The 62,302-nt window shown below is 37.8% G+C and overlaps 1 protein-coding gene across 1 annotated transcript; it reads left to right on the top strand.

Annotated features, from left to right (window-relative positions):
• Positions 1-18,584: 18,584 nt before the first annotated feature.
• On the top strand, positions 18,585-39,781 carry LOC138702164 (odorant receptor 82a-like). Its single transcript, XM_069829770.1, is given in 8 exon segments — positions 18,585-18,835; positions 20,597-20,876; positions 28,801-28,830; positions 28,832-29,034; positions 33,350-33,449; positions 33,529-33,633; positions 39,396-39,551; positions 39,692-39,781. Coding segments are annotated over 8 exon segments (1,215 nt in total).
• The last annotated feature ends 22,521 nt before the right edge of the window (positions 39,782-62,302 follow it).

Below are 62,302 nucleotides of genomic sequence, written 5' to 3'. Positions count from 1 at the left end.
AGATGGGTAAAAAAAGCTGGAACAGTTTATTTGAAACTGGAGTGTAGGCTTCCACGGCCGGCGTCAATAGTAGAAAAGTTTTCCGGGCTATGAGGCCGTGGTCTGTTGGTTGTGAGACCAAACGTTTCGTTCACTGCTGCGGTGAACATCTTCAGTGGTGTCTATTGCTGGTGCGGCTGGTTCTACTGCGTGTGCCGATTACAGTCTGCGCTGAATGAATGAATGAATGAATGAATGAATGAATGAATGAGGGGGAAAGTGGGAGGAGAAACTTTAAAGGTACGTGAAAACACGTCCTTTTTGCAAGGGGGGAGTTGGGGCTGTGAAAAAACTGAATATGTGAGCTCCAAGCCTCTTGGCCACTTGTCTCACTTCGGGTTTCGCCGCCCCACTGAAGGAGCGCTAGAAATTTCCAGTGGGTAAGCCGAAAATGGACGTAACTGATTAGCTACAACATAGGGGGGGGGGAGGAGGGACAGAAGTACAGCGACCTGATCCGGAGGAGAGACGCGATGGAGGAGAAGTCTAGGCACGAAACGGTGATAGCCAGTTTGGCTGTTTGAAGATTCGAACGCGTAGGGATTAATCTTACAATAGCCAATTGGCTCTTTGATGATTTTTCTCAGATCAGGAGACCAGCCAATTGGCTCCTTGATGACTCCAGTGATCTGTACAAGGGGACGATTGAACCCTGCCAGGGCCCGAGTTCGATGTGAACAATCATTAATCTTGAGCCGTCACCAATGTCTGGGGAAGTGAATGCAGGTCCGTGGCCCATTTCTTTTAGGGCTCATCCCGACATTTGTCTTAACGCCTTAGGAAAACCACGGAAAAACCTTAGGCAGGATGAGATGTCTCAATTTTAGAGACTAGCCAGTTGGCTCTTAGGTAAAATGACTTGATTCGATAGACTCGAAATCGAAAAATCGAAAAATCGAAGGAGAATTGGGAGGAAAATTTAAAAGGTACGCAAAACGCGTCCTTGCAAGGGGTTGGGGGCTGTACAAAACTAAATATGTGAGCTCCAAGCCTGTTGGCCACTAGTCTCACTCCGGTTTACGCTGCTCCCCTGAAGGAGCTCTAGAAAATTTTGAAGGGGAAGCCGAAATTGGACGTAACCTCTTAGGTACCACATACGCGAGGGGGGCTGAGATTGATCAATTGATCACGGAACGGGGCGAGGAGGAGTTGGCTGGTGTCTGCCGTTAGGATGGCAAGACGCTGTCATCTGTTGTTCGATGACAAGGCAGGTGAAGGCCGTCGGAAGAAGCGCCGTGAAATCTAAGCTGCAATTTGAGAGGTCCCTGTCCTTTCAATTTGCGACTTATTGAGTGACCTCGTATGTTTAATAGACTATTAATATTATCTGAACTAGGGCATACATAATTTATAATAAAGGTGGAATATATATGGGGAAGGGCATATAGGTCCGTGGCCCATTTCTTATAGGGCTCATCCCGACATTTGTCTTACGCCTGAGGAAAACCACGGAATACCTTAGGCAGGATGAGTTGTCTCATATAAGAGACTAGCCATTTTGGCTATTATGTAGGAGGTCATGAGCCTTGTTGATTTGTCTCAATTTCGAGACCAGCCATTTGGCTATATGATGGCTCAATTGCGAAGAGATGTAATTGTTAATTAGGGAGATTCATGGGGATATGAGTGCAGGTCCGTGGCCCATTTCTTTTAGGGCTCATCCCGACATTTGTCTTAGCGCCTTAGGAAAACCACGGAAAAACCTTAGGCAGGATGAGTTGTCTCAATATCAGAGACTAGCCAGTTGGCTCTTAGGTTGAATGACTCTCTGAATCGATGGATATATACTAGCCAATTGGCTCTATTAGATTTCCATCGATCAACAAAAGTAGATAATGTTATGGAGGGATTTTGTTTAGCCCAGTTAAGACAAGGTCATTTTACAGCGGTTGCACTATCCAAGGAGTCTCATGGAGTTGAATCGTGGCTACCAAAACCTGGGAGTAACGCCAGCCTCCCTGTCCTCCTGTCTCAATAGTATAGCTAATGGACCTGTCTGGTGTCTACGCCGTAACCTAGGATCATACTGGCCGAGGCCAGATATGAGCGGGTTGGGGTTAGCACGAGCTTCCGCATACAGGTTCCTAGCCAGTCGAGCAATGAACTCGTCTATGGTTGGCAACTCTAGTTCATCATGGAACTTTCTTCTCGAGGCGACTCGGGGGAGATGGGTAATGAGTCGAATCACCTGGTTTTGGACAACTTGGAGTTTACGGAGATGGGACACTGCCGCAAACCCCCATGCGGGTGCGGCATAGGTAATGACAGAGCGAATGAGGGCCTTATACATGGTAAGTCCTACCCTCAGGTTGTCAGGAGTTAAGGCCGCCAGAATGGGATAGTGTCTAACTATCAGCCCGTTGGCCTTACGAAGAAGGGATTGGATGTGATCTCGGAAGTTGAGATGAGAGTCCATAATGATCCCTAAATATTTAATTTGGTACATCCACGGCATTTCTTGTCCGAAAAGTGTGGGTGGTGGTGGTATGTTTTCGAGCCTCGCTCTTAGTGAAAAGAGTATGGCCTGACATTTCTCTACATTGACCTTGATTCTCCAGTCGTGGAACCACGGCTGGAGGTGATCTAAGATCGACTGTAATCTACGGGACGCTAATCTATAGGTTTTGCCCATCGCCAAGAGGGCAGTGTCGTCTGCATAGATATACAGATGACTACTTCTGCCGTGGATATAGCGAAACGGGAGGTCATTAATGAATATATTGAAAAGTATGGGCCCGATAATGGAACCCTGTGGGACTCCTGCGTGAATTTCACGGGGGGTGGAGAAACTAGTGCCTACACGGGTTTTGAATGTACGGCCTCGGAGGTAGTTAGAAATGAGGCGTATCATTCCATCTGGGACTCCCATGCCCAGTAACTTAACGAGGAGTCCCTCATGCCAAACCTTGTCGAATGCTCGCTCGATGTCCAGGTAAGCTGCAGCTACTACACGCTTCGTGCTCATAGCCCAGGTAATGTCCTCCGTCATGCGGAGTGCCTGGAGTGTAGTGGAACGACCAGGGTGAAAACCGAATTGCTCGTTCCTGATTTGGGGCAATACTACTTCAGTGAGGCGTCTATGTATGACCCGCTCCGCCAGTTTGCTGAGACAACTGAGGAGACTAATAGGCCTATAGTTGCTTGGATTCGTCTTATCCTTTCCGGGCTTTGGAAAGAGAACTACGTGAGCTTCTTTCCAGGGAATGGGATAGTGACCGGAAGCCAAGATGTTATTAATTATCTCTGCTATGCGCTTCATAGCTGACCTTGGGAGATGCTGCAATATAATTCCTTGGATACCGTCGGCTCCTGCGGCCTTATGAGGGCCGAGGCGACGAATGAAATGGGCGACCTCGTGGGTGTTCGTAGGTCGTATCCCATTTTCCGGCTCCCTGCTAAGGAGGTCTCGAACCGATTCCTCAACAGCTCTGATATGGGGCAAGTTTAAATTTTGTTCCACGGGTTGAAAAGTGGTCTCTAGAACGTCTGCCAGTGCGGTAGCCTTCTCCTCAGGAGTAAAGGCCGTGACATCTGGACCGACTACTAATGGGTGAATAGATTGAGACGGATTGGACAGAGCTCGAGATACACGCCAGACATCTGACATGTTTCTGCTGTCCATCGTCTCAACCTTGGATTTCCAAGCATCCACGACCGTTTCGTGGACCGCCTCACTGATCCGCCTGCGCAAGCGGTTCATTTCTGTTCTATGTTGATCTAACCTAGTACGCTTCCACAATGTTCTTGCTCTATTGCGGGCGATCTTTAGGTCTCTAATATAGGCTGGGAGCTGCATCCGTCCCGGTTGTGAAGACCGTTTCGGTATTGCAGCAACCATTGCCTTCTTTATGCACTCCGTCAGGTCGCTAACTGACCTATCTATCCCTGCCGGAGTGACTTCAGGCGGGAGTGGTGGAAGCGTAGCGGCTACCTGGTCTTGAAAGAACACCCAGTCTGCCGCCTTGTAGTTGAATTTCTCAGCGGTTGGGGAGAGTTCGACTGGGTGCATGATCTCCATTATCACCGGTAGGTGGTCGGACGGAAGATCATCCAGGGTTGTCAGTCTCGCTCTAGTTGTGAGACCTTTCACCAGAGCGATGTCTAATATGTCAGGCAGTTGATTTGCAGCATCCGGTACGTGTGTGGGTTCCCTAGGGGCCATCACGACGTATCCGTTTCCTGTAGAATTAAGAAAAAGCCTATCGCCCTGCCGATTGGGGCGTTGACAGTTCCAGCTAGCGTGCTTCGCATTGAGGTCGCCGGCGACTACGAATCTATCGGATAGACTTGTCACTATATCTAAATCGCGTTCATCTAGTATGCCCGGAGGACTGTAGGCAGCCATAAGCAGAAAGGGGAGTCTGCCTATGTAGGCTCTAATAGCCACTGCCTCTAATGCCGCTAGCTGGGGAAGGAGATACTCACAGTGCGCGATCGTAGAACGAACGAACACCGCTACACCTCCGCCTCTTCTACCCGCTCTATCTTGTCTATAGACTTTAAACCCCGCGCATCTTAAATTTACTTGGGGTGTCAGGAACGTTTCTGTTATAAATGCTACGTCTATATTATTAGCGTCTAGGAAAGCCCTGAACTCATGTCTATCATGTCTAAGGCCCCTGGCATTCCATATACACATCCTAGCAACTCCGTCACTTCGTCTGGCCATTGAGAGAAACGAGGGAGGTTAGGAGCTTAAATATCTCCGGGAGGGCAGACATAGGATTCTCCATAAGGAGAACTATCACTCTAGTTAATCCTTCTAGGATTGGGGCGAGCGGGAGGTTAGGGTTTGCTAATTGCAAAGCCTCGGCAAAGTGCTGAACTTGGTCCAAGGTCGCGCCTTGACCGGTCGGGCCTTGCGAGGTGCTTGCAATAGCTTCCTGCTGGGCCGGTGGGACAGGGGCGGAGATGGACTCTACCGTGGTAGCCTTGGTGGCTTTTCTGCTGCCCCTGTTGCGCTTAGGGCGCTGAGAAAGGGGTCCTACATTATTGGCAGCAGTTTGGGGGGCTGTCGCTGCCACGGTGGACCACAGAGGCGCGGCAACGGGCACTTCCAAAAGCGAAGGGATGGTCGCCTGCTGCTGCTGCGTTTGCTGCTGCTGTTGGCGGACCGGCCCGAGTTCCGTGCGTCGCTCCGCACGGGGCCCCTGCACAGGGGCGCGAGCCTGTGGCTGCGGCTGCTGTTCTCGGAACAGCTGCTGCTGCCTCGCAGCTCGCTCCACACGCTGCTGCCGGAGCCACTCGTATTGGAGCGTCCGCTGTTCCTCAGCTCTGCCCTCCTCCGTCGGGCAGCCCTGCTCGTTCCTTCCGTGGCATCTCTAACCTGTAGTGCTACGGGACACCCTCCGTAATTGGCGGTGTGAGCGCCAGTACAGAGTGCGCATGTAGCGGGGACATCGTGCGGCTTGCGACAATCTTTAGTCTTATGGGGGCGTGCACAAGCTCGACACATAGGCTGCGCTTTGCAGCTAGCCTGCGTGTGGTAGTACCACTGGCAGTTGCTGCACTGAGGCGGGCGCTTGCTGGGGACGTAGTCCTCAACTGTTACCCTCATCAGGCAGCACTGACGCAAGGCTCTCATTCTATCCCGGGTTTCGGGGGAATTCTCCACATCGACAATGACCATTGGGAGTTTGGTCTTTGTCCTTGATGAGTGCATCCTCGTCACTCGCCGTACGATTATGCTTTGGAATTCCAGGTCGCCCTGGATGTCCTCCTCATCTGTGTGGATATCTATTCCTCTTAGAACGAATCGCAGAGGCTTGTCGTTCTTGGGGCGCAGCAAGTTGTACGCTACTCCCCGTTCGGTCAGGAACCTGCAAAGATTTGCGTAGTCCCTTTCGCAAACAGTTTTCACGGCCGTCCCGCCGCGCGCCCTGTACGAGCATAAGCCCAACGGTTCGTATTCGGCCTTGAACTCTAAGTTCAGTCGGCCCAGCGAGCCAGTGAAGGCTGGCGTAATAATAACGGGTGGGATATCACCACGTCGCCTAGTGAGGGCAGTCTCAACATCATCTCCATCGTCCTCACTCTCCGACACGTGAGTACGAGCTGGGGAAGGGGGGCGGGGAACTGCCTCATCTACCTCAGAGGCAGCAGCCGTCTCCTGTGGGGCCTCAGGTTCGGCGGGGGGTGCTGCCTCCTCGGTCACGACTTGAAGAGTCGCCGCCTCTAATTGCTCCAAGGTAGAGAGAGCCGATCTCTCTTCCTTGGTGAGTTCACCAGCGGAAGGAATGTCGCCCTGCTCAGTCTTAGCTGAGCCCTTCTTCTTCTTCTTTTTGGCCTTAATGACCTGATGTGCGCCGGACCCAGATGGAATCGGCGGCACTTCATCAGCCAAGACCGTAACACCACGGCTATTCAGTCCGCTAGGACCGGGCAAGTCAACACGTGTCACCTCTGTGACCTTGGGAGCTAACTTGGGAGGGGTGGGCTTTCGTGGGAGTCCTGAAGGGACTGGGATGGTGGTAGGGGGACGAAGCTCAAGGATCTCCGCAACGGGAACCGGGACAGGCGGTGTCCGTATAGGTCCAGCCGATCGCAAGTTCCGACGCCTGGGCGGAGGAGTAATCTGCGCGGGACGCGACACGCGCAAGTAGGAGGTGGTGGGCCCTGTCTGGCTAGTGCAAACTAGCAACCGCTTTACGCCACCTGCAGTAGGTTGGCTCGTGGCCTTGTTGCTCTTAACTGGAGCCATTCGAATTAGAAATTCGATCCTGTCAGGGGGGAACCTAAGCGGCACTCTGTCCGCAGTGCAAGAACCTGCTAGGCCCCTTTCCCACTAAGGGTGGAAGCCCAGCAGTTACGCCCGACCGGTCGCCGAAGCCTAGCCCGGTTAGCCGATCGCAACAAGCGTTGCGGAGCCCGCCGGGGACCGTCGGTTTGGTTCGCTAATTTCGTTGGCCCTGATAAGGGCCTGACGAAAATTTGCGTAGCCCTCAGAAGGGCCGGGCAATAGTAGAAGAGTGGAGGGCGGAAAGCAAATTAGCCCGAAGGCCCTGCCTTTGGGCAGTCACTCCGGCACGAAGGCACAGAGTCTCTCCCTAGCAGGAAGCCTGCCTAGGGGCCGAGGACGGCTAGGGGTCTCCTCGAGAGAGGACCCAATCCCCGACCGGGATCCGCCTGGCCTAGGGAAGTTAGTGCGCACAGCCCTCCGTAGGCTGCGCGGCTTTCTTCGCGCTGAGCGCCGGTGCGGCAATGGAACCAATAGGCTGCTCTTTAAGAAGTGCCGATTACGTAGGTGTCCGCCGCCTGGCCGACAGAAGTACGATGCTCGGCGCCTCGAGCCTCCCTGGCCGAGAGCTGCTTGGCTGCTGCACTCGCTTGCTGCTGTAGCACTGAGGGATCTGGTTGGTTGTCCGCTGTAGCTGCTTTCGCTGGTGCGCCAATCAGAAGGTCTCAGGACACGTCTTGCTTCTTTCACGTCCAAGAAAGTGCCATTATTCGATAGACTCGAAAAATCGAAGGAGAATTGGGAGGAAAATTTAAAAGGTACGCAAAACGCGTCCTTGCAAGGGGTTGGGGGCTGTACAAAACTAAAAATGTGAGCTCCAAGCTTGATGGCCACTAGTCTCACTCCGGGTTACGCTGCTCCCCTGAAGGAGCTCTAGAAAATTTTGAAGGGGAAGCCGAAATTGGACGTAACCTCTTAGGTACCACATACGCGTTCGATAGACTGGCTGCATCGTTGTATATATAGTGCGGGAGGGGGGGGGCTTGCTGTTGTCGCCTCGGTCCGCGCTCGAATGTGCTTCGCGGGCGGGTAAAACAGCAAACCCGCCCGCGAAGCATATTCGAGCGCGGACCGAGGCGACAACAGCAAGCCCCCCCCCTTCCCGCACTATATATACAACGATGCAGCCAGCGCAGACTGTCATCCTGCCTAAGGTTTTTCCGTGGTTTTCCTAAGGCGCTAAGACAAATGTCGGGATGAGCCCTAAAAGAAATGGGCCACGGACCTGCACTCATATCCCCATGAATCTCCCTAATTAACAATTACATCTCTCCCCTCTTCGCAATTGAGCCATCATATAGCCAAATGGCTGGTCTCGAAATTGAGACAAAACAACAAGGCTCATGACCTCCTACATAATAGCCAAATTGGCTAGTCTCTTATATGAGACAACTCATCCTGCCTAAGGTATTCCGTGGTTTTCCTCAGGCGTAAGACAAATGTCGGGATGAGCCCTATAAGAAATGGGCCACGGACCTATATGCCCTTCCCCATATATATTCCACCTTTATTATAAATTATGTATGCCCTAGTTCAGATAATATTAATAGTCTATTAAACATACGAGGTCACTCAATAAGTCGCAAATTGAGAGGACAGGGACCTCTCAAATTGCAGCTTAGATTTCACGGCGCTTCTTCCGACGGCCTTCACCTGCTTTGCCATCGAACAACAGATGACGGCGTCTTGCCATCCTAACGGCAAACACCAGCCAACTCCTCCTCGCCCCGTTCCGTGATCAATTGATCAATCTCAGCCCCCCTCGCGTATGTGGTACCTAAGAGGTTACGTCCAATTTCGGCTTCCCCTTCAAAATTTTCTAGAGCTCCTTCAGGGGAGCAGCGTAACCCGGAGTGAGACTAGTGGCCAACAGGCTTGGAGCTCACATATTTAGTTTTGTACAGCCCCCAACCCCTTGCAAGGACGCGTTTTGCGTACCTTTTAAATTTTCCTCCCAATTCTCCTTCGATTTTTCGATTTTCAGCGCAGACTGTAATCGGCACACGCAGTAGAACCAGCCGCACCAGCAATAGACACCACTGAAGATGTTCACCGCAGCAGTGAACGAAACGTTTGGTCTCACAACCAACAGACCACGGCCTCATAGCCCGGAAAACTTTTCTACTATTATTTGAAACTGTTTCACAATTGAAACTGTTTCGATACGAAACAGTTTCGTGATATAATCTGTTCCAACTGTTCCAGAGTGTTACACTAGTCCAATGATCACTTCAACGTTCCACATGGTTCCAAGAGATAAACAGTTCAATTTCTTAACAGTTTTCCTCTTCTTTGTTGTCTGCAAAGGCCATGTGTAGTGCTATCATTAACCTCCAATCGAAAGGCGTTATAATATTGTGTCCCACACGATCTTCGTGCAACAGCAGCCTATGTAAGATCGCGCAATTTAATTGTACGAATCAAATTCCCTAAGGCCTAATAAATCTGATTTTTATTAGCTGTCCATTGATGGTGCCCTAACATAATATTAATTATTAATACACCGCGAAAAATATCATCGGCTAATATCATCGTTATTAAACTCTCCTAGGGCTATATGCGTTATTTTTACTAAAATCGATTCATTTTGAATTGCAGTTATTTACTGTACCCTTAAAAGTAACTTACGAAAAATGACTTTCGTTGTCATAACACACTGAACAGCTGATTTAAAGACTATTCAAGGGCTTTGAAACATATTCCCGAAGCAGATGAGAAGTTGAAACTGTTTGAACACTTGGCACTCACGTTGTAAACATAATCTTATGAAGCTGTTTTTTTAACTGTTATTTTGGAACAGTTTCGTTCATGAAACGGATACAGTCGAAACTGTTTCTTAAAAAGAACAGTTTAGCCCATCTCTAGTTTAATGTCAAAACTCCCTTCACATCCGTTTGCTACAAAACTGCCCTTTTCCAAAATATAATTTCAAATAACTGTATAACTTTCAGGAGAATATTTATGAAACATCTGGCAACAATTCATTTCAACTGTAATTTTACAAAATATGAAGGTTCCTTTCTTAAACTTTTATTATTCTGTTATTACAAGATTTCCGTGTTATTTTAATAGGTTATTTTACGACGCTTTATCAACATCTAAGATTATTCAGCGTCTGAATGAGATGAAGGTGATAATGCCGGTGAAATGAGTCCGGGGTCCAAGCACTGAAAGTTACCCAGCATTTACTCATATTGGATTGAGGGAAAACCACGGAAAAAACCTCAACCAGGTTTCCGTGTTCAGTGGAAAATCATTTATGAAGGATAAGGACAGTTTTGCAAATCATCAATTCTTTCCGGCAGATAGCTACGATACTACAGAAGGCCTGCACTGAAGGTGAGTTGTAAACTCATTATAAAATACACAACGTCGATATTAATTTGTCTGTAAATCTTCATTATTTCTCATTTTCTTTTCCTCATTCTTTGACATATACGCCGTACTCTTTTCCTTCGTTCCCGAAGGCGGTTGAAACGAAGAAAATTAAGTATAAATATGGGAAACTGTACGGTGTGACACTACCGGTATAGGAAAAAAAAATGCAATTCGCGGCCGGCGTATGAATTATGACTAAGGCACATGGTTCAGCATTAGGAGTTGCTGAGAACCACGTGAACTACATAAATTATACAACACAAATTATGATGTAACACTAGCGTAAGACTATGACTAGTTCAGAAATTTTAGAGTACAGTTTTCTGTCTTCATATAGCCTTAGGGAATATTCTTTTATGCTCGACCATGCCGAAATGTAGTAATTATACACCTGGTAGTAGCCCCTTTAATGCACCTCATTAAAGTACACCTATTCATTATAATTCAGTTGTTTAGTCAAAGAAAAATCACCTTTGTACTGATTGTACCATTATAAAACCGCAAGTATCGATTATTCTCGGATATGCAATCGAAAGACAATTAGCGAAAAGTCACGGAGGCTGGAAATCCAATACTGTCGCAGAAGGTTATGTTCTGTTACTATAATAATTAGCGTTAATTGTAAATAATGTTCAAATAAATTCAATTTGTCATCTCGTTTTTTCAATTCTAAATTAATTTCCAGGTTATATCAAGCCTAATCTTCATGTTATTCTCTAGATTATATCAAGGTCAATGATATTTTGTGTTTCGGAAAAAATCAATACTTTCGCGTCTGCGCACATCTCACAATTCAGGTCAGTTCACTCCTCACTTACATAACCATAACATGAATACTTTTGAATAATTTCAAGTTAGAAATATGGTCGAGCATAAAAAGTCGTATGAAACTTGCCTATAATGGTAAATGAGACGCTCGTATGAAAATTATGAAACTCGCTTGCGCTCTTTTCATAAACAAACATACTCGCGTCTTAATTACTACCATTATAGGCTCATTGCATAGTAGTCTATGAAAAAACTGTGTATTATGGTCCAAATATATCACACTGATTCAGTCATTCATAGTTTTCTGCCTAAGGGCAGGTCTTTCACTGCAAACTCAGCATTATTCAATCTTCCCTATTTTCCGCCTTCCTCTCCACATACGATCCATCTTAACGTTATCTATTATATGACATCTTCTTCTGTCCCGAACTTTTCTCCCGTTCACCATTCCTTCCAACGCATCCTTCAATAGGCAGTTTATTCTCAGCCAATGACCTCTTCCGAGTTCCGGATCAGTTTCAGCATCATTCTTTCTTCACGCACTCTTTCCAACACAGCTTCATTTCTTAATCTGTCTGTCTACTTCTCAAGCTCCATTCTTCTTTATATCCTCGTTTCAAACGTTTTAGTCAAGTCTCTTCACTTCGTCGTAATGTCTATGTTTCTCCTCATACAATGCCACACTCCACACAAAGCAATTCACAGTCTCTTCCTCAGTTTTTTTTTCCCACAGGTCTGTAGAAGATACTCCTTTTTCTATTAAAATTTTCCTTTGTCATTGTTATCCTTCTTTTGAGTTTGTAACAGCAGCTCATGTCACTGCTTATAGTAACATCTAAAAGAAGAAGTATAATATGTAAATTAAAAAATTATAATATATAAAAGAACTCCACACCTGTGGAGTAACGGTTAGCGCATCTGGCCGCGAAACCAGGTGGCCCGGGTTCGATTCCCGGTCGGGATAAGTTACCTGGTTGAGGATTTTTTCCGGGTTTTCCCTGAACCCAATACGAGCTGGGTAACTTTCGGTGTTGGACCCCGGATTCATTTCACCGGCAATATCACCTTCATCTCATTCGGACGCTAAATAACCTAAGCTGTTGATAAAGCGTCGTAAAATAACCTATTAAAATAAAATAAAAAAATAAAAGAAGAAGTGTAATATGTAAATTAAAAAGTATAACATCTAAAAGAAGTGTAATACGTAAATTAAAAAGTATAACATATACAAGAAGAAGTGTAATATGTAAATTAAAAAGTATAACATGTAAAAGGAGAAGTGTAATATGTAAATTAAAAAGTATAACATGTAAAAGGAGAAGTGTAATATGTAAATTAAAAAGTATAATATGCAAAAGAATAAGTGTATATGTAAATTAAAAAGTATAATGTATAAAAGAAGAAGTGTGATATGTAAATTAAAAAGCATAACATCTAAAAGAAGAAGTGTAATACGTAAATTAAAAAAGTATAATATGTAAAAGGAGAAGTGTAATATGTAAATTAAAAAGTATAATATGTAAAAGAAGAAGTGTAATACGTAAATTAAAAAAGAATAATATATAAAAGAAGAAGTATAATATGTTAATTTAAAAGTATAAAATGTAAAAGAAGAAGTGTAATATGTAACTTAAAAACTATAATATGCAAAAGAAGAAGTGTAATATATAAATTAAAGAGTATAATATGTAAAAGAAGAAGTGTAATATGTAAAATAAAAACTATAATATGTAAAAGAAGAAGTGTAATATGTAAATTAAAAAGTATAACATGTAAAAGAAGAAGTGTAATATATAAATTAAAGAGTATAACATGTAAAAGAAGAAGTGTAATATGTAAAATAAAAAGTATAATATGTAAAAGAAGAAGTGTAATATGTAAAATAAAAAGTATAATATGTAAAAGAAGAAGTGTAATATGTAAAATAAAAAGTATAACATGTAAAAGAAGAAGTGTAATATGTAAATTAAGAAGTATAACATATAAAAGAAGTGTAATACGTAAATTAAAAAGTATAACGTCTAAAAGAAGAAGTGTAATATGTAAATTAAGGAGTATAATTTGTAAAAGAAGAAGTGTATTATGTAAAATAAAAAGTATAATATGTAAAAGAAGAAGTGTAATATGTAAAATAAAAAGTATAACATGTAAAAGAAGAAGTGTAATATGTAAAATAAAAAGTATAACATGTAAAAGAAGAAGTGTAATATGTAAAATAAAAGGTATAATATGTAAAAGAAGAAGTGTAATATGTAAAATAAAAAGTATAACATGTAAAAGAAGAAGTGTAATATGTAAAATAAAAAGTATAACATGTAAAAGAAGAAGTGTAATATGTAAAATAAAAAGTATAATATGTAAAAGAAGAAGTGTAATATGTAAATTAAAATGTATAACGTCTAAAATAAGAAGTGTAATATGTAAATTAAGGAGTATAATTTGTAAAAGAAGAAGTGTATTATGTAAAATAAAAAGTATAATATGTAAAAGAAGAAGTGTAATACGTAAAATAAAAAGTATATTATGTGAAAGAAGAAGTGTAATATATAAATTAAAGAGTATAACATGTAAAAGAAGAAGTGTAATATGTAAATTAAAAAGTATAACATATAAAGGAAGAAGTGTAATATGTAAATTAAGGAGTATAATTTGTAAAAGAAGAAGTGTATTATGTAAATTGAAAAGTATAATATGTAAATGAAGTAGTATATATATGAGTGATGGCCTGATGGTACTATAAAGCTCCTGTTTAGACTATACCCACGACTTTCGATCATACGTTTTCCAGCATAAAAACATTCTTTCTCTCATTGAGTTATGCGTCATTAACCTTGCCAAGAGCTCAGCCACCAACGCTTCGCACAATTGAAGAATTCGTGATATCCTGGCCCTCCGCCTCACTAGCCAGGCGTTCTTAGACAAAAAGGTTGCCTGGAAGTATTACCGAACCTAAAAACATACTATATTCAGTTTCTCAAAAATTTACTTTGTAGATTAAGAAATTCTTTAAGTTCATTATTCTCATTACATTTAAAATTTTTGGCACATAGACCCCTAACACCCTGCATAATTTTAAAACATTATTTCTGCACTGTAATTTGTAGGGCTAGGATTTTGATGACCTATAAATCATAAAAAATGTCCTAAAACAATGCATTTATGACCTAAAATTATTAAAAATTTCCCCTTAAAAACCCCAAAAATTGATCTTACATTATAAAATTGGTTTAGTAGGAAAAGGGGTTTTGTGCTACTTAATATTTAGACTAGTACTTAAATTAAATTCCAGTACCAACATTTAAGTTTATTTAATTTTACATAATTTTTTTCTAAGTGGTACTCTTTAATTATTTTACCTGATGTAGTTTGCATGTAGTCCACCACAAGGCCACTCTTATACGGAGTTAGCAAGCATAGAGGAGTCTATATTGAAGGGGTGGTTGGACTGATCCAATACATGGGGTGTACTACGTTAACAGGGCTATATTTGTGTAGAAAAACGATTAAAATATTATACAAAATATTAGGTATTAGCCACCGGCGTAGCTCGGTCGGTTAAGGCGCTTAACTGCCGATCCGGAATTGTGCTCGGGCGCGGGTTCGATTCCCGCTTGGGCTGATTATCTGGTTGGGTTTTTTCCGAAGTTTTTTCCAACCGTAAAGCAAATGTCAGGTAATCTAAGGCGAATCCTCGGCCTCATCTCACCAAATATCATATCAGTATCACCAACTCCATCGACGGTAAATAACCTCGTAGTTGATACAGTGTCGTTAAATAACTAAGTAAAAAATAAAGGCTATTAATGGATAAAATATGTAAAGAAAATATCGAAGGAAATAAACATTATTTTATATTAATAATGGGGATTTGTGGCCAAAATTAAATTAAAATGCCTGAAAAATGTCCGAATAACACAAAAGATGCTCTTTTGAGTTGAAACGGGCTAAAATTGCAAAAAAAAAAATGCCCTAACAAATATACCTTAAAACACTCAGTTTATCACATAACATATAAGTACTAAAGCGGCTATGTTTCTGGCTTACTGGAAAAAAGATGCAATTTCATCAAAATCCTAGCCCTAGAAATTACTTACTTACGTACTGGCTTTTAAGGAACCCGGAGGTTCATTACCGCCCTCACATAAGCCCGCCATTGGTCCATATCCTGAGCAAAATTAATCCAGTCTCTATCATCATATCCCACCTCCCTCAAATCCATTTTAATATTATCTTCCCATATACGTCTCGGCCTCCCTAAAGATCTTTTTCCCTCCGGCCTCCCAACTAACACACTATATGCATTTCTGGATTCGCCCATACGTGCTACATGCCCTGCCCATCTCAAACGTCTGGATTTAATGTTCCTAATTATGTCAGATGAAGAATACAATGCGTGCAGTTCTGTGTTGTGTAACTTTCTCCATTCTCCTGTAACTTCATCCCTCTTAGCCCCAAATATTTTCCTAAGAATCTTATTCTCAAACACCCGTAGTCTCTGTTCCTCTCTCAAAGTGAGAGTCCAAGTTTCACAGCCATACAGAACAACCGGTAATATAACTGTTTTATAAATTCTAACTTTCAGATTTTTCGACAGCAGACTGGATGATAAAAGTTTCTCAACCGAGTAATAACACGCATTTCCCATATTTATTCTGTTCAATTTCTTCCCGAGTATCATTTATATTTGTTACTCTTGCTCCCAGATATTTGAACTTCTCCACCTCTTCAAAACATAAATTTCCAATTTTTATATTTCCATTTCGTACAATATTCTCGTCACGAGACATAATCATATACTTAGTCTTTTCGGGATTTACTTCCAAACCTATCTCTTTACTTGCTTCTAGTAAAATTCCCGTATCTTCCCTAATCATTTGTGGATTTTCTGCTAACATATTCACGTCATCCGCATAGACAAGCAGCTGATGTAACCCGTTCAATTCCAAACCCTCGTTTCAATTTTCAGGGGGGCTGTAACCCCGCAGTTCTTATGGACGAGCCGCCACTGATAACTGTTACAGTGCTATTAATTAACTAGTCAGTCAATTGCTTTCATAACATAAGGCAGTGTTCGTAATAAAACCGTTAATAACAGAGAACAGTACGGTGACATCTCTCACACAGTTACAGTACAATATTGCATTTACATAAGTCGATTGTACAGCATTTACTCAATTGAAAATTCATACTTTGTAGGTCTCTTATGTTTTTCACAATAGCAGAAGGCAAATTTAAATTTTCATTACTTCCTCGTTGCTAAATACGAGTTTTATTTTGTTTGGGGCTAAATTGTATGGTTCGGTTTGAAAACTAGACATAATACAGCAAAGCCGAATGTACTTATCAGGATGGACGTGTCACTTGTTCTTTTTATGACAGTAAACTTCATATTGTATAGTCAGGCTAAGAAGACAACTGGAGCACTAGGCTCCTAGGCGTCACAATTTGGACAATATTAACACCTTGAGCCCCAAGAGTGGCAACTAGCATGAATTTCTGATACTTAATTACAAATGGCTTTAAGGAACCCGTAGATTCATTGCCGCCCTCACATAAGCCCGCCATCGGTCCCTATCCTGAGTAAGATTAATCCAGTCCCTACTATCATATTCACCTTCCTCAAATCCATTTTCATATTTTCTTCCCATATACGTCTCGGCCCTCCCAAAGGTATTTTTCCCTCCGGCCTCCCAACTAACACTCTAAATGCATTTCTGGGTTCGCCCATACGTGCTACATGCCCTGCCCATCTAAAACGTATGGATTTAATATTTTTAACTATGTTAGGTGAAGGATACAATGCGTGTAGTTCTGCGTTGTGTAACTTTCTCCATTTCCCTGTAACGTCTTTCCTATTAGCACCAAATATTTTCCTAAGCACCTTATTCTCGAACACTCTTAGCCTCTGTTCCTCTCTCAAAGTGAGGGTTCAAGTTTCACAACCGTACAGAACAACCGGTAATGTAATTGTTTTATAAACTCTAACTTTAAGATTTGATTGTATCGATATTTTACTATTTAATTAACTTATTATTCCCAGAACATGAATTTTACCAGCAATCGAAAAGTATTGGGAATAAATTTGAATAAGGGACAAGAAATAGTTTCCTTCCCAGGCAGTGTTCGAACCACGAAAGTCTTAGTACCAGTCTATCCTGCTTTGGAGTGAACAAGGGTCGGACAAGGGTCGGTCCGGTTTTTTGCCACTACTGTACATACCTACAAAGGGTGGTTCTAGAAACATCATATGCATTTCCGACAACAAACTGTTAACTTCCAGTAGCAGAACGGAAGAGTTAACAGCAATTGCTGCAACGGCGTTAAAGGATATTTTCTATTTGCAGGATCGATGTCTTCCTTTCCCTACCTCCTCTTCCCCTCCCGATTAAATAAATAGATCGATAAGCAAATAAACAAAGAAACAAATAAGTACATAACACAAATTAATAAATAAACAAATAAATAAACACGAGGGAAAAACTCATTGAAAAATGTACCTACAGATGAATCGTTCTAACTAGACCATTTTTTTTTTGGCAGAGCGTTGATCACTACTGTATAAAAAATACCTCTTGTTTGCAAAAGAAGGTCTTAATTTTTTTTTAACATTTGCAATGGCGTATTCATGCGAAATAAGTTTCTCCTTTATTTTTGTCATCAGAATAAAGCGACAAATCTCCTTGAACTTGAAAATGATGTCACAGGTTGTGTATCGAATACATAGCTCAGATTTAAAACGATACTTTCTTGGAAAGAGGGACATTTATCAGATAATTATTTTTTCCACGTTGAATCTTTCGTACACTACTTTTAACACTTGAATATAAATAATAGATTAAATGGTAATCTTACTCGTGTTAATTGTGTAAGCATGTGCGGCTTACAGCTGTTTCGGTGCTTCTTCACACCATCCTCAGAGCCTACTAATAACACCATTTAATCAATTATTTTTACTTTATTACTGAATGTTTAAAATCTTATGTTAAACGTTCTTTGTGTTTTTAAGTACCTATAAAAGAAGTGAATGTTAATAAGATATTTTTTGTTTTATTTTGTAAATCATCTCGCGATATACGTCAGCCCTTATAAGACGCAATCCCCACTCTGGGAACCACACAGTTCACTATTGTTGTGAATTAGTTCAGCAGAAACTGAAGTCATTTCTTGTGTATTCTGTTACTCCTACATATATTGTAGTCCGTTATTTATAACATTTTCTAGGTTATTTAACATCCATGAAGTTGGTGGCATCGAAATGGTATTTTCGAGATCAGACCGAGTTATAGTTGTGTGATTACCTGACATTCGGTTTACAGTTGAAAAAACCTTAGAAATAATGCAATCAAGTGCCGTGATCAGTCAAGCGGAAATCGAAGCCGCCAGAGCTACGCCGGTAGCTTGACACAGCTTTTATTAAATTATAAAAAAATAAAAATGGGTGCCTTAAAGATATTTTAAACTCGCGACCTATTACGAATTGAGGGAACAGGTCAACTGAGAGTGAACGTGACTGTACAGGTTGCTTTACGTAGTGGTAAGTCACCCCTGTAATTTAGAATTGTCCCGACTTCTTACTTGTCTTCATCGGGTTATAAATTTTAATGCAATGTTTGTATTCACGAAAGCCGGTTGGCTATTATAACACAGTAGTGGGATCGGCAGCATGGAAAAGACACCCCCACGCTTCAAGTACTTCGTCAAGTGTATCTCGATTGGGGGGAATCAGTTCGAGGACAAACCATTCTCCATACTTTACTTGTTTTATCAAATTTTCTTGGTAATCCCTTCATATCTATGCTGGTTTGCTGAAGTCATGGACCTGATACTTCACTGGGGGGACTTCAAACGTGTTATGCAGACTGCGGTATCCTTGATACCCATCACCGCCTGTATCTGGGTAGCGGTCTACTTCAAGTATGAAAGAAATATTAATATTAACATCCATTTAATGTAGCTAATTGCTTTACCTTTTGATTTATCAGTTCAATTTCTGACATTATTATTATTATTATTATTATTATTATTATTATTATTATTATTATTATTATTATTGTGTCACTGTAAGAGAAGTTCATAAAAATCAACTACAGGTGGTGAAATATGTCATGATCAATAGTTTTCCAGTTCAATCCTCTGGGAATAATGTTATGCCAGATGGATTTCCATGCTCACGGCCTTTTTTTTGTTATTATTATCGATAAACGCGAAATATGAAATATAAATAGAAATACACCAAGAATGCAGGTTTTATTATACAGGGCTTTCATTTCAAAATTTTCCAGTTCAATCCTCTGGGAATAATGTTATGCCAGATGCATTTCTATGCTCACGAAAGTTTTTCTGTTATTATTATTATTATTATTATTATTATTATTATTATTATCATTATTATTATCGATAAACGCGAAATATGAAATATAAATAGAAATATACCAAGAATGCAGGTTTTATTATACAGCGCTTTCATTTCAAAATTTTGCAGTTCAATCCTCTGGGAATAATGTTATGCCAGATGCATTTCTATGCTCACGGTCGTTTTTTGTTATTATTATTATTATTATTATTATTATTATTATTATTATTATTATTATTATTGAGAAACGCGAAATATGAAATATAAATAGAAATACACCAAGAATGCAGGTTTTATTATACAGGGCTTTCATTTCAAAATTTTGCAGTTCAATCCTCTGGGAATAATGTTATGCCAGATGCATTTCTATGCTCACGGTCGTTTTTTGTTATTATTATTATTATTATTATTATTATTATTATTATTATTATTATTATCGAGAAACGCGAAATATGAAATATAAATAGAAATACACCAAGAATGCAGGTTTTATTATACAGGGCTTTCATTTCAAAATTGTCCAGTTTAATCCTCTGGGAATAATGTTATAGTTTAAATTTCACAAATTTTGGCCGAAATTGTGGAAGTTTTAAAAGTCATACATATCCCCTTAAATGATTGACCCCAAAAATTACGATGGCTCTCAATATCTTAATTTAATCAATTTGTTTTTTCGTGTTACGTGCATCTCACAAATCACTCTAGGAAAACTCATTACATAATCACGACTGGAGAGTAAGGACTACATTTTCACAATCACACAATCAATATACTCTATTTCAATCAATATTGCCATTATTATTTTTTCAACAAATACTCAAAAGTACTTAGAGATCACACACGTCGAGCAGGTAAACCCTATTAGTTTCTCCTAACCAATGAAGTGAAGTATTTACATAACAAATAATTGCTTTTAACAATAAAATGGTTTACATACAATTAACTTTTCCTATTTCTCTTTTTTGTTCCTAAAAACCCTTCCCTTTGCGATTTGTTTATATTATGTACATGTATATTAAATAACTGAATAATTAGCCCTATTACAGAGCCAGAAATTTAGTAACGCAAGTTATTGTAATAATTGCTGCCTTTACTCGCTGCATGTGCATGTACATCCCTGTTGACTACGTTACAGTGGATGCGCTATGCGCTCGTGATCAAGGTCGAGCTCTTCTACCATGATTGGGAGCTAATATCGTCTCATCCCTGATCTACACATAACATTAGTCCCATTCGTAGATTCCGCCTTAACAGACTGATGTAGAAAGTTTATTTGCATTTATCCAGATTTCCAAAAAACGCACCTCAATTATATGTTATAGGATCAAAAGGAAATCCTTCCAAGAGTTGATTCTTCTTGCTGACCAGTTCGTTTGGGAACATCTTCCAAAATGGAACCCTGAGACTGGCTTGCCTACCAAGGCAGGTTTCATCGCAATGACTGAAAAATATATAAGCATTGTAGCTCTAAACGGTACGCTACTTGCATGGGGTTACATCATTTACCGGAGCTATCAGTCTCCAGAAGGACTTGGATTCAACGTCTGGTTACCGTTTGATGCATCACATAGCCCGATTCGTGAGATCGTGATGCTTTATCAGGTGAGGTATTAGCATATTTTATTGAATATATTTCAGTCAAAATGACTTATCAAGGTTTTAAAACAACAACAAATATTTAGACACATAACTAAGGAGCGGATTCCTATGTAATTAAATATTTTTCCTGCGTGTGATAAAACACAATTAACAAAGTTAAAAATTCCGAATGTGAAGTTTCAAGTTTAAAACCCGAATTTTATTTCACATAAAAACACATATTTTCACAAAAAAATTATGTAAATACATATTTTCAGGAAATCTATTATAAACACATAAATCTTGGAGTTTTTTCACTTAAATAATTTTTTACAAGAACTTTTAAATATTTTAAAACTAAATCAATTATATCACTCAGAAATACGTTATCTTTTTAAAAATTCTTGGTTGCTTCATGTTTCTATGGGCTGTGTGGTGTATCCGTGATCCATTTTTGTAATAGTATAGATTTTAAAACAACAACAAATATTTAGACATATAACTAAGGAGCGGATTCCTATGTAATTAAATATTTTTCTTGCGTGTGATAAAACACAATTAACAAAGTCAAAAATTCCGAATGTCAAGTTTCAAGTTTAAAACCCGAATTTTATTTCACATAAAAACACATATTTTCACAAAAAATTTATGTAAATACATACTGTATTTTCAGGAAATCTATTATAAACACATAAATCTTGGAGTTTTTTTCACTTAAATAATTTTTTTACAAGAACTTTTAAATATTTTAAAACTAAATCAATTATATCACTCAGAAATACGTTATCTTTTTAAGAATTCTTGGTTGCTTTGTGTTTCTATGGGCTGTGTGGTCTATCCGTAATCCATTTTTGTAATAGTATCGCCTCAAGTTCTGAGAACTGCTAGGTAGCATGTCAGTGTTATTATATGAGAATAAATTAACATGGATCAAGAAGGAGAGATTTTGCAACACATAATTAGGAATGTTTATTGTTGCTGAAGATGATTTCATTCCCGCTTTGTTTGTAAAACACAAGAGATAAGAGCTAGGGTATAAACATTATTAAACAAATCTCTCGCCTTTCGCTCATGCCTATGAAGTGAGGAAATACATCTTGTTGTGATTCCCCGTTATCGGACCATAAGCATAAGCTGCGTAGTGTAGATGTGGTGGCGTCGCTATAGGAGGTTTTTCTCCGACATTGTCAGTCAGTAGCTAGAAATATTTTTTTTACGTCAAGACGTGTGTATATTAGCCTCTTAAGATGCCTAAAATCAAACCAAGTTTACGATAGCGTCTACAGCAATATGTAGAAGATTTAAAAACATTTTTACTACCGACGGATAAGTGTTATTTTGCCAACCATGTGGTAAATCAGTAAGTGCAGATCAGCGCTCTCAGGTAACCCAACATTTGTCTGGAAACAAGCACATTGCCGCTGCTTCACGTGTGCATTCACGGCAAAACAGTGGATATAAAAAAAATGTGTAAAGTTGCTCAAGTATTGGAGGGTGTGCCTGTAGGTGTAATTGACGGCGTTTGTGTTTGTGACATTCCTCTCTTTAAATATGCACGTCTGACGTCCTGTGATGTGGAAAGATCGTTTTTACGGTATAAGTCGTTGTTCAGAGATAATCGGCATGCATTTGCGATGGAGAATTTGGAAATGACCTTTGTTGTTCACTGCAATTCTCGGACAACTACTAGCAACTGATACTCAAGTGTGATTGGTGAGTACCTAGTAACATTTTTTTCAAGCTAAGTAAGGTATTTTTGTCATATTTAAAAAAATATATTTTTTTATTTTTAGCAAATATTTTCGTACTTTTTAGCACATAAAAAATAAATATATTTAAAATTTTTAGCACATAAAAATCCGCTCCCTACATATAACAATTTGTTGATGTTATTACCCTTTGATGCACGCATTTGGGAAGGAAATAAAAAATTGTGTTTGCAATGAAATTAAACTTTTATTTGTCTAAGAGAAGTGCCTCAAATTAAAAAAAAATTTAAAACTCCCACTTTTTACACAGAAAATGGGTGGTTTCATGGTAAAACCACTATGCAATACTGCAGAATACAATGTCTTCAGACTTATTGCGAATGATACAAAAGGAAACAGTTTCTGGTTTCATTAAGGCAAAGTGCCACTTCACATGTGTTGCGTGGTAATTAGAAAGGAAAAGAATGGACCTTCTATCCTTCCACTTGAGCCAGGACACTCCAGCATATGACGTACAGCTACCACTCTCACCATGTTTCATGTCGCGGTCTCTTCTTTCGTCGTGTGGTAAACCAATACGTCCATGTCTAACTGTACCACATGCATAGATATTTTGCTTCCTTAGAGATCATCGGATTCAAACTTGTGAAAAAGTTGTCAAAAACACTTTGTGATTGTGACCAACATCTCTTCCTTGTAGCCATGATGAATAAGCTGACACAAAAATGGAACATTTTGTTGGATATGGTGAGCATAACTACCCTGTTTGCATGGTGGTTACGTTTAGAAACCACCACATTATTTCTATATTGGCGCCACATGTGTCGAAGAAATTACAATCTTGTTACTGAAGTATGTTCTAAAAGACCGAAAGACAAATAATACTAAATAGAAACTTACGTAACTGTGATATTTTAGCATACAACTGAAATAAAAACACGTAGCGAGTCTTCCACACCCCAACTATACACAACAACGTCGGCCATCTTAGTGGAGCAACACAAATATAGGGAAAATAAAATTCTTCTACAGTTACTAGGGATCAGAGAACGCAGCGCAGTAGTTTTGAAATAAAAATCACTCTGTAAGTAGGCGGGAAACTCAAATTTAAAACGTGGTTATGTACTGTAACCACTGCGCTTCAAAGGGTTAATAATATACAGGGTGTTTCAGAAATACATAGACAAACCTTGGGGACATGTTCCTCATACCAAAACAAGAAAAGAAACTCATATAAACATATGTCCGAAAATCCTTAGTTTTTTAGTTATTAAATAAAAAAGAACACAATGAAACATCTGTTAGATATTGTCAGCTTGAGAGCAAGTGTTGCAACTTTAATTAATTCAGAAACTCATAAATTATAATATTTCATGGAAATAAATGATCAAATTAAAAATATATACTCACTACAGTTCATCGAGAAAGGTTTAAAAATTTACCGAGTAAAGATTTTGGTCTCTTAATTCTAAATAACACAGAGGTAGAGTAAATCAAATCCTTTGTGAACTAGTTTTTCTTATTTCCTGAAAATTATAATTTTTGTAGATACGCTGTCCTGGTCCTAAGACGAAGCCTTGTGGTTTCAAAGAATTCAAGAATTCAGTTGGATAAAACACAGCCTGCTCACTACTTACTATACAACTGCATCGAGAAACCCATAATACTATCCTGGACTGCTTAAAGATACTTATTGTATGAAATATCTAGATTTTCGCCTTCATGATGTATCAACAATGTTATTTTATGTCGTATTACTTTTTCCATGGCCTAATGAAAGTCGTTGCTGAATACAACAGACAATAACAAAGTAAATTGACTGTAGAAGATTGCAGTTCACACACGCACGCACGCACACACACACATCTGGGAATATATCTGGACAGTAAATTTAACTTCACTGCACATATAGATCACACGGTACAAAAATCAATCGCTCTTGTCAATATGCTAGCCAGAACAGCCAAACTGCAATGGGGTTTAGGTTATAAAGCATTGAGAACAATCTATGAAGGAGATTTACTCCCAGTTATGACGTATGGAGCTCCGGTATGGATAGAAGCAATACGAAGAAAGAAGAATATCGCAAAATACAGGAGAGTACAAAGACTCATTAATATAAAAATTGCCAAAGCTTATCGGACAATCTCTTACGATGCCTCATGTATCATAGCTGGAGTACTACCAATCAATATACTCATAGAACAAACAGTACAAACCTACATTGCAACGAAAGTTCACAATGGAAAATACGATGCACCCCTGGAATTAACATTTTGGCGACATCCTTCAGAAATTCCTGAAATTCGCGAAGTGGAAAATGGCATCAAGTATACAATTGAGGCTTACACAGACGGCAGTAAATCCGGAGACAACGTCGGTGCAGCAGGAATTATATACGAAAATGGCACTCTAACAACCGAACTAAAATTCAAACTCCATAGCCAGTGTTCCAACAATCAAGCGGAACAAATCGCAATATTAAAAATACTGGAAAAAATAGAAGAAATTCAGAACGAAGACGACAAATCTGTTGCAATATATACAGATAGTAAAATTACTTTAGATTTATTGAAAAATAACTACAAAAGAAATCGATTAATAGAACTTATTAAAACAAAAATAATTAATTTGGCACATTCGAATTGGAAATTACATTTCGGCTGGATTAAAGGACATTCAGGAATAGAGGGGAATGAAATATCACATAGACTTGCAAAGCAAGCAGCAGCAGAAGACCGGGAAATCGTTTACGACAGAGTACCGAAAGAGGTTATTATAACACAGGAAAAAGAAAAAGGAATCGAAATGTGGCAGCAACAATGGACAGACTCAAGGAATGGAGCAATAAGTAAGGCTTACTTCCCATCAGTGAAGAATAGACTACGACAGAAAATTCCCTTCTTCCCAGAATTCACAGCAAGCCATGGAAAGCTGAGGGCATACCTTCACAGATTTAGACTTTCAGACAACCCGATGTGTCCATGTGGAGAAGAAGAACAAACTGCAGATCACGTCGTATTGCAATGCAAAAGATTATATAAAGAAAGAAAGGAAATGAGTAAAAGAATAAGAAACATTGGCGGAGATTGGCCTACGACTCATGACAAGCTAGTTAGCAAGTATCTGCAAATATTCGCCCGTTTCATCAGCTCGATAAACTTCAATGATCTACAATAATATGCCAATTAATCATGACGGACTGCAATTAAAATATTATATTATACGATATCATAGTATGTATGAAGATTATAGCTAAACACGTGTATATTATAATACGTTAGATACTGTAAACTGATGAATTGAAATTACAAAGCATGTAGTATTACTATGTAATGGGGCATGCAGTTAAAAAAACACACACACACGCACGCACGCACACGCACACGCACACACACACTCACACACACACACACTCTCTCTCTCTCTCTCTCTCTCTCTTTGAACTGGTAATGGAAATTACAGGAAAACGGCTGAACGAATTTTAATGAGTGACCCCTCATTTTCATCCCTGGCATCCACAGTTTTTTCGGAAAAATAATAGTTTTCAGTGAAACGTCAATTTTCCTACATAATTTCCTATTTTCCAAAATCCACCTGTTGTCAGTTTTGAGAACTAATTTTATTTAATCACGGCCGACTTGATTGAATTTCAGAACAAAACACACACTGCAATATACAATAGGCTATTACACGAAGGCCATGACCTGCAGGATTGCCGACATATTTAGAGCTCATTTCAATTTGTTATTAAAAACTGATTCTGCAGTGTATAATTTTCTGAGTATAGCTGTGTATTGGATATTCAAATCTACGAAACTTGAGGTGGTTTGATGAAATTATTACCATTTTAAAAATTACATATTATTATGGTTAATGTCATGATGCGTCTATTTTCCATTAATTGTACATAATATTGATGCTATATTGAGGACATGAAAGTGAAACGTTTTGAGGTAATGTAAGTAAATGTAGAGAATATCTTAATTTAGATCTTCATTTCTATAATTTACTGAGTGGCTGCTATATATAACTACAAAACTTAAGTAAGGTAATAATATTGTTATTACAAATCAAATATTTTTGTACTTATTAACCCAGTGGGGCTGGGACTTTTTCCATATACTTAATGGCGGTGTAGTGTAGATATTGATATGTGTCATTGTCTTCAGTATTGGCTCGAGAGAGCGCAAAAATTACAGTTCCTAAGGAAAGATCAAAAGGTATTACTTACTGATAAAATAAGAGGCCTAGAAAATTTTGTAGTCTCCAGATCATTTCAGCAAGATCTCTTAGTAGGGTAAAATTATTTTACGCTCTACATTTCAAGTTCTACATGCAGCAGCTATACGAAAATGCTATTGTTCGAAAGCTTAGCAAACCTGACATTTTTTTTAATTTTGCCTACAATCCACAATGACCTGAAATAGCTACTGCTATCGTCCTGACATTGATACTTGAGTTTTCGCGTTGAAACTCAAAAACTGAATTTGGATATGTTAAAAAAAAGTATGTGGCCTAAAAAACCCATTCAGAGGGAGTATGTTTTATTATTATGGAAGCAAATAACTGTCAAAATGTCAAGTATTCTTCATTGAAAATAAATCTGGAAAATTTTTATCAGAACGTCTAACGAACTTAGTTTGCAGCAGCATTTGCTGCACAAGCCACTAGTAAATATTTAATCGTATTTATATTTATTTTTTATCTTTTTAATTAATTTGACGTATATTTGTCCGATTTTAATGTAGCCTATGTTTTTCTCCTGGTTATGAAAGTTAAATGTGCAAACTTTGGTACATATCGGTCAAAGCATGTAGATTTGTATAGAGAACATACATATATATATATAACATACTCACATTCACATTTATATATTTAAATTATTATTATTATTATTATTATTATTATTATTATTATTAATTACTATAAGTAATTATATTACCACTTCCACCGGGCCTTCACCCGCTTTACTGTAAATAAATACATAGGCTACGTAAAATAATCGTGTTTGCCAATAAATGTCAAATTTTTACACAAAATTCAATTCTTGCAATTTCCTATTTCAGCATTTAAAAAGTGTGAAACAATATTGACATTTCTAGACAGAGAAAATTGTATACATTCAAACTTATACATTCATGGCTTATTATTTATATTGATTTATGTTGGGTTACGTTAATTTAATTTGAAATTTAACGTTATGGCCACAAAGACAATGGAAATATAGCCATCCTAATACATCACAATTTCTAAACGAACAAAAAAGTAGATATAAGTTGGGTGCTTCTGTTATGGCCATGTTCCTGATATGGCCACCCCGCTATTGTGAGTTAGTTAACCAAGAAATCTGCTAAATTGCAGAAGCATCCAGTGAAAGGCCATTCTGGCATGTCACTTGATCGTTTTCCATCCAGTCAGGTTGACCAATATGGCGTCAGTTGCCTGTTTTGCGGTTTTCATGTGACAACTTCTTATTTTTCTCTGGTAAGTCTCCTTTGTTTTATGCATGTTTTTCAAATATTTGCTCATGAAAACCATAGTACTCCATTCAGTTTTTAATGTTCTGTTGATTGGTGTTGCCGTTGATGGCGTATCTTTTACGAGTTGTTCATAATCAAACGATTTTCGTGAAAGCTTACCTGCTCCTGATATGGCCATATGAAATGCACCATGGCCATATCAAGTTCATTTCAGTTTTATTTTTTCACCTGACAAATTTACATGCCTTATAGCTGGAATTACGCAAACATTTTGTATTTTAAGAAAAACAACTTAATTTTTTATGGAAAAACCTGTTTTGACTACACTTTTGAATTATAAAAAAGATTATTAAGTGTCATGTTTATTCATTTTACACCAAAATTATTTAATTTTAGCACAACTGGGCTATCAAACTGAAAATAATCACAATTTGTAGAACATGGAACAAGGGTGGCCATATCATGTGCACGTGTTCCTGATATGGCCATTAGGTAGACGTTTGGAATTTGAGACTTTTTGGACAATTGAAGCTATTTTTAGGGAGGAAAGGAAATTGTTTAAAGAAAGTCCATTAGACTGAGAACGAGTAAGAAAAAAGTGGTTTACATTTTTTTTTCAAAATGGCGGCTAGAAAAATTCTCAAACCTTAGCATGGCCATATCAGGGACACCTACCTTATAATACTTTCTTTTTCTGTAAATATGTTTTGTGATTCTTTTAAAATAATGTATTTCCTGATTCTTTTCTCTTTTTAGATCTACTCCATAATTTTCAACGCAGCAAATTTTTTATGGCTATATGGCTTTGTATATAGTATTCATTAGTATTGCGTGTACCCAGCTGCAACAGGTGGGAATGCAGCTGAATAGTTACCGACAAGAAAAGGAAGGAGATGATGAGAACGGAAGATCCATGGAATTCGACGAGAAATACGAGGACGAAGATGAAAGACTGGCCAGCTGCGTTAAACTACATCAGGAAACTTTGGAGTATGATTAAAAATAATTACATTATTTCTGATTATTACAATCATCGAATGTGTAGGTGAGCGCTAAACTACAGGGGATTCGTATCCAAACCTCACTTCATCCTGAATGTATCACTTGTACTGGGCAAGCCTGTGCCCAAAGTAGAACAGGTTCTTCAGTTCCTATACAACATCCCAACTGTCCACCACCACCACCACCAGCACCACCACCACCACCATCACCACCACCACCACCACCATCACCACCACCACCACCCAAAACGAACATGAGTTCACATCTGTGGAGTAACGGTTAACGCGTCTGACCATAAACCAGATGTCTCGGAGTCGAATCCTGGTCGGGGCTAGTTATCTTGTTGGTTGAGGGTTTTCCTCAACTCAATAATGAGCAAATGCTGGGTAAGTTTCAGTGCTGGACCCCGGACTCATTTCACCGGTGTGATCACCTTCATTTTCATTTAGAAGCTAAATAATCTGACATGTAGATACAGCGTCGTAAAATACGAGGCGCATCCAGAAAGTAAGTTTCCCGATTTTTTCCCACTGAAAGTAAACGTAATTAGCTGTGTCAAGAGGTGAAACAGTGAACGCTGACCGCTACCGTGAAACACTGCAAAAATTGCGACGTGTCATTCAAAACAAGAGGCGTGGAATGCTTACTGCAGGTGTTGTGCTCCTCCATGACAATGCTCGTCCACATACGGCTCGGCGCACAGCAGCTGTTTTGACGGAATTTGGCTGGGAGTTGTTTAATCATCCACCCTACAGTCCTGTTCTTGCTCCCAGCGATTTTCACGTTTTCTTGCACCTCAAGAAATTCCTGTCCTCCGGTGAGCATTTTGGCAACGACGAAGAGCTGAAGACGTCTGTCACACGCTGGTTCCATTCACAGGCGGCAGAGTTCTACGACAGAGGGATACAAAAGTTGATCCCACGATGCAAGTGTCTCAATTCTGATGGTGGCTATGTTGAAAAATAGCTGAAACATTGCTGTACCTGTTGCCAATAAATGTTTTCCTGAAAGTGTGTGTTCTTTTTTTTTAAATAGGGAAACTTACTTTCTGGAAGCGCCTCGTAACTCCCTAAAAAAATACGAGTGTAATGTATATTCATCGCCTATGGTGCACTCTGGATTGTCTCTGACGAACTAGGTGGTCTACCCTTTTTGGCAATGGAATAACTATGAGCTCGCATAATAATAATAATAATAATAATAATAATAATAATAATAATAATAATAATAATAATAATAATAATAATAATAATAATTCAAATCTCTGTTGTTTTTACACAGATATACGAATATCTGTATTTGTCCTTATTCCTAAAAGTTACAGTCTCCTAAATTTTTATGATGTTCTCTACAAATAATTGTTTCAATGTCCCTTTTGCTCGAAACTCTCCTCATAATGGACTCCATGTGAGAAGCTGTTCAACGTGGTCTTCGCCTAGTTTTGTTCAGATTCATTTGTGAAAAAAAAAAAAGCTGTAAGGACCTGTAAGTGCTCCCAAATATTGACCTTACTTCTGTTGGAAACTTAAGAGTCAGATAGAATTTAAACAAATAATTAAAAACCATAGTATAGACTTTAAAATTGTTAAAAACACAGCTATATAACTTCTAGTTGGATTTATTTATTAAAATTTTGAACTACTTGTGTTTGTTTTATAATCAACCATTTTAATCATACATTCCGCGACGTTATTGGATTCATGGGAATTATATACATCGTATTGTTGCTGTACATTAAATTTCTTATAGATAATATGTTTTTTTACAATTATACATTGTGCCTCCCATCGAGATTGCGGCTTGAAAGATTGAATAACCAATTTTCATGCTAAAATTGAATAACATATCCCTAACCCTATCGATATCAAAAATGAAACTCAAAAAGTAAGATTATTTAGGGCCAAATTAAAGAAGTGCCTAATTTCTCACGCCTTTTATTCTGTAGGTGAATTCATGACATTCAATAACGCTTCATGAAATTGATGCTAAAATTTTGTGTTGTACTAGTAGACTATATTGTAAATCTCTTCTATATATATTTCATCTAGACTGTGACTATAAACGAAGGGCCGTATTCATAGACATTTTTAGCGCGGGCTTCCGGTGGATGATCAGCGTTTTTCGTATTCATAAACCAGTGTTAGAATATGATTTGAATTCTGTACTAGTAACCAGTGGATAGCAGGGGCTAGCTTAGTACGCTCGTAGTGCGTGCTGCGAATTGTCTATGAATAGCACCCTAAAACTTTATAATAGTATTAAGTTTTTTGACTTGTTCCATATTCTAGCTGTGAAGCAATGTATGAATATCATGGAATGTTAATAAATACAATACAATACAATACAATACAATACAATACAATACAATACAATACAATAACAGCTACTGCTGATTCTACAGCTAGTAGTGCCATTTGAGTGTTAACTAATAGTCATCATAATTACACTTGTTATCCCTAACGTAATTTAATCTTACAATAAGAAAAATGAATCACTTAATTAATTCTTCTCATCATCCCAAGAAAATAAATTATACATATCATCCTGTTGCTTTCAGTAGGTACTGTGAAGCAAGCAATCTATGTTCTGTATTGCTGGTTTGTTTATTTACTCACCCCTGCCACCCTTCTTGAGGCGAAAGCGGGGAAGAGTACAGGTGTCCTCGAGGTGGACTGTTTACACGGCGGGCGACGTACTCATGGCGAGCTTATGCCGACATGACTCTCATAGACGAAGATGTGCGAGATATGGAGGAACAAAACAACGCGGATTTTTATGCCTGTATTTTAAATGTGAAAACATGGACTACTCACCACTCTCTTTGTTGCTCCTCTATCACAGTGAAATAAATTAGTGTGACGGTGATAGTGAGCGGATATTTTTAAATTTCAGTGTGAAGGATTCGTTTTCATACAGATAATGTCGCCACAACATTTCGTTCCTTCCGAAAGTCCGCTGTCAGGAATCGAATCTTTATCACAATGGTCGTCAGGCTCGTAGATATTCTGTGAACACTGTCAAGTTGCTCCTAAATAAACCGACAATGAAGCAAACAATATTTAAAAAAAATTGTATAAACAACGCAATGCTTATCACAACTCCCTCTTGTCTTACCTCGCACCCAAAATTCTCATTCAATATATCTTCAGAAATTATACATGGGTTGGATAAAAAGTAATGGCAACACTTCGATATTTCTGACATAGCTTTATTCACAAGGGTACAACATTTACGTATCTTAAATATAGTTGCCCCCCTTATTTACCACCTTTTGCTAAATGTTTGGAAGGCGTCGTACACCATCAGCGCGTCCATGTTTGTTGATGTTCCGTATTGACCGCCCTATAGCACGGATAAGTTCATCTCTGGTATTGTACCGGGTCCCTCGCAGTGGTTCTTTCACTTTGGTGAAGAGATCGTAATCGCATGGACTCATATCGGGTGCGTACGGAGGATGTTCCAGAATCTCCCATTGCCAGCGACGCAAGAGGTCCTTGACAGCAGCAGCGGTGTGACTCTTTGCATTATCATGAAGAATGATGGGGTTCTGTACCCCCAAGTGTCGTCGTTTTCTCCCGAGGGCAGGACGAAGGTGGTGCTGCAGGAACCTGCAGTAGTAGTCCGCGTTTACCGTCTGCCTTGGAGGTACAGCGTGGCGCAGTATTACCCCATCAATGTCATACGCCACAATGAACATCACCTTCACAGCACTTCCAACAAGGCCTTCCCGAAACGCTTTAACCCATCGTGCCACTGTGCGATATGGCAACGCTGCATCGCCATATGCTTCACGCAGTCCCTGAAAACATTCTTGTGCACTACGACCTCGTGCCACTTCAATTTTGATCCAGGAACGTTGCTCTAGTTTTGTAAACATGATCTTAGGACGCTCGCACTATCCCTATCAAAGTCAACGTTCTACACACTGCAGTAGATTGACAGAGTACTGTCGCCGCTGGCTACACTAACTCATCTAACAGTCCTTGTTCATGTCCATACAGCTGGCAACTCTCGAACGCACCATCGTCACGTGACAGCAGTGTTGCCATTACTTTTTATCCAACCTATGTAAAATAAAAACATAATTTAAGAAAGAAATGGCAGATTTATCACCTCTAATGTTATGGTCAAATATTGAATCAAATGACAAGAAAAACATAGATTCTCTCGGACAAAAGTGTGTTAAGTTATCTCGATAATTTATAAAATTTTTATTCAGGTGAACACTGTCTATGGAGAGCAAATAAACTAATGTTGAATTGGATATCTTCACTTTTAACTCTTTCAATCTTGTCGGTTTCAGATTCATGCAAGCTATGGAGAGCACGTTCAACTTCCCAATCCTTGGTCACTTCATTATGATATTGGCTGCAAGTTGCTTCGCCTCTTTCTCAGCAGTGGTGGTAAGTTTATTTTTCTTTTGTTTTCACACGTCACTATAAATATTATCTCGGTTTTTCATAATCTCTCTTGTTTTTCCAGACCTGGGGAGACATGGAGAGTTTGCTTATGGTGGTATTAGTATTCGTGTCACTGCCCTTGAATCTTGTCGTGTACTGCATGCTCGGAGAAGAACTTACGATGCAGGTACTTATACTTACTTACTTACTGGCTTTTAAGGAACCCGGAGGTTCATTGCCGCCCTCACATAAGCCCGCCATTGGTCCTTATCCTGAGCAAAATTAATCCAGTCTCTATCATCATATCCCACCTCCCTCAAATCCATTTTAATATTATCTTCCCATATACGTCTCTGCCTCCCTAAAGATCTTTTTCCCTCCTGCCTCCCAACTAACACTCTATATGCATTTCTGGATTCGCCCATACGTGCTACATGCCCTGCCCATCTCAAACGTCTGGATTTAATGTTCCTAATTATGTCAGGTGAAGAATACAATGCGTGCAGTTCTGTGTTGTGAAACTTTCTCCATTCTCCTGTAACTTCATCCCTCTTAGCCCCAAATATTTTCCTAAGAATCTTATTCTCAAACACCCGTAGTCTCTGTTCCTCTCTCAAAGTGAAAGTCCAAGTTTCACAACCATACAGAACAACCGGTAATGTAACTGTTTTATAAATTCTAACTTTCAGATTTTTCGACAGCAGACTGGATGATAAAAGTTCCTCAACCGAATAATAACAGGCATTTCCCATATTTATTCTGTGTTTAATTTCCTACCGAGTATCATTTATATTTGTTACTGTTGCTCCCAGATATTTGAACTTCTCCACCTCTTCAAAAGATAAATTTCCAATTGTTTTATATTTCCATTTCGTACTATGTTCTGGTCACGAGACATAATCATATACTTTGTCTTTTAGGGATTTAGTTCCAAACCTATCGCTTTACTTGCTTCCAGTAAAATTCCCGTGTTTTCCCTAATCGTTTGTGGATTTTCTCCTAACATATTCACGTCATCCGCATAGACAAGCAGCTGATGTAACCCGTTCAATTCCAAACTCTCTCTTTATCCTGGACTTTCCTAATGGCATACTCTAGAGCAAAGTTAAAAAGTAAAGGTGATAGTGCATCTCCTTGCTTTAGCCCACAGTGAATTGGAAACTCATCTGACAGAAACTGACCTATACGAACTCTGCTGTACGTTTCACTCAGACACATTTTAATTAATCGAACTAGGGTACTTCTAATACAATTAATTAATTAACAACAGTGTGAACTTCAATTTTAATTTTTGAATTAAGGCATCAAGTTCCTAAATCCGACTCATCCACGCTTGAATGAAATTGAGTTAGTTTCTGAATCTACTCCCTTTTTATCTATCATTCTATTCACACCTGATGTTCCTACCTACACTTTATCTCTTTTAATTTAAACGCTAAATATCTAACGACTACCTACTCCAAAGGGCCTCTAATCCACTATTGTGTCAGTTCCAAAACTAAACCTTCTTTATTTCCTTTCCATTAACCTGCAAATCCTCAAGCAACCACACAGAATTTAGTTGATATAAATAGTTTCATAATTCTCTTTATCCTTTCGTATTTTGTGTAGAGAAGAATTTGGTATTTAAAGCTTTGTGAACGTACTTCGATATTTAAGTAAAAGAGTGTGGAAGGTATTTTACTTTTATAACCGCACCGTCCGGTACTGTGTGTTGATTGTGTTTACATCCATTTAGACAGGGCAGGGCAGGGCAGGGCAGGGCAGGGCAGATAGATAGATAGATAGATAGATAGATAGATAGATAGATAGATAGATAGATAGATAGATAGATAGATAGATAGATAGATAGATAGATAGATAGATAGATAGATAGATAGATAGATAGATAGATAGATAGATAGATAGATAGATAGATAGATAGATAGATAGATAGATAGATAGATAGATAGATAGATAGATAGATAGATAGATAGATAGATAGATAGATAGATAGATAGATAGATAGATAGATAGATAGATAGATAGATAGATAGATAGATAGATAGATAGATAGATAGATAGATAGATAGATAGATAGATAGATAGATAGATAGATAGATAGATAGATAGATAGATAGATAGATAGATAGATAGATAGATAGATAGATAGATAGATAGATAGATAGATAGATAGATAGATAGATAGATAGATAGATAGATAGATAGATAGACAGACAGACAGACAGACAGACAGACAGACAGACAGACAGACAGACAGACAGACAGACAGACAGACAGACAGACAGACAGACAGACAGACAGACAGACAGACAGACAGACAGACAGACAGACAGACAGACAGACAGACAGACAGACAGACAGACAGACAGACAGACAGACAGACAGACAGACAGACAGACAGACAGACAGACAGACAGACAGACAGACAGATAGATAGATAGATAGATAGATAGATAGATAGATAGATAGATAGATAGATAGATAGATAGATAGATAGATAGATAGATAGATAGATAGATAGATAGATAGATAGATAGATAGATAGATAGATAGATAGATAGATAGACAGATAGACAGATAGACAGATAGACAGATAGACAGATAGACAGATAGACAGATAGACAGATAGACAGATAGACAGATAGACAGATAGACAGATAGACAGATAGACAGATAGACAGATAGACAGATAGACAGATAGACAGATAGACAGATAGACAGATAGACAGATAGACAGATAGACAGATAGACAGATAGACAGATAGACAGATAGACAGATAGACAGATAGACAGATAGACAGATAGACAGATAGACAGATAGACAGATAGACAGATAGACAGATAGACAGATAGACAGATAGACAGATAGACAGATAGACAGATAGACAGATAGACAGATAGACAGATAGACAGATAGACAGATAGACAGATAGACAGATAGACAGATAGACAGATAGACAGATAGACAGATAGACAGATAGACAGATAGACAGATAGACAGATAGACAGATAGACAGATAGACAGATAGATAGATAGATAGATAGATAGATAGATAGATAGATAGATAGATAGATAGATAGATAGATAGATAGATAGATAGATAGATAGATAGATAGATAGATAGATAGATAGATAGATAGATAGATAGATAGATAGATAGATAGATAGATAGATAGATAGATAGATAGATAGATAGATAGATAGATAGATAGATAGATAGACAGACAGACAGACAGACAGACAGACAGATAGATAGATAGATAGATAGATAGATAGATAGATAGAGAGACAGACAGACAGACAGACAGATAGATAGATAGTTTATTTTGCAAAAACATGTGGAACATGTATAGCATCGTCATATACAATTTAAAATACATGATATCATACAATGGATACAAATTAAGATACATGAATATTAAAAAACTCATCGACATCATACAATGGATTTGCCAATAATATAGTCCTAATTCGTGTCCTAAACATTCGGAATGGAAGATTCCTTATATCAACAGGTAGACAATTAAATAATTTAAAAGCAAAGTATAGAAAACTGTTTTGAGTAATACTGTATTTACATTTGTCAATATATAAATTTGTATTATTTCTTGTAGAATATATATGAACAGAAGTACATGCTATGTAGTTATTAATGTTATTCCGAATGTAAAGGAGACAGGCCAATACATACATAGACGGTAATGTCAAAATTTGTGACCTTATAAAAAGAGGTTTACAATAAGTCGTATTTGGTACTCCATGAATTAATCTTAAAGCATAGTAATATGAAAAGAGCTTGAGCAGAAGTATGGTGACCCCAAAGAATAATATAATAATTTAAATGACTTTGTATATGTGTATAAGTCGGTGAACAGCAGGAATAGTACAATACGCATGTACAAAATACCACTCGGGTTTAATAATGATAATAACGAAGGATTTATTTAAAGGCAGCTTATATGCGATGAAAGATACCTGTACAGGTTGATTCACGGGGATTTACCACCACTTACGGAGCTTATTTCCGAAAACATTCTGAGAAAAAAAGTCATATAAATATTTTTCCTAATCTTAATATTTTCAGAGTTACACTAATTTGAAGTTGTTTGTAAAATACCATTATTCTTTAGTTTTAAGGGTAAAAGAATATTACAGATAAAGATTTAACTATCCAGTAGTATCATTTCTTTAATTAGCTAGTATTCTGATCTGGAGTAGGCTATGCCATTAGGAAAGTCCAGGATAACAGAGAGGATTTGGAATTGAACGGGTTACATCAGCTGCTTGTCTATGCGGATGACGTGAATATGTTAGGAGAAAATCCACAAATGATTAGGGAAAACACGGGAATTTTACTGGAAGCAAGTAAAGAGATAGATTTGGAAGTAAATCCCGAAAAGATAAAGTGTATGATTATGTCTCGTGACGAGAATATTGTACGAAATGGAAATATAAAAATTGGAAATTTATCTTTTGAAGGGGTGGAGAAGTTCAAATATCTTGGAGCAACAGTAACAAATATAAATGATGCTACGGAGGAAATTAAACACAGAATAAATGTGAAGGTTACACGGGAAAAACGATCAAGGTCCATCAAAAATCGAAATTGAGTTAATAATACCATCTTATAGTGGAAAGGACGTACTATCATGTGGTCTAGCTAGTAATAAGAAATCATCGTTCTTGACATTCCACTACGTCAGTTTCTATAAAATATACACATAAGAAAGTATTAAGTGCTTAAACTTTAAAAGTCGTTTTTCTCGAAACTTTCTAAAATGGACCTTGATCGTTATTCCCGTGTATCCTTCATATGGGAAATGCCTGTTATTATTCGGTTGAGAAGCTTTTATCATCCAGTCTGCTGTCAAACAATCTAAAAGTTACAATTTATAAAACAGTTATATTACCGGTTGTTCTCTATGGTTGTGAAACTTTGACTCTCACTTTGAGAGAGGAACGTAGGTTAAGGTGTTTGAGAAAAAGGTGCTTAGGAAAATATTTGGGGCTAAGAGGGATGGAGAAAGTTACACAACACAGAACTGCACGCATTGTATTCTTTACCTGACATAATTAGGAACATTAAATCCAGACCTTTGTGATGGGCGAATCCAGAAATGCATATAGAGTGTTAGTTGGGAGGCCGGATGGAAAAAGACCTTTAGGGAGGCCGAGACGTAGATGGAAAGATATTAAAATGTATTTGAGGGAGGTGGGATATGATGATAGAGAATGGATTAATCTTGCTCAGGATAGGGACGAATGGCGGGCTTATGTGAGGGCGGTAATGAACCTCCGGGTTCCTTAAAAGCCAGTGAGTAAGTAAGCTAGTATTCTGAAGCTAAAAATGTGTTGTGAATTCCATAGTTGCTTCGTACAGATTTTTTTTTTTAGATTTTTAACTACAAAATTACATTTCCTTACGCATTTATCATAACAATTGTTACAAATCAAGCCAGTCTTGTAAATTCTTCAAGACGATACATTAGGAGGCATAATTAAACTGTAAAGAATGAAGTTCCTAAAGTCGTGTGATTTGTAACAATTTTTGTGATAAGTTCGTAAGAATGGTGAAATTTTTAGTAAAAAACTGAAAAACAAAATCTGTACAAAGCAACTGACAACACATTTTTAGCTTCAGAACCATAGACAATTAAAGAAATGATACTTCTGAATAGTTCATTCTCTATATGTAATATCCTTTTATCCTTTGAACTAAAGGAAAAAGAGTATTTTACTAACAACTTCAAATTAGTGTACTCTGAAAATATTGAGATTAGGACAAATGTTTATATGATATTTTTATCTCAGAATGTCTTCGGAAATAATCTCCGCAAGTGGCGGTAGAACCTCATGAATCACCCTGTATATAGACAACACGCTTGCATATTAATTTCAAAAATAATCCTTACAGTAGAAATCAAACTCCCTTTCTTTTATTTCAGGCTGAAGAACTTGATGACTCGATCTGGTCTTGTAACTGGGTGGGAGCCAGCAAGAAACAGCAGCATGCTATACTGTTCATGAAGGCTGTGTCAAGCAAGGAATTCTGTCTTACAGCTGGAGGTTTCATCCCAGTGTCCAGACACACTATGTCCGTGGTAATTATCCCATAATATTTTGTTACACAGAATATAGTTTTCTTAATACTTTTAAAAAGCCATACATTAGCAACAAATTTTGAACGTAATTCAAGATATTCTTTCCCCTAATCTGTTCCTTTGTAATTTATTTGTTTAAGATGGCGAACCAAGTTATGTCTTATACCATGTTCCTGATCAACGTGAAAGAAGAAAATGAAGGCCATGGACAATACAGCACAAAAAGATAATAAATGCTATTTTTTTTACCTTTATTTTGCATTGTAACAGTCTTACCAATAAACCGTGTATAGTTTTTATACTAGACTTATGCAGAGTTGAGACTGAAAACTTTACTAATAAACCATGCAGAAGCGATGGACGTATAAACAGCCTGTAACTATACAATGGGAATTGCTTTGCAGTAGTTACATACACGAAACCCCTTGTTTAAGCGTTGTATATAGAGAAAAAATGGCCGCCCCTCTAACAGCTGTTCGTATCGACTGTCATTTTATGATGATAGTTGCCTAGTAACCAAAGAAGAACAAACCAAAGAGCACAGAATAATTAGAATAATATTGCTGTAGCTTCTAATCTTTGACCAAAACATAGTATGGTAATCGATTAGAGCTAGTTGTACTATCGATACTTAACACGCCACACTAGAGCGCTCTACCGGATCCAGTAGAGAACCTCAGATATTCTATTATCTTTCGTAACGAAGTAATGACGAAACTATGACGTACCTATGTAACAGTTGTACTGTTATACACGACGTATGTAGTGACTATTAGTAAGGAATTTACACAGGACTTATAAACGAGTTACTCACTGTATAAGTATAAGACAGTTAAACGTCTGTATTTAGAGTTTTTATTAGTAAGACTGTAAGAGTAATAAGTAACCTACTAGAAATTTGACGTTACCACAATGATTTTATGTGAGAAATATTTTTCGCACTATTATATTACTCGTACAATGGCATTTTATAACATATCAAACTCTCAAGATTGCAGTAACTAAGAAAAATCAAACTTACAAGAAGTTCCAGTAGCTAAGAATAATGAAATTTCAAATCGAATTAGCATAATCCTGGAAAATCCTTCTGTGTTTGTCGTCAACTTATTGTTAATTCTACAGGGAGATCCATTTATAATTGGAGAGTATAGTCCCGACGCTGTTTGTGGATGCCACTTTTCCCAAGCACTGCAGAAATTATAATTATGAATTAGCCCCAAAAATGAGAATGTTTTAACACAGTGATGTCAACGATGCTCATAGCCCGTATGCGCTGATCAGAGCATGTAAGGCACGCAGGTACAAGTCACCGGTGAACACGAGAGTTGTACAGGGACATAATTTTATTTTTACTTGCATTTTTATTGTATCTGCATTTCTGAATGTACTTCTGAATGTACTTCACTCTCACCCCTTCACTAATGTCCTTGCTTCCGTCAGACACACAAAATTACGGCCGCTGTTGCATTCGAAGTCTTCAAGCAGTGAAGTAAACACTGCAGTGTATAGTGTGTTTCAGAAATATGATTGCGTTTTCTATAGAAGAAAGAACCTATATTAATAATATCGTACTAAATTTATATTCAAGAAACGATAAATTAAATTTCATAGAATATGCTTCAAAATGTTTTTAATAATATGCGTACTGAATTGAAGCCTGCATTGTAATGAACGGCAACCATTTTCAGCAACTTGTTTAAAAATTCAGATTAGCTTTTTTTGAATTGAGGCGGCTAGAAGCAAAGGAATGCTAGTGACATTTGTAATAACATGAGTTAAGTGCATCCAGTGTAAGCAAAAGTATCTAAAATTTTAGTGGCAAAGGGATATTTTAATCGCATCACACATTAAAATTTGAATAAAAAATTTCACCCATTTTACGAAAGCTTAAATATTTAAACCCCATTTTCTCAAAAGTAACTTAAGTGCACTTACAGCTCTTTACTTATGACCCCCTCAATTTAAATGCACTCTCTATATTGTATGATAACATCAATAATTAATATGCTAAATAAAGTAGACATTACATAGCGAACATAGCCGCCTGAAAAGTTGAGTTTTTGAAAAAAAATGTTACTACTCTACTGTATTTTGATAAATTTTGTAAAAGTGATGATCAAACTGAAAATCGTAATATCGTATTTCCCTACAACATAAATGGATGCATTACTTTTCTCTCCTCCTATACCTAGTAAAATGATTTGTTTACATATTGCACTAGTAACATCAAACTCCTGTAATGGAAGGGGGCAACAGTGTTTCCGAGTATAGCCAGGTTAATGTTAAAAATGTTGGTAAAAATAAAGTGATGTCCCTGTACATTACACATTGAAGAAGTCGCTCAGTAAGTTTCAGGCTGACTAGACTCTTAACGTCTTGTATAAGTGAAAGATGAGGTTGGTTTGTGGAAATTGTTTAGTTATAAAGACAAGCAGTGTCGAACGCCTGAAATTATTAGTTCATCTACAGAATGATATAATATTCAAATCAGTTTGTTTTTATTGATATTAAATAGTAGTAAATATATGTAAAGATGTATTGTAGAGCTTCTTCCCCACAGCATTGTATTTATGTTTACAGAATAAAGTACAAACAAAAGTGCGTGCTGCTAATGGCGTAAATTCGTTAAATGTTAGTTAGGAGTTGTGTCTATAAATTGTCCAGATTTTTGTACATAAATTCTCAATTGAACGATGTTTCTTACTATTACGATATTGTTCTGTCCAGATATTTTGAATTACGTGAATATTTATCAGAATTCATAATAGAAAAACAGAGACAGTCCAGAACTAGTTGACTCTACATGGATCGAGGAACGTAACTTTCTCAAGGATATATTAGAGCATCTGAACGTTTTGAATTTGAGATCGCAAGGAAAGAATCAATTAAGTTGTGTCGACAGATAATATTAAAAGCTTTCAGATGAAGATTTCATTGTGGATGTCGCAGATCTCACAGCACAATTTTCATAATTTCAACGCCTTCAGTCATTGACCTCCTGTTCAACAGTGTAAAATACTGTAATGTTTTAAAAAGTCTCTGGGAAGAGTTCCATAGACGATTTAAAGATATTAACCTACTCCAGCTCAAGTTGGATTTGTGTCGGCAAAAATCAGAAAAAAAAAACACTTCTGAATTACGTTAGAAGTCAGGAATTTAAATTTGTTTCTAGAAGTGTGATGATGCTCAGATAAGTAGTACATGATTATGTAACAGTTAATAACAATAATTAGGCCCAGGCTAATAATAGGCCTCATTAAGTAAAACTGCTCAAGTTAAAGAGAAGCTATGTTTATTATTTGTTATACCCTACTATTTTGTAAATAATTGCATTTATTAGAGAGGTACATGCTGCAAAACATGCTTTTATTTCTTGTTTTCTTGTATGAGTGTAACGCATTATCTATTACTTAAGAGCAGTTTAATTCATCTTGCAGTTAATTCAGGTTCATGACTTACATTATGTCGACATCTGATCACATTTTTTTTGGAATAATAAGTTATTATGTAAAGTAAGACCTAAATAATTACAATTAAATTGTGAAAAGGAGCAGATAAATAAGGTTTAATGTCTTAATGGTTATCATTATTGGTTTAAACATGCACTAAAACCAGACGTAAGTGCAAGTTTGAACCAATAAATTATTGAGATTTGCATTAAAATAATGAGTCTAGGAAATTGTATATTTAGTATGTAGAACTACATTTGTTTATAGATCTTTTGTTATATTATTAAGTTTTGTACTTGTGAACTATATCAATAAAATCAATTACTGTATACCAATTACTGTATTCATCTTGCAGTGATAGGCCAATGGAGTTCATTTTCCTCACCCCTTCTTATTCACCGCTACTGCTTGTACAGGGACATCATTTTATTTTTACTTCAATTTTTATTGTACCTGCGTTTCTGAATGTACTTGACTCCCACCCCTTTCACTAATGTCCTTGCTAACGTCAGTCCACAAACTTACGGCTGCTGTTGCTAGCAGTGAAATAAACAGTACAGAGTACAGTGTGTTTCAGAAATATGTTGCATTTTCTATAGAAGAAAGTGCTTATATTATTGAAGTTTATTTTCACACAGGTATCGTGTGTAGCATAACTGAATTTATGTGTGTGGACTGAGCACAAGTGAAGATTAGAGTTACCGAAAGTACGTTACCCTATAATATGGTACGGTACTTAACAGCATTATTTAAACAAGAGTTTTGTTTTACTGTTTGTAGGTATGAAGGACGATGATGGAAACTGGAATTACAATACAACCGAATGTGAACAACAGTTTTTTTCACAATTTCCTGATTATATCATTACGGAGTACTTTCGTAGAAATGTCACTAATCTGGTAGATACATTTAGAGCAACAGAGTGTACAGAAAGGAAGAAAAGTGTAAGGTGGCCAGCAAAGGTCAATGTTCTGAAATTTGTGGGGCAAATCATAGATTTATACCTATCGTAATCCAAAGTATTTCAACAAATGGTTTTATTAACTGTGACAGAAGATGCTGTAGAAAATGCTAGAGAAAGGATGCAGCGAGGTCCTAATAACTCGGCCAAGAAGTTAGCTGTAGAAATTGGGGTTTCTTACGGAAGTGATCACAAAATTCTCAGGAATAAATTAGGTTAGTAATATGCTGAATAAAGTAGACATTACATAATGAATATAGGCGCCTGAAGAGTTGAGTTTGTGAAAAAAAATTACTATTCTACTGTTTTTTGATAAAATACTGTAAAAGTAATGATCAAACTGAAAATCGTAATACCATATTTCCCTGTAACATAAATGGATACACTACTTTTCTCTCCTCCTATAGCTAGTAAAATGATTTGTTTACATATTGCACTAGTAACATCAAACTCCTGTAATGGAAGGGGGTAACAGTGTTTTCGAGTATAGCCAGGTTAATGTTAAAAATGTTGGTAAAAATAAAGTGATGTCCCTGTAGATAGCGAACGGTTGAACTTCATTAGTAGAAGGGGTGGGAGTGAAGTGCATTCAAAAACTCAGGTACAATAAAAATTGAAGTCAAAATAAAATGATGTCCCTGTAGAACAGATTCATTGGAACGAGAGCGCTTGGGAGCACGTAGCGTCTTTCGCGTGCTCTGACCTTGACATCCCTGTTTTAACATTTCATCTTCAGATGTCGCGCTATCATTCCACTGTGTTCTGAGATGCCGATGACTGACCGTTAAGTTCTAAGTCGTTTATCTTGGTCGTGGGCGTCAGATTAATGAAAAGTAAAACAAAAGAAATCTCTTTGCCTCTATTGCAATGCTCTAGTAACTGTTTGCCTGGGTGCACGAGTTTAGACCAGCCGCGGAGAAAATGCGACTCACGAGCACATTGTGGCTCGCGGTGCTTTTCTCTCGCATCCTACCTACAACCCCCACGCCATCAAATAGCCAAATGGCTTGTCTCAAAATTGAGACGATTCAACAAGGCTCATGACAACAATCACCTCCTATATAATAGCCAAATTGGCTAGTCTCTTATACATGAGACAACTCATCCTGCCTAAGGTATTCCGTGGTTTTCCTCAGGCGTAAGACAAATGTCGGGATGAGCCCTATAAGAAATGGGCCACGGACCTATATGCCCTTCCCCATATATATTCCACCCTTATTATAAACGATGTATGCCCTAGTTCAGATAATATAAATAGTCTATTAAATATACGAGGTCACTCAGTAAGTCGCAAATTGGAAGGACAGGGACCTCTCAAATTGCAGATTAGATTTCACGGCGCTTCTTTCGACGGCCTTCACATGCTTTGTCATCGAACAGATGACGGCGTCTTGCCATCCTAACGGCAAACACCAGCCAACTCCTCCTCGCCCCGTTCCGTGATCAATTGATCAATGTCAGCCCCCTCGCGTATGTGGTACCTAAGAGGTTACGTCCAATTTCGGCTTCCCCTTCAAAATTTTCTAGAGCTCCTTCAGGGGAGCAGCGTAACCCGGAGTGAGACTAGTGGCCAACAGGCTTGGAGCTCACATATTTAGTTTTGTACAGCCCCCAACCCACTTGCAAGGACGCGTTTTGCGTACCTTTTAAATTTTCCTCCCAATTCTCCTTCGATTTTTCGATTTTTTCGATTCGACAACCTCCACCCTCTTACTCACTGGAGTCAAACTCCGTTCTATTTGTATTTGTCTCGGACCTGCGAGTGGCGTATCGTCGCAATATCTCTCTCGAAATCATGTACCTCTATAAAAAACGAAAGTTTCAAGTAGGATGGGAGGATGCATTCTTTTGCTTACAATATGATGAAAATATTAAATGTATGATTTGTTCACAAATATTACTAGGAAAACGGTTGTATAACATAAAACGGCATTATAAGTTACTACATGTTACTGATGAAACATTAAAAGGTTAAGTGTTATTATTATTCATTATTATTATTATTATTATTATTATTATTATTATTATCATCATCATCATCATCTCTGTACGTCGATTCTTTTATAGCAGATGTACGAATAATGTGGTTAGATTTTCAATTTAAACTCACAGACTTACAATGTGACGTTAAATGAAAGCTAGATGTAAGTACTTGACAGATATTGAACTTTTCAAATCTTTGGAAAAAAATAAATATTTGAAGCTTCGTTCTTTCGCTTGCTCTGTTAAAGCCATGTTCGCTGTAACTTACGTTTGTGAAAAATTATTTTCAACAATGAAAATAGTAAAAATCAAATTTAGATCACGACTGACAAATACCTTCGTGATCAACTACGATTGGCAGTAAGTGACATAATTCCTGATTTTGAAACTTTGTCGCAGAGACATTCTGAAGACAATTAATTTTAGGTTGTGATAATGTGTCCTATGTTTTCTTGTTCATTTCTTTCTTCGTTACACGTCCTAAACATTAACTTCCCCTTCGGTTGTCCGCCTCCCTCCATAGGTGCTATGCACGTTGCAGCTTACACAGTGGCTCGGCGCACCATGGCCTTTTCGCCACGGCTGCATTAGACCAATGGCGGACATTCCGGCGGCATTGCCACAGTGATGTCAGACCTCAACGAAGCATCGAACTTAACCCCTACCTTCCCCTTCCCCCACTCCATGAAAATACTGCGCGTGTACGTGGCGGATCATACTGGACTGCTGTACTTCGGAGCTTCAATAGTGATACAATGTCTTTCGCAGAATCATATGAATCGAGAGGATATCACACTTACAAGAAAGGCGGTTCTTTCATTTGTCATGTTCAGGATCAGTTACAAATATTCAGGACGCGAACTTAAATATGTATATTCTTAAAATAAATCAACTGTTATACGAGTTCAAAGAACACAGATTCGGTGATTTTCAAAGGATGGAGAAAGATTTCAATATCTTTGTCACTCCTTTTCATGTTTAAATTGAAAATGTTATCCCAGAATTGCAGTTAGAGGTATTGGATTTGCAGAATGATAGCCTCTTGAAAGCAGAATGTGAAGGTCTGCTGGGGGTTAACATTTTTTAAAAGATGTCCAGTACTACAGATCCACTGCTTAGACAGTTTGCTTCAAAAATAACGAATAACGTCATTTCCCATAACTATGCTCTTGGAACATAACTATTTTCCACGATACAACTAGTCAAATTTTGTACTCCATAACGTAGTACCTCGTTTATCTATATTTTTGCTGTATTGTAGTTTGAATTCAAGTCACTGCAGATATGTACGAGCGGTCTATGTTACTTCTACAATGATCTTTGAATGGTTGTATCGTGAGCCATAGTTGTGTTCCAGGACCATAGTTATGGGAAATGACGGTATATATTCATCAACCTACCAGTGCGAACAGCTGTTTTCTAAAATGAAATTTATAAAGTCCAGCCACAGATCTCTCTTAAGCGATGCTCATCTCCTTGCGCAACTGAAAATAGCATGCACAGATATAAATCCCATTTGAAAAATGATTAATTAAATATCACGTGACAGAACTCTTCTAATTACATGTGGTAGGTAGGAGTGTAGTGGCGCAACTGTCTGTAAATCCGTCACTGCACTGTAGGGTGCAACCCCTCCTACAGTGTGTAGTTGCCATTTAAATCTTGTCTTGTGGGTTGCGTTCATTTTGCCCACCACTGGTTTAGACATATCTTTTCTCACAAATGAAAACAATCTTTTGCTATATCTCTCCTCCCTCACTGAAAACTGTGACATTGCACAGAGAGGCAGAGATGTAATACAAGATCAGTACCGTATCTGTTCTATTTTATCTCACACTGGAGCATTTCTTTTGGTATTGTACACCACGATGCAAAAAATATTTCTATCAACATATTTCTTTCTATTCAATGGAAGTATAGTAGACTTGTTCCATATCACCCGACCAGCATCTCATTCAAAGAGATGGGCTGTTCATTTAAACAACAGGCGGCTTGGAGAGGAGGTTGTCACGTCTTGAAGAATAAAATACACCGACACCAAGTGAAAGAATGCGTTAGGAATGAGGCATATAAGATAAACGGTGATGTTTTTTTACACTGTGAGTAGGTAAACATAAATTTTGAGTTGTGTGAATGGAAGGCGAATCTTATAAAATCCGCTACTGATTTCAGACGTCGTAATAATTTCAAATCAAAGTCCTCTCAAAATAAAAAAACAACCACATCGATCCTGTTGATGTGATGCTGGTTAGTTAGCCGTGGTTTAATGTATTAAAATATTTGATTGGACAACTCCCTTCCAGGCATCTCCAGTGGTTGTACACAGTTGGTAGAATTATTTTGTTAAATAAATGTACTATCAACAATAGTAATATGCGTTACAAGAGCGGTATGTTGAAGTTTTCATGTTCGAGGAAAAGTTTGAAAAAGCGAAACGTAGTTGAGCTTTTTTAATTTCCGAGAATTGAAAGAAAACATACCGCTCGTGTATCGTACATTATTTTGTGCGAAGATCGTTTATTACATACCTGAAAGAGGAATTTCTAATTAGTTGCAATGAAATCTCCATCTTGGTTTCTGTTCAATGACGGCAAATTTGCAAAACAAAAAATATCTATCTTCAACATTGTTGCTTTAAAATGTTTTCTGTGTTTACTATACTCCAGCAGGCCGTGATATTCGTTTGTCCTTTTTTTCCCCCCAGTCTATAAATGCGAACTTAAAACAAACTGTAAGGTTATGTAATGATTTAGAGTTTACTTAATTTTTGCAAATATTTAAAAACCAATAATTAACAGTGCAATTTAGGTGAAATTGCAGTGGTAAGTTTCCAATTTATAATTATTACTATATTTAACGTCTCTAAAAACAATATGTTAAAAGCCTAAAGCAGTAAAATCAATAAGTCACTTAAGCGGTAAGAAGACGGAAATTGTTATGTGTGTTACGTTGGGAATACTGAATGTGGAATTTTAGACTTTTCGCGGATTGGTTTAGTGCGGAAACCAAGCAAATACGCACGATCTGGCACAAAACATTTTGAACTATGATGTAATCTGAAAAGTTCTGTCAAATAAATGTGAATAAAACACACTTCTAACCTCACTTGTGTTCATTATTGAAACTGATCAGGAAGAGGAAAAGGAATTCGTTGGGTCACTGACTAAGAAGAAACTGCTTTCTGAAGATTGCACTGGAAGGAATGGTGAACGGGAGAAGAGTTCGGGACACGAGAAATTATCAGATGATAGACGATGTTAAGACAATTATATGGATCGTGTGCGGATACTTAGAGGAGAGCGGGATATAGGGAAGTTTGAAAAGTACTCGGTTTGCAGTGAAAGACCTGCCCTTCGGCAGAAAACTATACATGTCTGGATGACTGTGATGTATTTATTTATTTATTTATTTATTTATTCATTCATTTATTTATTTTATTTATTTATTTGGTTGTTCTGTATGGTTGTGAAACATGGACTCTCACTTTGAGAGAGGAACAGAGATTGAGGGTTTTCGAGAATAAGGTTCTTTGGAAAATATTTGGGGCTAAGAGGGATGACGTTACAGGAGAATGGAGAAAGTTACACAACGCAGAACTGCACGCATTGTATTCTTCACCTGACATAATTAGGAACATAAAATCCAGACGTTTGAGATGGGCAGGGCATGTAGCACGTATGGGCGAATCCATAAATGCATATAGTGTGTTAGTTGGGAGGCCAGAGGGGGAAAAGACCTTTGGGGAGGCCGGGACGTAGATGGGAAGATAATATAAAAATGGATTTGAGGGAGGTGGGATATGATGATAGAGACTGGATTAATCTTGCTCAGGATAGGGACCAATGGCGGGCTTATGTGAGGGCGGCAATGAACCTCCGGGTTCCTTAAAAGCCAGCAAGTAAGTAAGTAAGTATGTAAGTATTTAAATCCACCACCAACAGAAGCAGGTTTCCAATTACAGGTGGCTTACATAGATACATACACAAAATACATAATAAGAAAAAAAACAAGCAATACAAACGAAAGAAAGAAAATACATAACGGTAATAGATGCTAGAATATAGTATTGCAGCTAATATAGTGCCAAATGTCAATACAATGATCCAAAATTATTTAAAAACTAGAGTAAAAACATTATAATACACTTCTTCATAATTTAAATATCTAAGGAAATACAATTCTTTTTAATATTGTATAAAATTTTTTAACTGTTAAACTGAAATCTAATTGAGAATCACAGTTTAAAGACAGAGAGTTGTAATTATTACACATAACAAACAATGGAGAGTTCTTGAAGAAAACAAAAGGTTGCCTATGACGTAATTCTGTTTTTTTTTTACATGGAACTGAAGGAATTTAAGAAAATCACAGTTATTCAGTATACAGTTAACAGTCTTATAGAGTAAAATTTAACTATTTATTAATCGTCGAGATTTTAAAGTTTTATAATTAAATTAAAAAAGTAACTGATTATATGAAATTTGCTTGTCATAAGACGACACGTGATGTTTTTTTAATATAAAAAACATAAAAATCTTTTCTGTATCCTTTCTATTTGCATCTGATGGGACTGGAACTGAGGTGACCATATTACAGACGCATATTCTAGCTTACTCCTAACTAGAGTTTTTTTTATATAGAGTATCAATAGTATTTATATTTTATAATTCTTTCGTATTTCTGATTATAAATCCTAATTTCCTATATGCATTAATTACCACGTAATTTAAGTGCATTTTAAAACATAAGTTGTATGTAAAATAAATACCCAAATCCTTCAATGATTCTAGTCTGGGTAACTTCACACCATTAATTTCATACGAATTTTGAGCAACTGTTTTATTTTTAGAATACGTCATAAAGCAACATTTACCAAGATTTACCAGAAGAAAATTGAGGGGTTTGCCGGAAGAAAGGCGGATAGACCTCTACGCCCTTCTTCGGGAAAACGGTTTAAAATGTAGTGAATAATTATAGTAGCGAAATTTTGTTCTGATTGTACTGTATATACCTGCAGGACAGGGCTGCGTGCGTGCGTGCGTGCGTGCGTGCGCGATTTAGTCAGTCAGTCTACAAGTAGAGCTAGTGCTACGCGTTACGCATACTGTACTGTGTGTGTTTTCTCTTGGTAGAGACTAAGCAAATATATATAGTTCAATTCAGTCAGCCCAGTTGTTTCCTTTGACTGCTTTTTATGTTCATTATTGTCCTTGCTTTAAGAGTAAACAAACTTATGAAACTCGTAGATTCAAACGGAAATATTTTATGTTCTATAAAGAGATTTGTTACAATATTCAGATTTTTGGGCTTATTGTTATCAGGATTATACAAAGAATAAATTTTATTTATTTATGTTCACACAAAATTGAGATTTTCTTTTTCTGTTATATTAAGAGATTTTACTTTGCGTACTTAATGTCTACTCACTATATCTGAAATAATGTAAATTACTTTAGAAGTAGATAATAAATGTTATAAAATGTATCTTTGTTTCAATTCCGTATGAAAATTACATCTGAAATCTATACTAATAATAAATCTGTAGCCGAAATTTTTCTGGTAATTTTCGATTTTCCAAAAATAATTGGTCCTAAAATATATAATTAACCACCCTGAGACCGAAAATCGCTTCTTTGAAATTTTTGTTTGTATGTCTGTCTGTATGTTTGTTACCTTTTCACGCGATAATGGCTGAACGGATTTCGATGAAAATTGGAATATAAATTACGTTCGTTGTAACTTACATTATAGGCTATATGGTATTCAAAATACATTATTTAAAAGGGCGGTTATAAGGGGGCCTGAATTAAATAAATCGAAATATCTCGCTTATTATTGATTTCTATGAAAAATGTTACATAACAAAACTTTCTTTAAAAATCATTTTCGATAAGTTTTATTGTTTGAAAAATTTTATAGGACTGATATTTAATGAGATAAATGAGTTTTAAAATTAAAATAACTGCCATCTAAGGCCGTGTAATGAAATAAACAAATGACTTCATCTATAAGGGGCCTTGGTCAACAACAATCGAAAGCTATGAATCATAGCCTACAGAAAATGTTTCTGTGTTCGTATGAAGCAATATCGGAAGCTAAATTAACCGATTTGTATAATTAATTATTATTTCACCATTGGAAAGTGTAGTTTCTCTGTATGGACATAATGCTATAATGTTATTACAGTAACTTCTGAGTGAATTGAGGACAGGTAAGATTAAAATAGCTTCTTATGCACAGAAAACTTGATAGGCTATTCTGTGTATTCGTTTCCTGTATTTCTTAAAATAATGTTTATCTCAGAGAATTAACGATCAACGAGAGTGTATTGATTTAGTATGCAGTAATAATACGTTAGCTTAGCATTTCATTATTTTATAATCCAAATTTTAACTATGCTCAATTGAATCGTGTTAAAATACATAAAATTCATATGCATTAAATGCAATGCAAAAAATTTGGGTAATGGGCAAAGCAGATTATGTTGCCCTGTTGTAAAATAAAATTTGTTCCTCCTGAGATTCAAGAGCCCCCATAACAAATTGAAAACTTACTTATCGGGGTACATCCGTTATCAACACACTTATAATATAATATAATATAATATAATATAATATAATATAATATAATATAATATAATATAATATAATATAATATAATATAATATAATATAATATAATATAATATAATATAATATAATATAATATAATATAATATAATATAATATAATATAACATAATATAATATAATATAATATAATTTAAGTTATGTAAGTTATTTTAAGGGTTCAGATCCATAGTGGGCCAAGCGCCATTTACTGAATACGTAGAAAACAAGAGTTAAAATTAAGTTATTACCATAATTCAATGGAAACATATAACAAGTAAAATAAAGTATACACATTAAATGTAAATGATGTCAATGTTCATTGAACTATGGATGCATGTAATAAAAATTAAGAACATGTTAAAGGAATTGTCATTGCACCAATTGAGTGCTCTGTGGACCAAAATGATTCCATTTTAATTATTTATATATAATTTAAATTAAGTAACATATTAAACGATTTATCCTTCTATCAAACACGAATGTTCCCTGGATCAAATTTCCTATTTTAATTATGTAATTACTTTATATTTATTTCTAACAGGTGCAGCGGAGCGCACGGGTACGGCTAGTCTACATCCTAACCAATGGATAAAGGGCGTATAGACCGAAGTTTTATATGGTACAAATATAAGGAAATTAAATAATATAAATTGCCTAAATGCTACAAAACATTTATACTCGCTAAGATTTCTAATTTAATGTATAATTTTGTTCACTATCTGTATAACATTTTATTCAGGTGTGTTTTAAAATCTTAGATTGCCTGTATCTCAATTCACCATATTGACGTATACGCCCTTTTTCCGGCAAACCCCTCAATTATCGATACTCCATCTATATAGTCTGTCCAAATCATGCTGTAGATCAAAAACGTCTTGTTGTTTGTCAATGATATTATACATACTTTGGACCATAATACAATTTTCTTCGCAGACTATTTTGAAAGAATATTCCCAACTGTTATATGAATACACAAAACTGTAGTCATGGTGTACGCTAGTGTTACATCATAATTTGTATTGTATAATAATTTATGTAGTGGCGTGGCTCTTATCCTCAACCATGTGCCTTCGTCATAATTCATACTCCGCGCTGGTCGCGAATTGCATTTCTTCCTATAGTTTTGTAACGTACAATTTCCCATACAAATATTTAATTTTATTTCTTTATATCGTCTTCGAAGACGAAGAAGAAGAAGAAGAACACGGGCGGGACGGCGAATAAATCAAGGAATGCAAGAAGGAGAAGAATGAAAATTTACTAGTAAATTAATGTCGATGTTGAGCATCTTGTTAGGATTTTAGAACTCAACTGCATTGTAAACTTTTCATAGTATCATAGCCATCCACTGGAAAGTAATAATTATGCCGGAAAGAAATGTAAGCTTAGAAGTTTATAGTAATGTTTTCAGCTTAAGCCTTACCTTAGGCCAGCGGTGGCGAAAATGTAATCGTGCGCCGAGCCACTGTGTAACCTGCAACGTGCATAGCACCTATGGAGGGAGGCGGACACCCGAAGGGGAAGTGAAGCAACTGTCTGACGTATTAACGGATTTTCATTTTCCTTACGTCAAGCACTTAAATATAATTTTATACAGTACAAGGCTACAAACTAATGTTTAGTACGTGTAACGAAGAAAGAAATGAACAATTTCACAACCTAAAATTAACTGTCTTCAGAATGTCTCTGCGACAGAGTTTCAAAATCAGGAATTATGTCACTTACTGCCAGTCGTAGTTGATCACGAAGGTATTTGTCTGTCAGTCGTGATCTAATTTGGTTTTCACTATTTTCATTGTTGAAAATAATTTTTCACAAACGTAAGTTGTAGCGAACATGGCTTCAACAGAGCAAGCGAAAGAACGAAGCTTCGGATATTTTATTTTTTGGCAAAGATTTGAAAGTTCAACATTTGTCAAGTCCTTACGTCTAGCTTTCATTTGACATCACATAGTAAATCGGTGAGTTCAAATTGAAGAGCTAACCGCATTATTCGTACATCTGCTGAAAAAGGGTCGACGTACAAAGATGATGATGATGATGATGATGATGAAGATGATAACAACAATAACACAACCTTTTAATGTTTCGTCAGTAACATGTAGTATAATGCCGTTTTATGTTATACAACCGTTTTTCTCGTAATACTTGTGAACAAATCATACATTTAATATTCTCATCATATTGACAGCAAAAAAATGCGTCCTCCCATCCTACTTGGAACTTTCGTACATGGTTTCGAGAGAGACATATGCCACTCGCAGGTCAGAGACAAATACAAATGGAACGAAGTTTGACTCCAGTGAGTAAGAGGTTGGGGGTTGGCGGAGGTTAGAAGCAAGCGAAATGCACAGCTATCACTGCGAGCCACAATGTCTTGCTAGTCACGTTCTCGCCACGGCTGCCTTAGGTCAATATCATACAAATTCTGAAGGAGAAAAGAAAAGAAAAGAAAAGGCAGATTGAAAATCTACTCCAACGCATAAACAAAATAAATCCAGAACTGCATCTCCATACTGGAAATTAAGAATAAAAATTCATAAATGTCTTGAGTATAACAATAAAGGTATATACTATTCAAAACTTATAGAAATACAAACCACAGTAACACACATACACAAGACAAACATGCCGCATTTCGATCCATGGTGTACAGATTAATCAACATTCCAATGAACCAACAAGACGACTATGTTTAAGTACTATCAGGTACATAGCACAAGAGAATGGATATAATCCCTACATAGCAGACATCATAAAAAAGACAAAACATTATCACAAGAAACAAAGACAACACAAGCACAAGGACACAAAAAATACACCAAACATATAAAAATAAAAACACATACAAGATCGCATTTTCATTCAGGAAATTAAAATACAACATTGCATTACGAAACACAAAAAAGAAAACATTACAAAAAATCTCAACACACAAACAAGACAAAGAAACAGATGCAACCTAACGGGAGTTCACAAATGAACATGTAATAGTTGTAATGACTTCTATATTGGACAAACTGGGAGATGATTTCAATCATGGTACAAGGAACACATCATAGCCATATCTAAATCACTCAATACTTGTATCTACACAGAACACATCGGCAACACCAACCACAATTAAAGCAACATAGAAACAGAAGTGGAAATCCTACATTTTGAGCTGAAAATCTAGAGACTGAACACATTAGAATAGTGTTTAGGTGAGGGTTTTGGACTTTTTCCATTGCTGGTTGTCACAATCAAAAATTAAGACGTTTCGAAGGGTGGTTCTCCCTTCGTCTTCAGGTGGAAGGAAGGAGAGAAGAGAAAAAACCTACTGTTGGGATCGTTACATACAGCTATTCTGTATGACTGATCGTTGATTCCTGGCTTCGGTGAAGATTATAATTAAGAAAGACCCGAAGTCATTAGCAGTATGTTGGCACTAAACCAAACGGAATGAAGAAGATGGGCGTGAAGTGGCTAAAAATTGATGAAAGGCACAAAAAAGGAAGGGGTAGGGAACTAAAAAAATGAACAAGTGTTATGATACCGCGATAGAAAATAAAAGAAAGATAAAAAGGAAAAAACTAGTGACAAAGGACATGATAAAACTACTACTGCCACCTAGCGGTAGCAGACACTACTATTAACTACTAAGCTGCAATACTAGGTTGCCGTTGTCTGATGGTGGAGATGATCCTAGATAGTCTACGTGGTGTTGGTGACAGCATTCTTCCCCTTGTAGTGAATATTTCTGATGTCTTGTTCAACTATGGGTAACCAAATATCCGGAAGAATTAGACTAGGTTGACTAACGGCATTGTCCGAAAAACTCATATGAGCGGCTTCCTTGTATTTCCTCTGTGTCAGAGAACCAACCTTCGAAACTTTGTGTCTTAATTTTTGATTGTGACAACCAGCAATGGAAAAAGTCAAACCCCTCACCTAAACATTAACGATCTACCATTACTTTCCAACCCCTCATTTAGATCAACATTAGAATAGTACGAAATATACAAACATACAAGAACATATGAACAACACATCCTCAACATACAACTATATTTCAGAGCACACACTCTATTTGGCACAACAAAACACATCTCTACCAAATCATCAACAAGAAGAAAACTGAAAATAGTATAGGACTTCACCTCTGAAGATGGTGGATATCAAGCCGAAATTAGTCATTAACTAATGTAAGGTACCGTAATAGTTTCAATTAACACAGGGAAGTTGTTTATATGTATGACAAATTCACCAGATCATTAGAAATTAAAGCCGTAGGGATTGCTCTTACACAGTTAAACAGTTTCGTTAGAGCTTTCATGAAGCTGTTATCTAAATAGCCCGAGTCTGAAAGGTAACCAGGGTGGCATTCGTGAATCTGACGCTGGCGGGTTGCCCATCCTGCTTCAGCCCCTGATAGAGACAGGTTCCGTCCGCATACGAGTAGCCTGATGAACCTCAAGCTCCTACAGTCCAAGTCTTCCTGTATCAGCATCGGAAAAACGTACTACTGCCAAAACTTCACATCAGTGTAGTTTTACTATTGCGGATGATACGAGGCGTGTTATTAAAGTAAGTTCCAAAAGGATGTAGTAAGTAAACGGGAAGATATTTACAAACCATTTTTGTTGCATTGTATTCCCCACACTTCAATTAGGCTACTTCTGATCATAATCTCCACCATTATTGAGGCACAAGTCTTTCTATCCCCTCATTGTAGAATTCGCCCGCCTGCGATGCGAACCACTCGCGCACTGCTGTTTCCACTTCATTGTCGCCATCAAAACGTTGACCACCGAGGAACTTCTTTAGGTGCAGGAAGAGATGAAAGTCACTCGGAGCCAAATCCGGGCTGTAAGGGGGATGGTCAATTTGTTCCCAACCAAATTTCGAGATGAGATTTTGGGTGTCGTCGCCATCAAAACGTTGACCACCGAGGAACTTCTTGAGGTGCAGGAAGAGATTAAAGTCACTCGGAGCCAAATCCGGGCTGTAGGGGGGGATGGTCAATTTGTTCCCAACCAAATTTCGAGATGAGATTTTGGGTGTCGTTGGCATCAAAACGTTGACCACCGAGGAACTTCTTTAGGTGCAGGAAGAGGTGAAAGTCACTCGGAGCCAAATTCGGGCTGTAGGGATGACGGTCAATTTTTTTCTATACTCATGAATTTTTCCATCGACAGCACGCACGAAATCGTCATTGATCAAATATGGTCGACCGGTACGCTGCTCGTCATGCACAGAGACGCGGCCCTCGTTGAACTTCCTAACCCATCTCCTGACCATTCCATCACTAATGGCATCATCACCATACACTTCACAAAGTTGACGATGAATGTCAGCTGGTTTGATGTTTCTCGCATTCAAGAAACTGATAACAGACCGCATCTCACAGTCGGCGGGGTGCTCGATCACTTTAAACATTTCAACTGATCACAACTAACCACACACACGGACTGAAGCTCTGAAACTGCATGTACAGCTTGCCTGAGGACTGAAGAAGAAAACACGCATGCGCAAAATAAGGATTGCAGCGATGCGACGGCTATAATTGAAAAACGGAACTTACTTTAAGAACACGCCTCGTAGATGAAATGAGGGGGGGGAGAAGAGTTTTGGTGAATGACAGAGGGAAGCGGGAGTACCACAAGAAAAAACCGAGGCAACGTCTGTTTTTTCCACAACAATATTCCATCACAACCTGGCCAGGGGCTCAAACCCGGGACGCCTGAATAGTATTGGGAAGCAAGAAGACGAATGAAAAATCTATCTCCCCTGCATTCTCATTTGTTAACCCTTCATTCTCCTAGTCTTCCCTATATTCTCCTTGTCTTCCCTATATTCTCCTTGTCTTCTTCTCATTGTTGTTACAAGGAGAGTACAAGGGAATACAAGGAGAACAAGGGGAAGACAAAGAGAAGAGTCGGAAGATAAGGAGAAAAACGGGAATATAAAGAGAACAAGGCAAGTGCAGGGAGAACATGGTTAATGGAAGGGAGAACAAGGGGACGCAATGAAAACAAGGGGAACGCTAGAAGAAGAAGGTGAATGCAAGGAGAAGAAGATTGCAAAGAGAATGAGGGGAAGACATGTATAAGAGGAAAAGAAAAATCGCCGAGTCCGTGAACACTAAATAAATAAACAAACAAACAAACAAATAGACAAATAAATATATAAATAAATAAATAAATAAACAAACAAACAAATAAAAAATAAATAAATACATAAATAAATGTGAGGGAAAACTCACTGAAATGAATACCTACAGATGGAATATCGAACCTAGATTTTTTTTTTTTTTTTTTTTTTTGCAGAACGTAGACCGATTTTGTATCAAAAAAATCTGGAGCTTGCAAAAGCACCTCTGAATTTTTTTTTCTAACATTTGCAAACTCCACAAAGATCCAGAACTTGCTGAGACCAGTTATGGACGACCTTGGTCTTAGGACACCTGGTGTCTACAAAATACCTTGTGAGTGTGGGAAATGCTACATCGGCCAGACGGGACGCACCATTATGGAACGCTGTAAGGAACATCAACGCAGCATAAGGCTATATTACCCCGATAAGTCTGCAGTAGCCCAACATAGCCTAGAAACTGGTCACAAGATAGATTTCGGCGCCACCACCATCTTGGATAAGACATCAGGTTACTGGGACTTGGTTATCAAGGAAGCCATCGAAATCCAGCTAGATGGCAATAATTTCAACAGAGACGGGTGTCTACAGCTGAGTACAGCATGGAAACCTGCCATCAATACGCTTAGACCACCAGCACACGGCAGACAGTCGGGACCAGCAACTAGCTCCTGATTGGCTATCGCTTCCACCAACCAGAATGCGCCTGGCGGTCGGGATTAGGAACTAGCTCCTGATTGGCCCGCAGCGGGAAGCCCTACTATTGCATAAGTTATATACCGGCTAGACATGGTCCCACAAGGCTTGTGACAACAATCACCTCCTACCTAATAGCCAAATTGGCTAGTCTCTTATATGAGACAACGCATCCTGCCTAATGTATTCCGTGGTTTTCCTAAGGCGCAAGACAAATGTCGGGATGAGCCCTATAAGAAATGGGCCACGGACCTATATGCCCTTCCCCATATATATTCCACCCTTATTATAAACGATGTATGCCCTAGTTCAGATAATAAGTTATAAGTAGTCTATTAAATATACGAGGTCACTTAATAAGTCGCAAATTGAAAGGACAGGGACCTCTCAAATTGCAGATTAGATTACACGGCGCTTCTTCCGACGGCCTTCACATGCTTTGTCATCGAACAACAGATGACGGCGTCTTGCCATTCTAACGGCAAACACCAGCAACTCCTCCTCGCCCCGTTCCGTGATCACTTGATCAATCTCAGCCCCCCTCGCGTATGTAGTACCTAAGAGGTTACGTCCAATTTCGGCTTCCCTTTCAAAATTTTCTAGAGCTCCTTCAGAGGAGCAGCGTAACCCGGAGTGAGACTAGTGGTCAACAGGCTTGGAGCTCACATATTTAGTTTTGTACAGCCCCCAACCCCTTGCAAGGACGCGTTTGCGTACCTTTTTAAATTTTCCTCCCAATTCTCCTTCGATTTTTCGATTTTTCGATTACATGGTCCCACAAGGCTCGTGACAACAATCACCTCCTACCTAATAGCCAAATTGGCTAGTCTCTTATATATGAGACAACTCATCCTGCCTAATGTATTCCGTGGTTTTCCTAAGGCGCAAGACAAAGTCGGGATGAGCCCTATAAGAAATGGGCCACGGACCTATATGCCCTTCCCCATATATATTCCCCTTTTCTTGTAAACGACGTATGCCCTAGTTCAGAACCTATTAATTGTCTATTAAATGTACGAGATCACTAAATTAGTCGCAATTTGAAAGGACAGGAACCTCTCAAATTGCAGATTTAGATTTCACGGCGCTTCTTCTGACGGCCTTCACTTGTCTTGTCATCGAACAACAGATGACAGAGTCTTCACGACTCCACTTGCACTGCGAAATGGCTAAGCCCCTTTCAATGTGCAAGATAACACCTGCCATCCTAACGGCAAACACCAGCCATCTCCTCCTCGCCCCGTCCCGTGATCACTTGATCACATTTCAGTCCCCCTCGCGTATGTGGTACCTAAGAGGTTACGTCCATTTTCGGTTTTCCCCTTCAAAATTTTCTAGAGCTCCTTCATTGGAGCAGCGTAACCCGGAGTGAGACTAGTGGCCAACAGGCTTGGAGCTCACATATTTAGCTTCGTAAAACCCCCAACCCCTTGAAAGGACGCGTTGCGTACCTTTAAATTTTTCCTCCCAATTATCCCCTTTCGATTTTTCGATTTTTCGTCCCACATCACTTCATTCCCTGAAGAAGATGGCAGAGCTAGCCGTCGAAAGCTTGGAAGCAAATCTCCAACTCACCTGGTTGAGAACCCGAGAAGAGTTATTGTATTTGCAAACTCGTATTTACGCATGATAATTTTCTCCTTTATGAATGCCATCAGAACAAAAGCGAAAACCTCCTATAACTCGAAAACGATATCACAGGTTGTGTATCGAATACATAGCACATAATACTTTCTGAAAACACACACATTTAACAAGGGAACTCGTATCTTGAAATTTCAGATTATCATGCATTTACTTATTTCTAATAATTAAGTAGGATGTTTTTAGATATAAAAGGATAAAATTTTCAACACTTTTTCTTTAAATTAGGAGAAAATATAGTTAAAAATTTCGTATAGATTGACATGGTAGTTTTAAAATAATACGTAAATTAATAGTGCATTATCAATTTGACAGGCACACTTTTCAAAGAATGTACTAACCCTAGAGACCTGAAACTTTGGAGGCCTAGAAATAACGCATTTTGCTCTAACTTGTCGTTTTTTTTTAAATGCTGACTTTCTTCTTACATTAAATTTAAATCAATTTAATTATTTATAATCAATTTACATAAAAAAATCAATTCCGGGTAACTAATAATAAAACTAATAATGTTAAAACAGTAATTGCGGATAGTAAATTATTACTAATACAATAATAAAATACTGTTCCAGACTTCACACTGATAGCTATCATAGTTTTTGAGAAAAGAGTACCTAAAGTATAAAATATGTAGTATTGAGAAATAAGTCGATAAAGCTCAAACTTGCAGTTCCTGTAGTTTGCTATGAATCCTTCCAAATGGTCCCACCGCACATAATGTACTTTTTTTTTAGTTGGTTATTTAACGACGCTGTATCAACTACTAGGTTATTTAGCGTCGATGAGATTGGTGATAGCGAGATGATATTTGACGAGATGAGGCCGAGGATTCGCCATAGATTACCTGGCATTCACATTACGGTTGGGGAAAACCTCGGAAAAACTCAACCAGGTAATCAGCCCAAGCGGGGATCGAACAAGCGCCCGAACGCAACTTCAAACCGGCAGGCAAGCGCCTTAACCGACTGAGCCACGCCGGTGGCAGATGTACTATTATATCAGTCACTACAGAATGGAATGAAGAATAATATTAAGCAAAAATATAAAAAAATCGATATTTTAATCCATTTTAACATACGAGTTACCTCAAAATTAATTTTTACTTTATTACTGAACATGTTAAATGTTATGCAAATCTAGTGTTTCAGGTAAAGCTCCCTGTAAAGCAGATTTGACTAATTTCAAGGGAAAAATTGTTCCGGAGCCGGGTATATACGTCACTGTATACGTTAACAGAAAACCACAATTCCAAGTCACACAGAGATTGTGTGCAC

Source organism: Periplaneta americana, chromosome 6, assembly GCF_040183065.1.
Source record: "Periplaneta americana isolate PAMFEO1 chromosome 6, P.americana_PAMFEO1_priV1, whole genome shotgun sequence".
Classification (NCBI taxonomy): Eukaryota; Metazoa; Arthropoda; class Insecta; order Blattodea; family Blattidae; genus Periplaneta; species Periplaneta americana.
The sequence above is the reverse complement of the archived record's forward strand: the minus strand, read 5'-3'. Positions and strand labels throughout refer to the sequence as shown.